Raw genomic sequence first — 72,089 nt, forward strand, 5'->3', positions numbered from 1 at the left:
CAATTTGGATTAACTATTAAAACCTGATTCTTTGATCCCTATAATAGAACAGAGAAAACCCGACTCATAGTGGTCAAAACATTTATAATTCTTTATTCAATCATCTTCCGGAAGAGAGAGAGCCCTGCACAGCCCAACGGCAGTTGCAGGATCTCTAACATTAGAATCATAAAATGTGTCTCATATAGGTGTTATTTTGGATCTCTACACATCATACAGTTTCAACAACTCCTTGTATGGTACCAGTTCCTCTTTTCTGTCTGGCTTCCCATATTTATTAATATGCTTGTATAGCTCTACACTAACTTCCTGTTTTTCAGTCTGGGTGAGCACTTAGTTTGTGAGTCAAAAGTGGCCTTGCTTTACAAACCTTCATTACTAAAGTACATAAAACAATATAATCAGAAAATAAGCACTAAGAATATATTAATTACATGACGATCCCCACAAACTGCATGTCTTTGGACGGTAGGAGGAAGCCGGAGTACCTGGGCGGAACCCACACAAACACGGGGCGAACATGCAAACTCCACACAGAAAGACCTGGTGGAATTGGACCTTCTTGCTGTGCAGCAACAATGCTAACCATGCTGCCTGGACTTATTAATATTTCCATTATTTATTAATATAATGGACAGTGATAACAGAGACCTTTGTGAGTTACATTTTAATCAGTCACACCTGAAACGTGTTGGGACTGATCTAAATAATGCTTTGACCTGCTGCGTCACATGCTACCATCAAAGGACACTTTGTGTCTGGCTGACACACCAGCAAAATGGCTTTACACTCTTTAAATTTGAATAGTTAGAATACCACCGATATAGAATGTTTAGGACTATTATGGATATTTGATGACTGAGAAATCTGATATGCCAGCCAATTTTATTTTTTCCTTAGCTGTAGACACACTTAGCTGTGGTTTTGGGCTGAATTGAAGTTTCTTTTCCTGGCAGGTGTGTCAGGGTTGTTTTTGCTCTTCCCTGTGGTGGTCTCGCTTCCCACTCCTCGCCTGGCACACTTGTCCTCCATCTGGTGATTGGTTTTTAAGGACCAGCTAGAGGCGCAACTCTCCATCAGATTATTTTGATCAGCATGGTAATCGGCCAACCTAAGGTCTTGGTGTTTTGATTGTTTGCCTTCTACCTTCTGTATTGTTAAAGCCAAGTTAAACTGCTAAAATACTCAAATCATTTCTTTGAATTTATGAGCTGGTCCACATTCCCTGATGGAAAAAAATAAATAAATGAAAAAAAAAACTGTTGAAACTTACCTGCAATACTAACCTGTCTGTCCATCCGTTTCTGCTCTAACGAAATCTGCTCACTTTACTCACAGCTTTCTTCTGCTCTGGCTCAAACTCCCCACCCTGTTCCAGCAGATCAGCCTTCTGAACTAAATTCTGTAACCTCAGTGATTGGTCAGCCTCACGTGCTTGTTGCTTTGAGTGAACGTTTTAAATAAAACTCACCAGCATGTTGTTGGTAGTTTAAAAGTCCTAAAGGTCAGAACTCCTCGGCTTTCAAAGCTTTGAGGTGTTGGGCACATGGTCCTGCTGCAGTATGAGTCTTTCTCCAGGGGGTGGTGCATGTCTGAATAATGGAGTGCTGTCCAGCATCTGTGATATCTTTTTGTGTCCTTACATTGGTAAGTGGGACTTTTGTTCATGATAAACTGTAAAATCCTTATGTGTCTCAGCCCAAAGCAAGCGTTTCTCCTCGTTTCCTCTCCTGAGAAGTAATTTAACGACTCTTCTTATGCTCTGAGAACACTACTAGTCAGACCTTTGCTGATTTCCTCTTTTATTTACCAAATTCTTTATCTGTGATAATGGTGCTTTTCTGCCTCTTTGTGAGCAGTGCTTGATATATTGATCTTCTGATAGTGTGTTCACTTTTTGGCCTGCCTGATCGTGCTTTGGATGCAACTAAGCCAGTTTTCACAAATTGTTTCAGACTGCCGCGCAGGAAACCCACCCTAGAGGACTGGAGTTTGACAATCCCACTTTAGACTTTTACTTTTTTTAACAACTTAATAAGAAAGAAAAGCAACAAATCTGAACAGATGTCTTAGATCAGTGGTTCCCAAACTTTTTTTGCTAGGCCCCCCCTTTGTTTTACAAGAAAAATGTCTCCCCCCCCCCCCTCCCCTACGCGCACACACCCATATTTTGCTCCATTGCAGTTTATTTCACACCTCAAACATTTAGTAAACAATTAAGCAAATACAAGTAAACTGCAATAAATTACAGGTAGTAATAAAATAAACTACTCTTTTACGCTACGTCCACACCTACAAGGGTATTTTTGAAAACGCAGCTGTTTCGTCCACATGTAAACGCCGTTTCGAATCACCGAAAACAGAGATTTTTTTAAAACTCCTTTTTTGCGTTTACATGTGGACAAGGAATACAGAGTTCATCACGCAACGTCAAAGGTATGTGCCTTTTTTCACGTCACGCTGTGCAGCACGCAGTGTTGGGTAAGTTACTTTAAAAAAGTAATTAATTACTATTACTAATTACTTAATCAATATTGTATTTAAAATACTTATATAATTACTGTGTCTAAAAAGTAACTTAATTACTAAATAAGTAATTTAACTAAATACTTATTAAAATCCCCATAAACCTTGAGTGGACAAACAATAGAAATTAAACTCTTTAAGGCTAAAAATAATATTTTGCCCTTTAAGTTACAAAGAGTATTTTTAATGTATTCAGGGGGAGAAGATAGTAGAAGGAAATTTTATTTTAAGCATCAGTTAGCTAGGACAACACAAAGATTAATGAGTACAACGGTTAGGGGTATATACGACTGTAGAACTCTCTTCGTTATAATTTAAAGAATTGTATAAGTTTACATTGTTTTAAAAAGTGTTACATGCTTAAAACGATAACTCAATACGAAGAATGCGAATGAAATTGGAGTTCATTGAAAAAGGATCCTTTATAATTTTTTGTTTTATTTATTTAATTTAATTTTTCTCCTTGTTACTATGTGGAGTGGTATATTCCGATTGTAAATTTGTTGTTTGGTTTGGGTTAGGACCGGAGAGAAATGTTAATATTAGTTTGTCCCTGATTTTTGGTGCCCACTTGTAATATAAGTTGGATTGTAGATAGGGGGCAGGGTTTAATAAGAATATTTTCTTCTTCCTACTCCTTTTCACACATGGTTGTAGTGCTTTATTGATAGAAAGTGTGGTTGGTTTGTTTGATCTGTTGTACCAAGTGTGAAATAAATAAATAAATGAAATGAAATGATGTTGTTCAGGCTTAACAACTTACAGTGTGGCACTAGCTGTTTCAGTCCTGGTGTGGAACTTTTCTTAATGCATTTGGTCTAAACAAAATGCTCTTCTCAATCAAGACTGCACAGTTTGGTTGTTGTGAATCAAGCAGACGTTTGTTCACCAGTGGACATTCTGGGCTAGGAAAACCCATATAATATTGACAACACCCTCATCTGTCAATCAGTGTTATTCATTTGTGGTGACTTCAATGACTTGGTTCACATTTAAGGAATATTTAATTTGAAAATGGTCAAATTAAATAGGCATTGAACAGAAAGTGAGATTACAGCCAACCCTCAAGTGGCTGTTAGAGGAACTGCGAAATGTGGCATTTCTGTTTCAGCCCTGCAGGTCGCCAGTCGCCACTTGCTGCTTCAAACACGTTCTCACTCACAACTCGTCAAACGTGTGACGCATGGTCAGGCCCCCTCTGCTGCACATATGGACGCGCAGGGTACCCCTCTGGCGTCGGGAATTGACGTGAAGGGTCCTCCGATTGAAGAGATTTTGTCGGTATATTTAGACATTTTCCAAATCACATTGTAACGACCTATACTGAACACAATAAATTATATAATGCAGGCAACTATCTGAGAGAAAAGTACTGCAGATAAAACTAATTACAGGCTGTTATTTGTGTATCGGTTCTTGCATTGACGGAGTGAGCGATGTATGCTGGGTAATGGCACAGCTAGCGATTGGGTGAATTTATTGCACCGGTTTTATAAACTGTTCTACAATCCTTTTGATATTTGGAAATCTGTCGATCATTCTGCTACAGCTGTAAGATATCTTCTCCAACTCCTCTGAATACATGCAGTCATTTTACCGTCTGCTTTGGCTAATCACGCTCTTACGTATTAAATTAAATTAAATGCCTAATAAAAAAGCTGTTCTTTTTTATTAGGCAAAAACATTTTCGGCAAAAAAACATTATGCAAAAACATTTTCGGAAAAAAAACATTATGCAAAAACATTTTCGGTGCTGTTAAGGAATTCACAGCGACTCACTTGTTTATTTTTGAGAAAGTTTATTTTTTTATCATATCAGATGAGCGGCAGTGACGTCAACGTACTCGATCGTTGTTCTTTTTTATTAGGCAAAAACATTTTCGGCAAAAAAGCAGTATGCAAAAACATTTTCGGTGCTGTTAAGGAATTCACAGCGACTCACTTGTTTATTTTTGAGAAAGTTTATTTTTTTATCATATCAGATGAGCGGCAGTGACGTCAACGTACTCGATCGTACCACAGGTAAGTGCGAATCTGAATCTGTAGATTTTTTTAAATTATTTTTCTTATTTAAAACCAAAAAGAAAAACCCGAAACAGTGAGCTCACAAAGCTGCTTTTAGCAGTTCCATGGGTTAAGATTAGCAATTTCGTGGAACAGCGAATGACTTAACATTTAATAGCATATATGTTACCACACCACATGTGCTGTAAGTTAGCTAAATTCATTTCTGTTAGCCAATCAAGTTAAGCTTATCATATATCATCATCCAGGGTACAGTGATAGAGAAGTGTGTGCTGACGTTTGCTGTTGTTGCCACTTTGTAAAGTTTGAGGGTTCTAATAAGGGTCAGTGTTGCCAGATTGGGTTGATGCTGAAATTGAAGATAGACGTTATCTATCAATCTAGCTCTCTCTTTATGGCTCTCTCTCTCATTCTGGCTCTCTCTCTCTCTCTCTCTCTCTCTCTCTCTCTCGATTTTAAACTTAATAACAGCATTACATAATCATTAAATAGCAGACCGATCATCTATGCTGCAAATGAAATACAAATGGACACTAAACAGGGTTTATCTAAATCGTTACAATAGGGTTTAATGTATATATTTATTTATAAGGTGCTTCTGAATTCTGAATACTTTTTTTTTTCTAAACAGGTTCTTCATCAATCAGCCTATTATTGATTGATTCCTTCCTACATCTGCTTTTTGAAAAACTCCTAAAGGCACTTTTAAGAGCCACGTCAGTCTGTTTGTATCTGTTCTTACTGCTGTCCTTATTGGTCTGTCTCTCTGTTTCTGCCTCGCTCTGTTGGTCTCTGTCTTGTTTGATTATTCTGTTTGTGTGTGTGTGTGTGTGTGTGTGTGTGTGTGTGTGCGCGTGCGTGTTTGTTTGTTTGTGTGTTTGTTTGTGTGTTTGTTTGTTTGTTTGTTTGTTTGTTTGTTCTTCTTTCTGCCATGAGTGACTCCGAAATTCAAGATCCTTTAAGGATCCTAGATAATCTGACTGATCAGCAGGAACAAATTGATGAGCTCCAACACCTCGATGACATGCTTGGTGAGCTGAAGCAAGAGGTAGCTCCTGTACCTGTGAAGCCACCTGAACTAACAGTAAAATGGAAAAAAAGAGACAAAGATGGAAACCAACTCTATGCGAGGCCAAGATCAATCCGGAGTCAATTACATAAGGGTCAGTACTCTTTCATACAAGATAATTTGAAGATATAGATTGTATGGACACAAAACCATAAATTTAACGTATTAATTAATTTAAATATTTGTAAAGACAAACAGGAAAGTAATTTGTTTGTTTTGACACAAAAGGACATTAAATAAACCACAGAATTATCTCTTAAAACTGAATGATCCCCCCCTAGCAAGTATGGCATTCATTACGTTATGTTAGTCCAGTAACAAAATGTGGCTGACAGTTACCTCCTCACAAGGATTTTGGTAAAAGATATTGGTACTTGGCAGCACAGTGGCACATCAAAAAATGTCCTGATTTCAATTCCACTATCAGACCAGGGTCTTTGCGTGTAGAGTTTGCGTGTTCTTCCCTTGTTTCTCTGCTCGCAGGTTACCTGGTTTACTCCCACAGTCCTGAGATGTGGAGTTTGGCTAATTGGTGATTCTAAATTGTTTCTGTGTTATAAATGTGGATTTGATTTGTGTTTTTGATATACTGTTGATGTTTTATACAGCTGCCCACAGTCAGAAGACCAATTCTACCACTAATAACAGTCACTGTGAGGTGGCATTTGCCCCAGAGACTGTTGGTATGTACTCCACTGTGTCTTCACTAGATCAAAGCAGTATGTTCATGTGTTTGCAGCAATTGCTAGCATATTTATAGCCATCAAGCTTTACTCTCATAGCTACTCTGTCCATTACACTTTTATAATTTAATCAATTTTAATAGAAAATGTATTTGTTTTTTTTAACAGAGCGCTTTCTACAAGAACTCCAGAGCTCACTGAATGATTCTTCAGACGATCACCATGAAGCACCACCACCAAAAGCTCCTCTTTTGGCTTCCTTGAACTGGAGCACAAGAAAAACTCTTTTTTCAGAGAGTTGGAGGGCCAAAAGACCCCATCTGGTGAATACCATGGCAGCTCAAGAAAGTGTGTCGGAACATATATGCCAACAATGTGGGAGCAATCCAGCTGTGCTTCGTTGTCGTGACTGTCTACCACGCCCCCTTTTTTGTGATAAATGTGATGTCATCACGCACACCAGATATGTCCTTCACAATAGACGTGCCATGACTGCCGGATTCTTCCAGCCATTGCCTCCAACAACTTACATTGTAAATAAGACCCTTTGCCATGATGGTAAGTTCTGTGACTAAACTTATTGTGTTTACTGTTTATACATTTCCCTTACGCTCTCTCTCTCTATCTCATTTTTTAAAAAAGTTGATGCTTCCTCAGCTCTCAACTACACTGTTAGCTTTGAGCTGTTAAGTTGTTTTTTTTTTATTGTTTCAAGTAAGGCTCAGTTGGTCCTACCATATCTTAGTCACATTTCAACGTTTTACTTCATAGTTAATAAACTTATTTAAATCATATGTTACGCATACATGTTCACTTCTTTAGCACGACTTGTACCTGTGGAGAGCCCAGTCACAATCTGCGGCTGTCCACCAGAGTGTTTGAGGGTCAGACCAGGAAAGGTTGTTGCTGTGGTCACAATGAATGGTAAGAAGAACTTCATTTTGTCCTGACTGACAACCATCTGTAAATAATTCACCTAAAACTAAACCCTCACAAGCATTGTTGCAGTATATTCTGAGACAAAAAGAAGACCTAACCCAAAGATAATAAACTTTTACTCTGGAGTCATGAGTTTTTCACTTTTCTAGGACGTTACAATCTCAGCATGCCAGAGCTGAGGTGTGAGACATGTGAAGCTTCTTGGACTGCTGGAGTAGATGACCTAAATCTAAGTGATTACTGGCCCGCTACCCTTCACTTTTCTACTTTGTACGCAACAGATGTCTTCTTCACATTTGAAGAAATGAAGATGGCATCACCCGGACTCTCCTGCAAAGCATTTTTAAAAATGCTTGATCAACGAACTCTCCACTTTGGCCGTGTGAGCATTTTAGTTTATGCATCCTTTACAGTATGGTTCTTCTGTGTTATTCAGGATTTAAAAGTCACTTGTAGCGTAGTTGTTTTCTGTTTATGTCTTTCATTTTAAACCAGACGGGAAAGATCTCTGCAGATGGCTTTAAGAAAAGTTTCTTTGAGTGGGAAGCCGTGAGATATGAATTAGACAAGATTTTAAAGGAGGATCCCTTCACATGTCATGCATGTGCCCCAGACATGCTTGCAATTTCAGTGGATGGAAACCGCAAGCATTACCGTTTCAAGAATGCAGCCAGGTACAGCAAAATATGTGTAATACCAACGTTTGTTTCAGACAATGTGACTATAAGGTGCACCAATTAACTTTGGACTTACTTTGTATGACACCATAAAGTATACTGTATTGCTATTTTGTTCAGATCTGAGGAACTGGGCATCTTTGAAGACGCCTTCATAGCAAAGGATGAAGATGTGGGAAGATTTGTGGACTACATACACAGCACATCCAGACATGTAAGATTGAACGCTCTAATTACATAGACATAATTATGTTAACCTTTAACACTCTGTTGAAGAGATTGTGAAAAGACATTGTCACCAGCTATTTAATGCATTTTAGGTCTCCGGACGAGGTGTTTGTGGAGGGGAGTGGTCAGCAGCCAGAGAGACCTCCCAAAGATCCAGCAGCAAGGTGGATGAGGAGGGACTGGAGCTTGCAGTGTGTAGGCATGGAGTGCTGCTCCGTGCTCTAAATATGTACAGGGGTGAAATTTTTGCTTATCCCTTGTACCTGCAACAAAAGCTGGCCAATAGACATATCACTTTTTTTTGTATGGATGTTACCTGCAAGTATTGGCCATATCTTGAAAGAGTAACAAAAAGCTGTCCAGAGCTCCAGCACCTTCTTAGCATGAAGCCATTTCTTTCAGTCTTTCATGCTAAAGCCCACGATTTCAAATGTGAGGTATGAAATTCTGACTTTAATGACTTTATCTGAACAATTGCACATCAACATTTTGTGTAATTTGTATTTTATCTGTGTGTGTGTATGTGCATCTGTGTGTGTGTGTGTGTGTGTTTTTTTTCCAGGTGAAATGGAGTGGAGCATATCAAGATGGGGCTGGTTTGACTCTAGGGGAGGAGGTAGAGCAATGTAATGCCTTTTTGTCAAGGATTGCAGTTACCACAAAACATATGTCCAAAGCAGGTGAGAAGGCAAATCCTGCACTAGTTAGATTTTAAGTGTGTAATTATGATGAAAGTGGTAACACTACGTTTTCTGTGTTTGCAGGATGGAGTGACATGCTAACTCTTATGGCCATGCGCTGGAATCAACAAAAGCTAGACCAGTTGGCCACCTCTCTGACCCATCGATATCAGAAGGTAATGATATTGTTACTTTATTTTTAGATGATTACTCCTCTGTGTTCTTATTATTTGGAGTAAACATGTGTTTAGTGTTTTTTGTTTGTTTGTTTGTTTTTTAATATCAAATTGACAATGTAGGCCACAAAAGCTCTTCTAACCCAGCTTCAGAACCTGGAGTCCTTAAAAGTCCAATTAGCAGTGACTGACAGTCAACTGGATGAATGGGTCAGTGATGTAAAGGATTGGGCAGAAGGTGAGCAAAAACTGATTCAAAAATGTGATGCAATTGTACAATGACTTTATGTAAGTGTAGCTGTGTTATTTCTTCTAAGCAGCAACAACAAGCACAAGTGATATTGATCCCTTGGTGAGCAGAATCGAAGTGCTCGTAGCGAGCATAAAGAGACGATCCTAGCGTCTGTACAAAGACACCGATGGAAATAAAGCCCGTGCCAAGATTCGTCGCAAGATCAGAGAAGAGAAAGGAATCTTGACTTCTGCTGTGGAAAAATACAACAGAATGTTTCCCGACAAAGAAACTCTGTGCTTGGAAGAAATTCTGTCTGGTGACACAAGCTGGCCGTGGCAGCGGGCACACAGCGGTAGTTGTACATATATGTTGTCTACTTTCAGCATATCTGACATATAATGAAACCCTAAGCTTCAGGTGTTGACCTAAAATCATTTATGACTTCAGACGTTCTTTGTGAATTGATTTATAACTTTGTTATAAATGCATTTCAGACTCTGTCAGCCTTACAACAAAGAGAAGGGCATTCGATATCATCATGGCAATAAGAAGGAAAAGAAGATTCTTGTTACAGAGATGGACCATCACTGGAAATCTCTTTCAAAATATGATGATATCCTGAAAGAGCTGTCCGGCCTGTTTTCCAGTGAGATATTTAAAAGTATGTATTTAAGTAATGCATACAAAACACTGACTGTTTCTTAAGGCATTAAAGCAGACTAAATTATATGTTCTATTTTTAAGGTTCGCATTGTGGCCTAAGTGAGGAGGGTTTGAGAGGTCTACAGAGCATCATCCTCAGAAAACGACAGAATGTGAAACAAAACAAGCTGCACGCAAGACAGTGTTACATGCAAGTTTTGTCAGGAGCAAAGAACATTAACCTTGATCATACTTCCGACGATGACTTTTACAGTGACTCTGAATTTTCTGATTAAAGTCGGTAATAAATATCTGTAATATATCAGTTTGTCCTCAAAGTTATATCAACTTCCTACCTTGCAGGTTTAATGCTGGGGGCCCCAATTTTTTCAAGTTGGCCATAGACCAGTCATTGACAGTGCATTCCCAAGACTTCATCACATCAATGCATATAGTTTTTTACAAAGACAGCTGGCACATTTTTATTTAATGTCATTCGTAGAGCTAAAAACTACCCTGTTACACTGTTTTTAAACATGCATTTTGGTAATACATAATAGTACACTGTTATGTATCAGAGGGAGATTTTGTACTTTTTACATTTTTGTCATGTTAAGTTACTGTAATATATTTTTGGCTCACAGAATTTACAAGACATATTGAAATGTGATTGATAGAACTTTGTAAGCAAATTTCAAGTATGCTTGTCACAGGTGAGAGTTTTCATTCTTGAGTATTTTGATGTACATGTTAAGGATATTTTCATGGTATGTATCATTCATATCAACAGTATCAATAATGTTTGAGTGCATTACTAGTACTTGTGCTTATTTTTAAAATAATCATACTACAGTACAGTAGGCAGTTCAGCTGATTCTGTCACAACAACCCTGATCCACAAATTAACTTTTGGATATATAACTTTTTTTGTTTAGTTCCAGTTGTACAGCGATGTGCTCAACCATATTTTTTTTAAAATTTAGAGTATTAATTGATCCAGTGGTTACTAAGCCTACAGTGTCTTAGGGTGGACCAACATCATTGTCATTTTACCCCCACCAAATTTCCTTAAGTTGTCTGTATCACTGTAGTTTATTTGTTTTTATATTACCAATGACCACAATCAAATAAAGTTGAAAAATAACTGTCAGTTTGATGTTTTCATGCAGTTTCAATGGATCATTTTGTCACCACAGTTAAAATTTAGCAACATTTATATTTCCATGACAAAGACATAAAACACATTTCTGTTTAATATAGTTATGACTGTAGACTTGATATGTAAAAACTGAAAATGACTGTTAGAGTTTGTATTGTTGATTGTCATTTATGCTTAGAAATATTTAACCATAGATGCTTAGAGGTGTATAATCAATTGTGTAGTGATAGGTTGTGTGATCTTTAACAGGCTACAGAGGCTTGGTGTGCATTCCACACTAGAATGCACACCTACATCCTGGGAGCATGGGAAAGTTCGTACCTTGCTTAATTGTTTTATGGTAGGATTAACGTAGCTACGTCTGTTCTAGTCTAAGTGCTTTTGTGTATAAATGAACTGCTGGACTTCCTTACTGTGTTATCTAGGATGAACCATCTAGGGTGAGGGGGAGGCTACCCTCTTCCTGACCAAGGATGTTTGACCCTTTGATCAGCAGTCCACACACACACACACACACACACACACACACACACACACACACACACACACACACACACACACACACACACACAGGCAAGGTACTCTTTGTGTGTATGTAGACGTCATATGTTAATGAACCTATGCATATTCATGTAACCTCAATAAAAGGGCAGTGGTACGGGAGAACGGACGAGAGCAACTGGGGTCAAGTGAAGGAACGGCACTCTGTCCGGTCTCTCCCGTGCACGAGTAACATGAAGAACTTTGCCTACTTGTGTCTTGCTTTGCAGTGTAATTATATTGTCTTCAACGTTCCAGCGGATGGGTTCAAGCTACAAACCTATCAATGACTGCCAATCATGTAAGTAATTTGTGAAAAAGAACGTAGAAATCTATTTCACAAACAAAAACAATTTCTTATTATGCAACCCTTTCAATACTATAGCCCACACCAGATCAAATTTAGGTATTTGTGACACATACAGCACATACATTTATTCCACAAAAGGAATAGATGGATGGCCACTATGGAGAAAGGCAGTCCTGAAACTTCATCAGGAGGACAAATCGTTGTGTGCATCAACTTCACAGTGTCTTTTGGTCTTTTATCAAAAGATATTTGCCATTTTTTAGTTTCTTTTAAAGTTCTTGGTTAGGTTTAGGGATTAAAGACCAAATCCAGATTATAATATAAAAATATTGTGACACATCATCAGTAGTGGGCCTTGGATTCATTGGGTGTTTTGGCCCTTACCAGTAGACACCCTCATAAATGGAGGCCCTGCCAGGGTTGATCAGGCCCCGGGGTGTGTCACTGGTTGATGTGAAATTGCTATTTCTCTTCTACTTTTTCCTATTTAGTTTTCTACAATTTATTTTCTTCTATCACTTCACTGCAAAACGATAAGTACTATTTAGGTCTTTAGTGCTTAAAGAGCCTCACTTCTTAAAGAGATAGAAAAGGTGAAAGAGAAAAGAGATAACATAGGAGAGAGGAGAGCCGGAACTGGGGCATGTGATCTGGCATCCCATACCTCCGCGCCCAGATCGGGCTGTACCCTCTACATCTCCACTGCCTCCCACAAACAGGAAAAAGAGCTGAGGGTAGAAGCAAAACGTTTTTTCATTCCTGCCTTATGTTTCACTACCATGAGGTTAACTGCACAGCCCCAGGAGCCCTGAAACAGCTGTATCAGTCAACAAGGCTTCAGGTCTATCACAGTACAAATTATAGTGTTATGTTTTCTACCCTTTTGATGCCCCCTGCTTAGGTAGCTCCACCACAGTTTGATCAATTCTGGGCATGTGTGTTGCGGATAGCTGACTGCCCAAGTGATCTCAGCCCTCTTTAACCACAGCCAGTGATTGGCCCACTCAGCAGTGTTAGCTAATTTTCTTATAACCTGCAGCAGCACCTGTCCTCTGGCTCCAATCTCTTTAAGCAGTTTTGCTATTGTACTGGCCCCTAACCCTAAATAGTAGTTCAGGTCGTATCTCTCTACAGAAACAGCTTAATTCTCTTTCTCCTATGACGGCCAATATTTGTTAGTAATATTCTAAAGCCAAAAACGACATAGTCCCAATATACGGGGTTAAGTGCTGTTAGAGCTCAGAGGGTTGACTTAAACCTCTAATAATCAATGTAGTTAAAATACTCAAAAGAATGTTGTCAGTGGTAATGGGACAAAGCCACATTCAATGTTGATTTTAATTTGAAAATATGTGTACATAATCTAACATGCTTATTATTTGTGGGGACATCACACTTGAAATGATTACTGGTAGTGCAATTTGACATTTTCTGTGTTCTATGTATACATTATATGTGCAAAGCAGAAAAAATAATATTTGCATAGAGAATGAAGTTATATAACAGTGTAGGTGGATCAAGGCCAAGTCAATGTTGAGCATCTAAGAAAATTATGAAAGTTGATACTACTAGTAATGGAAACTTTCAGTCTCAACATCAAACAGTACTACAAGTTCTCATATCTCAATAGACCTTTGATTTTTTATTTTACTTTTCATTGACAGTACTCAGTACAATTTCACCAGCCTTCATACTTTAAACTAAACAGAACACCTGTTTACAATAACAACTTCATATGAGAAACAAAGGGAAACAGACTGATGGGTTTTATGGATTGAGTTGCTAGCTGTGGGTCATATTCACCGTAACAATTATAACAGCCTACACTCACTTTTTAAAGAATGTAGCAAATATAAATGCTGTACAAAAACATTCAAGTTAAGAACACAGAACTACTATTGTAGTTAACAACATAATATAAAGTCTTTTTTTACGTAACACAATGCATTTTAACAAGTATAAATATTTGTCTAACATTTCTAAACAATCAAACTGCTGAAAATGAACATATCCAGTCTGTGAACAGAGAAGATCAATGTGACATCTGGATGTATGGACCTTTGGTTCCACATATTTCTGAAAGTGTTCCTTGTAGACAGTACACAACTTCAGTTTTCAGACATTATATCTTACTTGTTTGTAACATGGAAAAACAAACATCACAACATCATAAAAAGACTTCCTCAGTGGCTGAAGGAGGTGGCACATCTGGCATGGCAAAGTGGTGTTGAAATTCACTGGCTGGCTCCCACGTGTCATCCCAGATTTTCCCACTGGAAAATATAATTATTGAAAGAAACAACACCAAAAACATTAATATCGTGTTGGGGATTACTTCGTGCTTTTTATGTTTAACACCAGAGGTGGAACATGATAAAGACATTTCCTTAAGTACTGTACCAAAATGCAAATTGTCATTTTTATGGATATTTTCAACTTCTGCTACACTATTTGTAATTTAGATGGATTACAAACAAAACACTACTGTACAGTTACACTCGACACATATGAAAGACTTAGTTATTGTTTTTCAGTTGAACAGTTCATAATATCCTTTCTGTGAAGTGAAAATAAAAATTGTTCAAATGTGATAATTAGTTTCTTTTGGATTATTATAAAGGCTGTTGTTTACTCTTTAATTTGTAGAGATTCATTGCTGTCACACAATTGTAATGTTAGAAATACAGTATGCAAAACAACTGAAAGCTTTCACAGTGTGATATTAGTACTTCTTTGGAAAGTTCAGAATCTGAATACTCCCTCCACTGCTTAGGCAATTTATCCTTTGGCACACATAAATCTGTGTAAGACATGGACAAATTCTCTCCACTTTGTCAAAATCCTGATAGCTTTTATATATTTCTTACAATTAATGTGAGTGCTCTTATGGCCCCAGCACAGTCCAGCTGGAATTATTCCCAGTACTTTTGCATCTAAGTGAGACACTACGTGTGTTTTCTGAACAGTTTCAAATATATTTCTTATTAAATTTGTTATTTTATGATTCGACAAAGATGGCAAAAAACTTTGCAATAATCCTTAATTGATTAAATAATTGAGATAGGATAAGAAAAAAAGCGAGAAGTAAGACGTGACAAAACACCTGGTTTTCCATTTTCATTTGTGCTCCAAAAAGGTAATAGATGGAAACAGAACATTCTCAGAGAATGAAATATCAAGAGCTTCTTACCAAACAGAGCAAGGCAACCAACGCACTTTTACTTCTGTGTTCCCCTAGACAGAAGGAATCAGAGAGGCAATCGTTAAATAACATGGTTAATGGATAGGTGTCTTCATAAAGCTTGTGTGTAATCCAGTGTGCACACCTGAGACACACACAGACCCATGTAAACACACTTTGATAGATGTGTAGGTATGTGTATGTAAGGCATTTCTGTTTATAAAAAAAATAATAATAGGATTTTGAAAAGCATGTATCCAATTGTGGCATTCACAAAAAATTATTTTGATCACAGGTTTAGTTAACTGCGTCTATCTGTTTTTGACTCTGGCTATGTTCTTTTCTTCGGAAAGTTTGACGTACTTGATACATCATACACTGACATAATCAATATCATCCCATTATGAATTGTTTGAATTGTGTCCATTTAAACACTTCAAACTACACATGCAGGACACTGACAATCGTGTCGCATTGGACAGTTACACCTCCACTGTCTTGGACTACATCTGTTTCTGTGTGGACAATGTAACAACTTGGAAACGATTCCGTGTGTTCCCTAATAATCCACCCTGGATGACACACGGAGTTCAACAACTTATTCGAACAAGGAACAACGCTTTCAAATCCGGGGACCAGGAGGCATACAGTGCTGCCAGGGCCAACCTGAGAAGAGGCATCAAGACTGCCAAGCAGCAGCACAGGAGGCGTATCGAGGCCAGGTTTGAGAACAACACAAACCCAAGGCAGGTCTGGGAGGGCATCAGGGCTATCACGGACTACAAAAGAAGAACACCATCACCCTCAGCCGACAGTTCTACTCTGGCTGAGGATCTAAATCTCTTTTATGCCCGTTTTGACAGGGAGAACACCGACCCTGTCCTGTCCCCTCTCCCCTCAACCGACCCTGCTCCGGTCCTGAGCACTCATGAGCTGAGGCGTGTGTTCCGGAGCATTAACATCAGGAAGGCGGCCGGGCCGGATGGAGTGCTGGGCCGGGTGCTAAAAGACTGTGCTGCGGACCTGGCGGACGTCTTCACCTCTATATATAACACCTTGTTGTCCTGTTCACTGGTACCATCCTGTTTCAAAGCAGCAACCATCGTTCCCATCCCAAAACAGTCAAATGTCACATGTCTGAACGATTTCAGACCTGTGGCACTCACCCCCATTCCCGCCAAATGCCTGGAGAGACTGGTCATTAAACACATCAGAGCTGCTTTTCCACCATCCCTGGACTCACACCAGTTTGCATACAGGGAGAACCGGTCAACCGAGGATGCGATCGCCACAGTGCTGCACACATTACTGAAGCACTTGGAACACAGGAACACCTATGCACGGCTCCTCTTTGTAGACTACAGCTCGGCTTTTAATACCATCCGGCCATACAAACTCCGTCCCAAACTCCACCAACTGGGACTTAACTCTTCTCTGTGCAACTGGATTGTGGACTTCCTCACTAACCGTAGACAGAGTGTCAGAGTGGGTAAGAACACCTCTTCCACCCTTGTGGTCAACACCGGTGCCCCTCAGGGGTGTGTTCTGAGCCCTCTGCTATACACTCTCTTCACCCATGACTGTATTTCCTCCTGCGCGTCCAATCTCATTGTTAAGTTTGCAGATGACACTACAGTGCTCGGACTTATATCCAACAATGATGAGACAAACTATAGGACAGAGGTGCAACAACTAGAGTCATGGTGCCACGACAATAACTTGGTCTTAAACACCAAAAAGACCAAGGAGATCATTGTAGATTTCCGGAAGAGGGGTCATAACAACCATCTGCCTCTCTTCATTGGCAGTGAGGCGGTGGAGAGGGTGAGCAGTTTTAAATTCTTGGGGGTAACTGTGACCGAGGACCTGTCCTGGGGCAACCATATCACCTCAGTTGTACGGAAGGCCCAACAGCGTCTCTACTACCTGAGGAGACTGCGGAGCGCACACATTCCCAGATCTCTGATGTTGAACTTCTACAACTGTGCCATCAGCAGCGTTCTGACGTATGGATTTCTAGTGTGGTTCCCCAGCTGCACCAAGGCCGATCAGCAAGCACTCCAGCGGGTGGTGAAAGAAGCTGGCAGAATTATTGGAACAAGTCTGCCAGAGATCAGTAATATCTTCCCCACTCGCTGTCTGAGGAGGGTGCACAGTATCCTGCGGGACCAACATCACCCTGCGCGCCACCTTTTCCATCTGCTGCCCTCAGGGAGAAGGTACAGGTCTATACAGGCCAGAACATCCAGACTGGCCAACAGCCTGTATCCACAGGCTGTGAGGCTCCTGAACTCTCTGCCCCCCTCTCACGGACAATAACCATATCCAACTTCTTAATAGCAATGAACTGGTCTGCATTGGTGCATCATATCTTTATTCTCTTCCCCCTCCTGCCCCCCCCCCCCCTCTTTCTTAAATAGATAACTATCATATCTGATATCATATCTCACAGTACAATAATATTGAATGGGTTGCATTGTTGTATTTTGTCATGTTTCTCAGGTCTTTGTCTGAATTTCTACGAACATTATTGCTAAGGATTGTCTTATTGCATTGGAGTCACACTGGGTTAAATATGTACACTTGGGTTTTAAGGGGTATTTATTATTTTCTTCTTTTTTTTGGGTTGTATGGAAGCCCCAAACGCAATTTCATTGTTCTTGACAATGACAATAAATAAATAAATACTAAATACTAAATACTAAATAGATTATCTACTATTTATAGTGAGACAGGGCTGGTCAGCATATATCAGGATCTATAAATTGTGCTTTCTATGATCCTGATTCAACAAGAACAACTGAGGATATAGGCTTACACAGAAAAAAATATGATCCTTCCTCATATACAGTCATTTGTATGTTAGCCATGTAGGTTTTTGTAGCAAGATGTAGCAGTATTCAATGTCTGTGATTAATTTTGCAGAATTGTTTAAGAACAAACACATGAAATACAATACAATCTTTTAATGTAATTCCATTAATCATTTCCCTTCACTAATCTCAAAAGTACATTTGAATTTACCCATGTAGCACAGTTCATGGCTGTAGTGCATGGATGAAAACAACTTGAGATAGGCTTACTGTAAAAAGTCTACTGAAAAGCAAATTAAAACATTTTAAGTATTACCTCATTTATCCTGCTCTCAGTGACTTCTTCAAACTGGAACACCTTCTGCCTACTACATCTTCGACAGCCTAAGAAATGAAAAATTACATTTAAAAAAAACATAAGACTCTGTATACACAAGAAATCAAATATGAGTTTTCACTCAACAAGTGAAAATCTGTAATATCCTCCTGATTGCCATACTCCATTTGTCCTCTGGGGTCAAAAAGTGAACCCACCTCAGTTGAGTTTTTTTTTTAAAGTACATACCATAAATTGTGAATCAATTCTGTGTAAAAACTTAGTTTCACTTAGGACCAACAAATTAACAAAAAAATTCACCCTTCATTTTGCAATTGAGTGCCACCAGACCTTGTTTATATAAATGCATACACTATTTGTTGAGAGAAACTAAAATGTTCTCTAAAAGTGCGTTTTAGTTTTCTCAATCCAATCAAGTTGAATTACAAAGTCCTCTTAACTAAAGTAAGGGATTGACCATATTTAATTATAGTCTTTTTTATAGTGTACACCAAAATGCAGCTAAATAACTAGTGAATAATACTTTGCAATGGTTTGTTAGTTCTCTAGGACAACATATGTATCATTTTTGGGTAAGAAACTTAAAAATCTCAAGACATAACATGCAAAGCAATACTTACTCTTTCTCTTCTTATTTTCATGTTGGCCACCCTCACTTAAGGACTGGGAGATCGCGTGGCTAGCAGGTGGATGAAGAGACTGCAGAGATGGCTGGTCTGCGGGTTTAAAAGGTGGTGGAGAGGTGGGAGAGGTTGTTTGTGAGGTGCTTCTGTCTCTCTTCTTTTTTTGGAAAGACTGGGAGCATGGAACAGAAGAAGGAGATAAAGGAACAAGATTGAGAACAAAAACAGTCTCTGTCTGCTCGTCTGACAGGCTCTTTGGGTGCTCCTCGAGGAGCCTAGAAGATTGATGTTCCTGGGTGGTCATCTCAGGCTGCTCCTTGGCGAGGCTCTCTGCTTGCTTGTTGATCAGGGTCTCTGCCTGTTCTTCACTGGGGATCTCTGCGTGTTCTTTGATGTGGGTCTGTTTGTCGGCACAATGCTCCTTGGTGGCATTCTTGGACTGCACAAGCTGCTGTTCTGTGGGGGTATTGGGGTGCACTGGTGTGGAGGTTCCTATAAAACATATTTACTTTCATAAAAATATTTTTCAAAAAAGGCCTTATATTTAGCAGGAACTACACTTTGGCTACGTTCACACTGCAGGCGAAAGCGCAGCAAATCCGATTTTTTTGACCCTCTGCGACCCATATCCGATCATGGTCTGACAGTGTGAACGGCACAAATCCGATATTTTCAAATCCAATTTGGGTCACGTTCGTATGTGTTACTGAATCCGATACATAGCTGATATTTTAGAAAGCGACTGCTGTTTGAATGGTCCTTTCACATTAAATCAATCTTCCACGTCACTGACACAAGACAGACGCCAATTATCAGCGCCAGAGAAGCACCACAGAAGACATCATGAACGCTTCCTGGCCATCCAGCTAAACTGTTGGGAAGACAACGTTGGAGAAACGTGAACATTTTATTTGCAGATTCTGACAGAAGTCTGAAACTACCCTTTGAAGCACCGCTCCTCTCTAAAACAGCAATAAGGATCATTATTAGGCCATATGTAAATAACAAAATAACTTAAAGCAAAATTGGGAAACATAAAGTCTCAAACAAGTCTTTATAATAAGGGCCATCAGTCAAAAAATACTGTTTGGTCTGGGTCTAAACAGAGCGCAATGTGTGTGACGTCTTCTTTTGCGCATGCGGCCGCTTTGGGCGTTCACACTAGAGCGCGTTTGCTGTCACATTTTATTTGTAGTGTGAACGAGCAGACAAAAAAATCTGAATTGAGCATTAAGACCTGCAGTGTGAACGAAGCCTTTGATAACATATCCTTCAATGGTTATTTAATGACCTTAAAATATACTTACACAATTTGCTTAAAGATTAATGAAGTATTCTGATTGTGAAAGCAAGTTGAGACGACTTGTTGTGAAAAGTTGCTATATAAATTAGCATTAATTAACTGGACTGAAAGTATACAACAGACTTCACTCTTACCCTTAGACAGTATAAATTCATAAGCCCTCTGCATCTTCTCCAGGAAATTTCTTGTAGTAGAAGTGGGGTCCAAATGGGTAATAACATCTGCTACCCACTTATGTGAATTCTTGTCTTTTTTGCCAATGAATAAAATGGGCTTGTAGCCTATAGACTCAAGTTTCTGCACCTGAAATTAATAAAAAAAATAGTTGGCACAAATTAGTCAAACACAGCCTGTTGTTAAATGGTAAACGAAATGACTCTTATATAGCGTTTTCTCGTGGAGCACTAAAAGTGCTTTATACAACATGCAATATTAACCCATATTCACACCAGCTTCTTAGAAGTTTCCATTTAAGCATTCACACACAGCGATCGTGGCTCAAGAGTTGGCAGTTCGTTTTGTAATCGGAAGGTTGCCGGTTCGAGCCCCGGCTTGGACAGTCTCGGTCGTTGTGTCCTTGGGCAAGACACTTCACCCGTTGCCTACTGGTGGTGGTCAGAGGGCCCGGTGGCGCCAGTGTCTGGCAGCCTCGCCTCTGTCAGTGCGCCCCAGGGTGGCTGTGGCTACAATGTAGCTGCCATCACCAGTGTGTGAATGAGTGGATGACTGAATGTAGTGTAAAGTGCTTTGGGTTCCTTAGGGACTAAGTAAAGCGCTATACAAATACAGGCCATTTACACATTCATACTGATATGAATACATACAGCCACCACTGATGTATTACAGTAAAGTAATTGTTTGTCTTTAGCAAAATGTAGATAAAATATTGTTGCATGTTCTCAAAAGCACATATGATGAGCTGTGTTAATGTGCCAGCAACATCTTATAACAACTTAATGATAATATATGAAACAAAAATTTTTTTACTTACTGCAATACGGGCAGAATCAATTATCCGGCAAACATTTCTGTTTTTCAAGACAACTTCTGCCCACTGGCTATCCAATGATTCTACTTTTTCTTTTAGCTTCTTTTTGCTGGACAGACTTCCGAAGCAGACATAGCAGGTTCTTCTGCTTGCCTGATTGGGAGTCTGGCAAAATGTACAGGGCCTGAATTTGGGGCGTGTCATGTTGAAACAAAGAATAATTACAGACAGAAAAGGCAGCAGACAGACAAAAGGCAAATTATAGGTTAACCAGCACACTGACAACAAGAAAAAAGCTGAAGAGTTAAAGAGACAGAAATGCGGATAGAAACAGAGAGACAGACCAATAAGGACAGCAGTAAGAACAGATACAAACAGACTGACGTGGCTCTTAAAAGTGCCTTTAGGAGTTTTTCAAAAAGCAGATGTAGGAAGGAATCAATCAATAATAGGCTGATTGATGAAGAACCTGTTTAGAAAAAAAAAAGTATTCAGAATTCAGAAGCACCTTATAAATAAATATATACATTAAACCCTATTGTAACGATTTAGATAAACCCTGTTTAGTGTCCATTTGTATTTCATTTGCAGCATAGATGATCGGTCTGCTATTTAATGATTATGTAATGCTGTTATTAAGTTTAAAATCGAGAGAGAGAGAGAGAGAGAGAGAGACAGAATGAGAGAGAGAGCCATAAAGAGAGAGCTAGATTGATAGATAACGTCTATCTTCAATTTCAGCATCAACCCAATCTGGCAACACTGACCCTTATTAGAACCCTCAAACTTTACAAAGTGGCAACAACAGCAAACGTCAGCACACACTTCTCTATCACTGTACCCTGGATGATGATATATGATAAGCTTAACTTGATTGGCTAACAGAAATGAATTTAGCTAACTTACAGCACATGTGGTGTGGTAACATATATGCTATTAAATGTTAAGTCATTCGCTGTTCCACGAAATTGCTAATCTTAACCCATGGAACTGCTAAAAGCAGCTTTGTGAGCTCACTGTTTCGGGTTTTTCTTTTTGGTTTTAAATAAGAAAAATAATTTAAAAAAATCTACAGATTCAGATTCGCACTTACCTGTGGTACGATCGAGTACGTTGACGTCACTGCCGCTCATCTGATATGATAAAAAAATAAACTTTCTCAAAAATAAACAAGTGAGTCGCTGTGAATTCCTTAACAGCACCGAAAATGTTTTTGCATACTGCTTTTTTGCCGAAAATGTTTTTGCCTAATAAAAAAGAACAACGATCGAGTACGTTGACGTCACTGCCGCTCATCTGATATGATAAAAAAATAAACTTTCTCAAAAATAAACAAGTGAGTCGCTGTGAATTCCTTAACAGCACCGAAAATGTTTTTGCATAATGTTTTTTTGCCGAAAATGTTTTTGCATAATGTTTTTTTGCCGAAAATGTTTTTGCCTAATAAAAAAGAACAGCTTTTTTATTAGGCATTTAATTTAATTTAATACGTAAGAGCGTGATTAGCCAAAGCAGACGGTAAAATGACTGCATGTATTCAAAGGAGTTGGAGAAGATATCTTACAGCTGTAGCAGAATGATCGACAGATTTCCAAATATCAAAAGGATTGTAGAACAGTTTATAAAACCGGTGCAATAAATTCACCCAATCGCTAGCTGTGCCATTACCCAGCATACATCGCTCACTCCGTCAATGCAAGAACCGATACACAAATAACAGCCTGTAATTAGTTTTATCTGAAGTACTTTTCTCTCAGATAGTTGCCTGCATTATATAATTTATTGTGTTCAGTATAGGTCGTTACAATGTGATTTGGAAAATGTCTAAATATACCGACAAAATCTCTTCAATCGGAGGACCCTTCACGTCAATTCCCGACGCCAGAGGGGTACCCTGCGCGTCCATATGTGCAGCAGAGGGGACCTGACCATGCGTCACACGTTTGACGAGTTGGGAGTGAGAACGTGTTGGCTGCTTAGAGACTTGCATGACAGCAGATCAATTGATTCCGACTTTTATAATGTTTTTTTCTTTTGTGTGCTTCATTGTGTGATTGCGTTCTCAAAGACAAGTATTTGTGTTAGGGTGCGCACTCCTGCTGGCATGGCCTCCACTGACCACACTGTCAGTTTGTTGTTTTCACCAGACAGACCAACAAGAAAACATTCTTATTTCTTCAGAAAGGAGGTGGTAAAATCTCTCTGTCTGTGTGTGTGTGTGTGTGTGTGTGTGTGTGTGTGTGTGTGTGTCAGCAGTGGGTAATCGGCTCAGTACAGAGCTCAGAGACCTGTCCTAGGGGATTGTGGGTATTTTCATGTGTCAATTCACATCAGGTTCAACATGAGAGAGTTCAGCAACAACTACACACACTGACACATTTGCACACACACAAATCTTTTTTCTCAATACCTGACACACACGCCCATATGGCCTTTTTTTTTTACGTTTGTATGTGTGTGTGTGTGTGTGTGTGTGTGTGTGTGTGTGTGTGTGTATTTCTCTCTCCAGGTGTATTAATCATCCAGGAATAGACTCAGCAGTCTGTCAAAAACCTGTGAAAGCCAACACACACACACACACACACACACTGACTCTTGACTGTTCAAGCGTGTGCTGCTGAGCTGTCAGTCATGCAGAGGTCCAGTTAACACAACGGCCACCCACACAGTCCACATAAGTGATTCATGACAGTTACATAAACATGACTAAAGGATAGTCCACATTAGTTTCTACTACACGTTGTTTTTTTGAAACTGTGTGTTGAAGGTTTACTCTAGGTTTACTCTAACCTGACCAGATGAAAGAAACCTTAATTTTTGTACCCAGACAACACAGGCGTCATTTTCACAGTGAAGTTTGAAAGCTGAATAGTAACTTTATTTAATAAGTCACAGGGGAGACTTGACTGGTTAGTGCAGCCTGTTTCACTGTGGGCCAGCAAATGTTAACCAATGATGTGGTAAAGAAATAATCATAAATATGCTTCTTGTGAGCCTGATGACAGCACTTTGACTTCTGTTTTTCTATGGCTACTGATTTCTTCCCTTGTGGCCAGTACACAGCTATCAGCCACAGTTTAAAATCACTGGCAGGTGAAATCAATAACATTGATTGACTCATTCCAGTGATACCTGTCAGGGGGTTGGGAAACATTAGCAAGGAAGTGAGAAGTCACTTCTTATGTTTATGTGCTGAGGAAGAAAAAAAGCTGAACCTAAAGATCTGAGCAATATCAGCCAAATCGCGATGGTTACACATTTGGGTCAGAGTAGGTTTGTGGAGAGTTCTCAGTATGTCAATGATCCAAACAAATAAAAAATAATTTAAAGAAGGTGCCCTGATCTGAAGGATCATGTTTGCTTTTCCATCGTGTGGCTAGCTGAGTGCTTCATTTACAGAACATCAGGATAAAATACAGAAAGAAGGTTCCTGACATTTCTTTGGATGTTACTTTAACTCATAGCAAATACCTAAACTTTGCTGAAGTCACTATAAAAGCGCTTAATGGCAGCTATATTGTGTTTTTGCATAAATTGCAAATACACATTAACTTATCTACATTTTGCTTATGTGACAATCAAGATGACAATGTAGGATCGAGTGAATACGGGTTGAGTCAGACGACCTTATTCAGGCCTAGGGACTGATCAACGACAAACTACTGAGTCATGAGGGAGAAATGAGTTGCTGAAGGTTGCTGGCAATCACAGGAAAATTGATAGCTATGGCTCCAGTCACAGAGGCCTGCTGATCAGTCACTGACCCCCAGTTTGCCAGCAGATTTCTGTTTTTGGTGTTTAAATAGAAGTTATAGACCACACCAAACTGTGAAAAGTGTGATGCTTCTCGAAATGGAGAAGATTCACCTTAAAATTAAAAATGGCACATCTCGAAACATCCTGGCTGCAGCAATGAGGCACAACTCTGAAAGGATGACCGCTGAGCACGTTAACATATCTGGAGACAAACATGGAAAAAAACACAACCACTTGGAAGATTTTGGTGCCACATCACCATCACCACCACCCATAAACCTTAAGGAGTCATTGCCAACCAGAATATGCTTTTTTCCAAGCAACCAGTGATTGCATTGAATGGGCGAGACAACTCTTTAGCCATGTGTGACTGACATCATGTGAGAAACTTCAATTACTTGATAATTACTGAAAAAATGATTCCAACCCAAATAAATGACTTGCTGTCTTCAGAATACGTTCAGAGGCCTTGAATCGACAAGCCAGAGATGCTTTGACAATACAAGTGAGAGGTACCTACATAATATTAGGCAGGTAGTTTTTCTACTGTGGATGATCTGTGTGATCAGTGAGCTCACTGTACATGTGACCTCCATGTTAACATGCAGTAAGGAGCCTGTTATGATTTATATGGCTTTTATAATCAGATTCACCACATTAAAATGGAGCAGAGAGCATGCTCACTGTTGGGAGGAGATATCATTTCTATTGGGGTTTCATCACGCCTTCACCTCACATATGCAGGTATGCAGCCCAGAAAGGGGGGGTGGGCGGGTGGGGGGATTTTGTGCTGCAGCCAGGATGTTGATTGGACTGCCATCAATAAGTGATGTTTGAACCTCCAAGCTGACATTTTCATATCATGCTTCTGCTGCTCAGTCTAAAGGGAAAAAAAGACACCTGACGAAGCGCTGAAAAATACCCTCCTACATCGAAGAGCATCATAATGCATACTTACATTTACATTCTCATTCACATCAAATATAGTTTCAGTTTTCTACATAAATTAAAATGACACCATGGCATATTTAATTAAGGTTTTAAATTGCACTTAAAGTACATACACATATGTACAGAAATTTTTATTTTTTTAAACACATTTCAGCAGTCTGCAGAGGACACCAGAAATGTTCACAAGTTTTATTTTACTAAGGAATACTGACTACATGACAGAACATATGATATTATCTGGAGATGATGACATTTTGTAAGTATTAAATCACAGGGTAAAGACAGATGGTTCATGCAATACTGAAGGAATGTTCAGTTAGGGTAAGGTCCAGGCAGGCAAACAACACCAGAAAAAAAGGCAGAGACCCGGATCTGACTCTAAAAAGGTAATGAGGCTGGTGGGAAGAAAAGAAAAGGTTGGAGTGCTAAAGCAAACGCATGAATAGAGTGCTTTGACCTACAAAGAATCGGTTTATTCTTGTTCATGTGCTAGCCCTGTTCAGAAGCGACCTTCCAATCATCTCAGAGCAAACCAGTACATTTCAGTAACAGCTGCAGACTCCAACTCTAAGAGGAAAAAGCGCCAACCACCGTGACTGGATGTAACACAAAGCTTCTTAAAAATAGGACGCCATTCAGTGACTGACAGCGAGTAGTTGGCCTTCAAAACAATGAGATTGAGGCTCCCTGATACCAGGTCTGAGAGGCAACCTGTCTCCAAACGATTGCGGTCTGACTGCAGTCACTCTCAGACAGACGGGTGTATGTTCTGTGTTCTGTGTATGTAGACTGAAACAGAAGTTCATAAGAGTTAATCTATTATAATATTATCAGACTGGCAGCTTGACCTCATTCCTACTCAAACTGATAGACTGAATCTGTCTTATTGGGCTTTCATCACCAGAGTTGTGTTGAAGACGGCGGCTGAACGGAAGTGGTCATTAAGCTGTTTTTTTTCTTTGAAGGAGCTGTTTAAAAAGCATAAAGGTCACGACTTCCTTGAAAACATTCACAATGGTGTTGGTCATACAGTCATTTTAAGTAGATTCACCTCAGGTTTTCTGTTTTGAAATATGAATGAATTTTTACTTCTGCATGACCTGAATCCGTGTTTTTTTTTTGTTTTTTTTTTACATATGAAGCATGCAATTTAGAATGCCCCTGGAGGCCACTTATTAAACCACCTTAAGTAACCACCTGCCTCTGATCCTCCTATATTGATTGGAGGGATCGATTTGTTTAGATAATTATTAATCAGCCATCTGTCTGTGCAGATCTAAATAAAAGCAACTGAATTCTCTGAAGGTCTGCTAAATGAACATCAGTTTAAGCTGAGTCCATTTGCTCACAGAAAAACTCAATAATCCTTTAAAATATCACAGGCCCGCTTCAAATCCCCACAGCAATATTACAACCACAGGGGCCTGGGAACACATTAAAACTGAGTGAAATCCCACAGCACCACTACAACCATCTGAGCCCACAAACATATTAAAGAAAAGAGCTCCAGTGAAATCATAGCGGAACAACTCCAGAGTATACTCCCAGAGGGGCAGCAGAGAGCTTCATTCATATCTGATGGTGGATACAGTGGATTTAAATACTGTTTAAATACTGTGTAACAGTCACGAAAAATGTATGTGTTTAAGTGAAACGTTTAGACACTTTTAGCAGTCTGCGGTAGGTCCTAGTTTACTTTGTGGGTTTAATCATGATTTTATTTTAGGTTTAATTTAGTTTCTTTTTTTAAAACTGGTTTATTCTCACTGATTAAAATTGTGTTTCTGTGACTAAACTTCTGCTGATTTAATCCGTTTTGTACCTCTGTATTTAAATCCTGATATTTGCTGTTGTTGCTCCTGCCCCACACATGTGACCAATAAGCCGAGTGAATGTGGATGTCCTGTGGTTTGTCTTGAAGCATTTTGGCTCACTTGGAGATTTCTCTGCATAAAAATAAACAAGCAAAGAGAAAAAAAAACCCCTCAGTTTACAAACTCATCATCTGATTCAGGTCAGAGTCAATGAACTTAGAGGTGTGAAAACTTCCGTAGATAGCAGAGTAGACACAGAAAAACAATAACTGTCTCCAAGAAAAAAAAGGTTTCAGTATGCTTTGACATCTTGACTTTTTCATAAGAATCACAATCAGTCAGCAGGATGGCTGCTACCAAGGTCACACTGATTGGTCGGCTTCCTGCGGTGTCAGCTGTGTGTGGCTCATCAGCGATCGAGCAGAGGGTGTTGCATCACTGTGTGGCCCGCTGCAGTGTGTTCATCACTGCCCCCAGCGGGGCAGAATCAGGCTGAGATTGTGATAACATACAGAAAAAAAGAATCACTCAATCTGTGCAAGTCAGAGCCGGATCAAAGGGAAGCTGTGGTTTGTGCTGACTGAACCCAACAATGCACCTCCTGTGGGGAGGAAGAGAAGAAGAATGGGAGGTTGGAGGGAACTGACCTGCCGGCAGCCGTGACAGAGGATCTATTATACGGCTGCACAGAGCGCGGTTGCCATTTGAGCTACACTGCACAGTAATTTAAATTAAATAGCTTCTAAAACTTTGCAGGAACAGGGAAACAGACTGAGTGTAATTGGTCACAATGAAGACTGCAAACTCATTAATTAAGCAAATGCGTGACTATTAGTGTTATACATCACATTGTTGCAGATGCTGCTCGGATTCAGTGTCTGGGTGCTGACTGTATACATATAAGAATCGCTTTTTCACATTCTCCCTGTAAGTAATGAGGCGGGCACAGAAATGCTTGACACACTATTATTAACTAAAGTTCAAACTCAGCTTTTATTTCATTTCTCCGGCAGACAAAGTGAATAATATTTCCATCAGCCTCAGCTTTTGCTTGATACGTCTCGCAGAGCTGCCAGCATGTCTGCAGGCTCACCCGCCCTCTACCCTCCACCTACCCACTCTGACTCTCTATGCATATTTACATGGAGTGCCCGCCACATTAAGTGCCATTGAAACCAACTCATGTTAAGTGGGAGTGGGTTGATGCAGGTTTAGTAGCCACAATCCTCACAAGTGCTTTGCTTCCATTTCCAAATATGAGTTCTGCGTGGTTTTAGGGCTGCACAAGAAATCAATAAAAAAAGCTGATGCTGGAAATGTCGGAATAATGTTTAGTGAAGTAAATACATTTTGCCAGAGAATGGACCATCTCAAAGGGAGAACCACCACCACCAACCAGTGTTTTGTGGCAGTCAAATTGCAAATCAATAGAGGGAAGTGTATAAATGCTGGAAATAGCATTTTAAACTTCCCTCTAAATGCAGGAAGTATGCAGAGGAACCAAGCTAAAAAAGAAATCTGAGGAAAGACAGTAAGAAACTATATCAAGAAGTAAGCCCCGGTCACAAAGCAATAGTAATGTTCCCAGTTAAGTTGTTTAGCAGTTGCTAGAAGCTGCAAAGATTTGGGATTAACAAAGAGTTCTCCAGACCAGCCACTCCCAACGTCAAGAGCAGAGGCGGCGCCAGACATTTTATACACCCGGCTCTTAGCCCTAAAGGTTAGTATGCATGTGGGATTGGGGGTGAATGAGAGATTTATTAGGCTGTGCTTTCAGTTTTTTCAAAAAAGAATAGCGTCATATAGGAAAAAATATATATCACATATGCAGGATATCTTAAACTCTTTTTTTTAGTTAAGCAGCAAGGCAGAACAAAATCAGGGCTGTATCAAGACACAGGGACTAAACCCAAATTCAACCAGACCCAGAACTGATCGGGAATTAAAACAGGACTTCTTTAGGACTTAACCAAGACAGAATCAAAACACTCAAAATCATCATGGACCTGCACTACAATTATTTTTTAATTCTACCAAAGTCCACTATTTAGATTCAGAAAAGTTTATATAATTATTTAGCCTTGTTGTGCAAACAAGCCTGCATAACTTAATAAATATAGAATTTGAAAAATAGCAAACTTAAAAAGAAACACTAGGTACGAGATACATGTTCTGATGAGTTTTGGCAAAAAACCATTTGACTAACATGTGTGTCTCACCTGCTCTTGTTCCCTCTCTGTTCCTCTCTCTCTCTCTCTGTTCCTCTCTCTCCCTCTTTGTGCCGACAATCAAGCTAAACACCAACATCATCAAATATACAGTTGAAACCAGATATTTACAAACTCTTCAGATAAAAACACTTTTTTAACTGTAACATCAAATCAGACTAAATGTTTATTTTTTTTAGATTGATAAATATAAAAAACATATTTGTTAACTTTAAGTGTAAAGAGAGAAACTATCTGTATTTCTTAATTACAAATGGCACCAAATTGTATTCATACTGAGCCACACTTGGAGCTCCACAATTCTTTTCCTGGTGTTTTGGTTGACATCTCTTGATTTTCCCATTTCAAAGAAACAGGCTCTGTGTTTTGCCTTAAATGCATCCACAGCTGTGCCACCAATTTACTCACATGGACTCTACTAACCTATCAGAAGCTTCTTCAGCTCAGAATGGAATTGTCTGGAGTTTTCTTATTAATTAACAATAAACTTAGTGTACATGTACTCCTAAATTTGATGAAAGTGATAAAAAATAGACAGCTCTCTCTCTATATTCTGACATTTAACTAATTCAAAGGATATTTAAATATTTATTTATCCAAAACAAGTTTACTCTAAATTGATGTTGTACAGTTAAAAAAAAATGTTTTTACGTTTTTCCCTAAAGTGTATGTAAATGTCTGGTTTAAACTGTGAATATACTGCTGTGTATTGAAATTCCTCTTGTTTTGCATAGAAATATACTGAACAACATACAAAGCATAATATATAAAATAACATCTACCTGAGTTTTTTCTTTGAAAGAAGCTCCTTATGTCCATTCTTGCATATCAGTACATAACTGAAACCGATTTAGAGCGTTTTATTTAGCTGTGGAAGGTAACAACTGAAAATACGAAATAAACACACATGTAAGCTAGGACTGAAAAAACAGCATTGTTGTTGTTCGGCTTTTCATTTCGCCATTTGTTGATTCACTCGAAGAGCAAGTAACGTAATATGGGTCAAGTGATCAATTTGATATCAATCTTTTGTGATTCACAGTCATATTTACATTATTTGTACAGTACGGATGATTTGCTTTGGTACCTGCTCAAACTTCAGTTCTCCTCCGTCTGCTTGTCTTCACTTCTCCAACAGCAAACTCGCAGGCAGCAGCTCCCCCCGCCCACTCGCTTAGTCGCTTAGTGCCTGAGCTCGGATCATACCAATATTAGGGGGGATTTATGCACAGTCGTAAATTCCCACAGTGTGCGCTATGTGCTTTGAATATTGTGTGTAGTTTTTGTTTTATACAGTTGTCAGCCAGGCATCTAACGATGAAACAAATGACACTTCAAAAGACCCCGGGCTTCTGCAAAAACAACCCGGGTTTAAGCCCAGTAAGCCACCCCGCTCCGCCACTGGTCAAGAGTCCTGCGGCCGACTTACAGTTTTTCTCAGTCGCTTTGGTGCGTTTCTCAGATCAGAATTGAAATTCTCATAACTATTAGTTCAACCCCCACAACACTCAGTCATTTGTGCACATCATAGTAGCAATTTCTCCTCTCTCTGAACAAACTGCAAATGATTTTGGACATGAATCAGTTGCTTCCATACATTTCCCTGCTGCTTTCTGACATTTCCATTTGCTTATGTCATGTCAGTCAAAAGTAATCATACCTATGGATGCTGAATAGTCATTCCCAATAAAACTAATGGTCATACATCCATTGCTTGAGTCATCACACACAAAATTGTTGAACTAGTTATCACATGCCAAATATTGGCCATCTGTCAAGCAAATCCTATACCTTTCTGTATCATTGTTCCTGGAAATGTCTCCGAAATTGAACAATTGATCTCAGGTGAATTACAGCTGTCACTCATGAGGAGGCGTGTGAAAGTTTAGTTGTAACCAATGACAAACAACTTGTTCACTGTCAATTATGGATGAATCCTGTGAATCCCCAATTGGCAAGCATATATAAACTGCGCAGGAGCTAGTGTGTACCATTTCTACACTTCTGTGACACATAATGGAAGGTCAGCACCGTGGAAGAGGGGTGAGGATGCGGGGAGGAAGGGGAAGGGGAAGAGGGAGAAGAGGCAGATATAGGCGGATTCCTAATGAAATAAGGGCTACAATTGTGGACCATGTTGTCAATCACGGCCTCACCATGGAGGAGGCTGGTCGAAGGGTGCAACCCAATATTGGAAGAACTACTGTCAGTTCAATCATTCAAACATTCCGTAGGGAAAACAGGTATGCAAACAGTAATACACTGTACTGTACTGTGCCATCTCAGACACATCACATGTTACTGTACTGTATTTGCAATTTCACAAAAAGTTCACTCTGCACCACATAGGATTGTAAGACAACCTCGCGGAGGCGGAAGAGGGCCCCTTTTTACCCCACAGCAAGAAGAAGCCATTTGTGCAATGGTCATTGCAAACAATGCAATAAAGCTGAGAGAAATACAAAGCGCTGTCATAGAGAATTACACGGTATTTGGCAATATTGAATCTGTTTCAATTTCAACAATTGACAGAGTACTCAAGAAAAATGAAATCCACATGAAGCAATTGTATAAAGTGCCATTTGAACGAAACAGTGACAGGGTGAAGGAGATCCGTCACCAGTATGTGCAGGTAAAGCTGGTCTTCTATGTTCTGCACTGCAAACTGTTGTACAGTACTTCGTAGTTTCATGCAGTACACTTGCAATTCCACAGCACATACTCTACAATGTGTTTTACCAAATGCATGCATTACTGTTTGTTGCTGTACACAGGCATATTGTGACATTGCATTTCTGTCTCTCTCTAAAGCGTGTACTGGAGCTGGAAGCCAGGGAAACACTGCACACATTCATATATGTTGATGAGGCAGGTTTCAATCTGGCCAAAGGCAGAAGGCGTGGAAGAAATCGCATTGGACAGAGGGCAACCACTGAAGTCCCCGGTCAGCGCGGAGGGAATATTACCATGTGTGCAGCCATCTCAGACAACGGCGTCCTCACCCATATCCCCCTTCTTGGTCCATACAATACCCAACATCTCCTGACATTTTTAGACACTCTTTACAGGGACCTAGTCCCTGAGAATGAGAGAGGTGGAGGCCAACTCAGCAAGTATGTTGTTGTCTGGGATAATGTCCGTTTTCACCACTCCCATCAGGTCAGAGAGTGGTTTGCAGCACATGACAGAATTCTGGTTGAATATCTCCCTCCATATTCCCCATTCCTTAATCCAATAGAGGAGTTTTTCTCTGCCTGGAGGTGGAAAGTTTATGACCGGCATCCACATGAGCAAATGGCCCTGCTAGCAGCCATGGATGGAGCATGTGACGACATCACAGCAGGGTCCTGCAGAGGATGGATTCGCCACTCCAGGAGATACTTTCCTCGCTGCATTGCGAGGGATAACATCTGTTGTGATGTAGATGAAAATATGTGGCCAGACAGACAGGAACGTCTGGATGTGCCAGAATGATTTACTGTACTGTTACATGTGCTGTTTATTGTTCACATTAGTGCACAGCTCTACCAAATGGGTGATTTTATGTTTACATGTATTCTACAGTGAACAAGTGACTGTAGCATATTTTTCTTTTGCACAATTCTGTAGGATTACAAACACTTCTACACAATGGAAATGTGAAACGTACGTATTCAGTGTCTCAGTTACTCCCAAGACTCCCATAACATCTACAGTGACTTTACTGCACATTTCAGATGGCTGTACAGGTAGGCCATAGTGCTGTCGTCAGCATTTTCAGGTGTCACCAATTGTTTTTGCAATGGGAAACACTGAAATTATAAACTGTCATAGTGGAAACATGACAATGCCCTTTGGCTATCTTGTTCATAAAGATGGTGTCAAGACTTTTCATTTTGATGGCACTGACAGTTTCATTGACATGGATACTTGCTTTTGAGGTATGGATAATCAATTCTGTGCATGTGACGTGCTTTTGCAGGCTATCCACTAGGTTTTGCAGTTTGCACTAATTGTTTTGAAATGCACTAACTGCTGTGCAAATGTTAATGGTGTTCTGAGGAACGCACCAAAGCGACTGAGAAAAACTGTAAATTTCATCTTAAATCTTCACTTCAATCAAAATACAAGAGAGAGTTTATTTCTTAAAATATTATTCAAAAAACCATAAACAAGCTAGGCTGTTGGCTATAAATTGCTGATGCTACCCAGTCAAGTGTTTGGTGCCAATGTGTAACTCACCCACCACAGGGATACAAACGTCAGTTCAAGAGCAGTAAATGTAGAGTTATGAGTAATATCACAAAGTATCCACCTCCTATTTTCAGTTTTAATGAACTTTTTATTTAAATGAATACACGTGTATAGATTTCTCACTATATATATATATTTCAAATGAAATGTCTGTTACAGTTTTTCTCCATTGGTTTGGCTCATTTCTTGAAACAGAAATTACATTCTCAAAATAACATGGACAAACCTCCAAACCTCTTGGCAAATGTTCACAACAGAATGGCATTTCTCATTCATTTTATCAAGTGGCAAATGCCTAAGTACATGTCTCAATTGTCTCAGTGCATCTTTGCAAATGATTAAGTACAAGTAGCCTACAGTTATACAGTTAGCCCACATTTAGCACATTTTCCAAATGAATAGATCTTGTAGATCTAAACTGATTAGTTGATTCTCAGTCTAATGATCATTCTCTCCAAAACATGTCAGCATGATTTCATTGTATAAGTACTCGCATGCACAACTGTCTGTTCAATTGTCAAAATTGGTCAAGAACATAATACCATGAATACCATATATGAATTTCTTTGAATATTTGATAAATTGATGACAGTCAATGACAGTCAGGTGAAACTAGACTAACGAAGTGGGAGTGTGACACACAGGTGTGTTCCATGATTGTGTGCTGCCAAACACAGATATATAGAGCTTGACCAGAGCCAGTCCGATCTCTGAACATGGATTCATGCTTGAGTGTATGGAAGGGCCGAAGACGTGGCCGCAATATTATTGGCCACCTGGCCACAGTGGATGTCCCAGGTCAGCGAGGGGGCAATATAACTATGTGTGCTGCCATTTCTGAGAATGGTGTGGCCACTCACATCCCCGGTCTTGGCCCATACAACACACACAAGCTCCTCATCTTCTTGGATCGCCTTTATACCGATTTTATCCCTGAAAATGAGAGAGGTCTCATAGGGCCTCACCTACCCATTCATGTAATTGTGTGGGACAATGTCAATTTCCACCATAGCCCACTCATTAGGGGCTGGTTTGCAACGCATCCAAGGATGGTCATGGTCATTCCTACCACCTTACTCTCCTTTCCTCAATCCGATAGAGGAGTTTTTCTCTGCTTGGAGGTGGAGAGTGTATGAGAATCATGCTCAGGATCAGCCGTCCCTGCTCCATGCTATGGACGCAGCGTGTGACGACATTATAGGAGATCAATGCAGGGGACCAGACGGACAACAGCGTGTAAATAATCAGGAGGGTGAAGACAGTGGACAAGAGCGGGAGAATGAGTACAGCGACCACTGAATAAGTCCTTGTTTTTTGATTTTGTGTTCATACAATTTACTAGTGTAATGTACATTTTCTTTTTACATATGTATAAAATTTTCTTTGTGTGTGAATAACAAATGGTTATAATTTCCTTGGTAGTGTGAGTGCAATCTGTGATGTCAAACCTTGGAGGCTACTCTTTTCTGTTGTATATTGTTGGTCCTCTGCCATAGTGACAAAACATCTAAACATTTTGTATGGCAGTACTCACATAATGCCAAAGGGACGATGCATTTTGGGGGCACTGACTATTCAGATTAGAAAGAAATGTAGTTTTGACACATGACTGAACTGTTTTAGGGGAGATATGAGCTTTTGCAGGTGGACCATGTTGTTGTGATCAACCATCCAGGTTTATTTTGACAAAAGCACCAAGAATGATGAGAATGTCCGATCTGTGTCGAGAAATGAGCCAAAGCTATTGAGAAGGATCTTTGCCATTTTGGAGACACTGACTGTTTAAATGAGAAAGGGATTTAGATTGAAGCCCGAGTGGACAGTTTTGGAAGAGATATGAGCTTTTGCAGGTGAGCTATAGTGTTGTGCTAAACTGTAAGAGTGTTTTGCCAAATGATCTTAGAGTTTTGAGAATGTAATTTCTGTTTCAAGAAATGAGCCAAACCAATAGAGAAAAACTGTAATACTGAGGCCCAGCTGCAGTACCTTCATAGCCCACCAGAGGAATCGCTTCTCTAGATGCAGGAGCAACACTCCATTAGTGACACTTTTATTTTGAAGGCCTAATCTAAATCGATTTGGAGAACCAAACCCTATGGATAGGGATCTAGAAATTACAGGTAGGTAACTTGGATGAGAAACTACTGACTGGTTCCTGTTGGCATCTCTGATCAGCAGATAATTCTTGTAAAACAAGCATGACAAGCATCTCTGTGAAGGTTTCTACAGGCTCCAGAACAGAACAGTTACTGAAGGACTCAACAGACACAACTTTGCTTTCAATGTGAAGAAACCTGTCCAAATTCTTGACTAATTCAGCTGTAAGTCAGTAAATACTGTAAAATATGAAACACATGTAAGGTTTTAAATAAACGTCTGACACGCTTCACGTGTCAATAAAATATTTTTATGTTTCAGGGGAAGAATAAAGGTTCTTATTATATATGGAGCTTGCTTTCATGTTTTTGTTCTGCTCGTTCAGAGAACAAAGGAATATTAAAGCTAAAAACTGACTACTGTAACATACATATCACTGCAAACATAATAAATGCCCTCTCTCAGCTCCCTGCAGCCAGTGAGAAAAGGAGCAAATGAGGGAAAATCAGAGACGGATGTAACAGAATTAACCACTTTTTTGTTACCGACCAAAACACTAAAGCATATCAGTAATTTATGTTTTGTTACATTAAATATATTAGTGATGAGATAGAGCATGAATCATATCTTACAGCACAGATGTTTCTGTCATGTTCAGTTCACATGTGAAATCGAAGCAAAACCTCACTGAACCTAGGCTAAATGTACAAAGAAAACTCATAAAGAACACAAGGACACATCTGCATGAGTGAGAGACGGTTATCTGTTTGTGTGTGACTTCTTCACTAGTTGCTCTGCTCTTTTCTGATTGGGTGGGTAAGATGGCTCATTTGGATGGACTAAACCCAAACCCAAAGGTTCGAAGCAGGGACATTTTAAAGACAGCAGGATTGCAGGTTTAGCATTCTGTCAAACAGTGTCAAGTTAAATGGATTACCCGTTGCAGAAGTGCAAATATAAAGTGCCGAAGGACCATTTAGTGTTACATTGATGAGATTAGTTCTTGTGATTAATTCCCAAGTACCTGCTTTTAGTCCCCGAGGCAGCATTACCACACTCAGTAATCGGCTGAGATGAGGGGGGATTATTATAATAACTAATATAATAACAAGACAAACGTGTTGGTGGACCATCATTATACAGGCAGGACTTTTGTTTGTTCTGATATATATATATATATATCCATGAAGCCAGATAACACACACCAATTAGTTAAACTGCAAGAATGTCTTAAAGACATAAAGACCTGGATGGCCGCTAACTTTCTGCTTCTTAATTCAGATAAAACTGAGGTTATTGTACTCGGCCCTGAAAATCTTAGAAATATGGTATCTAACCAGGTTCTTACCCTGGATGGCATTACCTTGGCCTCCAGTAACGCTGTGAGGAACCTTGGAGTCATTTTTGACCAGGACATGTCCTTCAATGCACATATTAAACAAATATGTAAGACTGCGTTCTTCCATTTGCGCAACATCTCTAAAGTTAGAAATATCCTGTCTCAGAGTGACGCTGAAAAACTAGTTCATGCATTTATTACTTCCAGGCTGGACTACTGTAATTCATTATTATCAGGATGTCCAAAAAGCTCACTGAAAAGCCTTCAGTTAATCCAAAATGCTGCAGCAAGAGTCCTGACAGGGACTAGAAAGACAGAGCATATTTCTCCTGTTTTGGCTTCCCTTCATTGGCTTCCTGTTAAATCCAGAATTGAATTTAAAATCCTGCTCCTCAAGGTCTTAAATAATCAGGCCCCATCTTATCTTAATGACCTTGTAGTACCATATCACCCTATTAGAGCACTTCGCTCTCGCTCTGCAGGCCTACTTGTTGTTCCTAGAGTATTTAAAAGTAGAATGGGAGGGAGAGCCTTCAGTTTTCAGGCCCCTCTTCTGTGGAACCAGCTTCCAGTTTGGATTCAGGAGACAGACACTATCTCTACTTTCAAGATTAGGCTTAAAACTTTCCTTTTTGCTAAAGCATATAGTTAGGGCTGGACCAGATGACCCTGAATCTTCCCTTAGTTATGCTGCAATAGGTGTAGGCTGCCGGGGATTCCCATGCTGCATTGAGTTTTTCCTTTCCAGTCACCTTTCTCACTCAGTATGTGTTAATAGACCTCTCTGCATTGAATCATGCATGTTATTAATGTCTGTCTCTCTTCCACAGCATGTCTTTTATCCTGTCTTCCTTCTCTCACCCCAACCGGTCGCAGCAGATGGCCGCCCCTCCCTGAGCCTGGTTCTGCCGGAGGTTTCTTGCTGTTAAAAGGTAAGTAAGTAAGTAAGTAAGTAAGTAAGTAAAAAAAAATTATTTATATAGCGCTTTTCACAGATAAAAATCACAACGTGCTTTACAACACAGGAAATGGGAATATAAAAACAATATAACAGTAAATAAAACAATGTAAAACAATAAAACTATAAAAACAGCATAAGAAGAAATTAATCAAATGCAACGGGGGTTTTTCCTTCCCACTGTTGCCAAAGTGCTTGCTCATAGGGGGTCATATGATTGTTGGGTTTTTCTCTGTACCTATGAAGCGCCTCGAGGCAATTTTTGTTGTGATTTGGCGCTATATAAATAAAATTGAATTGAATAGAAATGAATTGACATTTTCATTAGAGTTTACACTGTGTTAGCAACATTAGCATGTTAGCAGAAAGAACTTTGAAACAAACAAGTTTGTCTTTGAGAACCATTGATCTCTGATGGTATTTATTCTCTCCATCCTTATTTTTGAACAGCTTTTCTTCAATAGTGAAAGCTCAATTTTTCTGCCTCTGAGAGCAGTTAAGAGAGTTTGTCCTAAATATAGTTCTTAATTAAAAATGTATCACACAAAAGAAGAATAGTATTCCAAAAGTATTCATGCCATATGTTGATCATACATATGTTATATCACAAATCGGCCCTAAGCCTTTGGATCACATGATATTACCATGGTTGCAGTGTGATGACAGAGAAGGTTTTGGATCCACACAAATCATTGTGTTACTATTATTCACTCATTCACGGCAGAGCCAGGAAGCAGTGGTTTCATGACACTGGGTCCCTGGTTTCAGGTCATGAGGACACACAGATCACTGAGGATGCATCAGATCGGTGTCCAGCATAAAATATTCAGGAGTCTCTTCTGTGGTAGTTTCTGGAAGCCTTAAGAACATCACAATTGCATTTACTGTGAAAAATGTACTTCCACATTAGGACACCTTTATCTTGACCCTTGAAGTTTTTGTTTTTCCTCAGGTGAATTTTTGTAAGCTGCTCTATGCCTCTGCTGGTCGACCTTGGCTTTTCTTTCTCTGCTTCTTCTTCTTCTTCATCCTTTCCTACAGCGATTATCTGTGCATCAGTCTAATTACAGTTCATTCATCTTTTCTGCCAGGAGTCAAGGGCAATGCACACATGCACACCAGCACTAGAATTACTCCGCCCATTTCTCCTTGTTACAGGAAAATAATTTCAGGAAATACTCCTTTAATTATGATTCATATCTGGGTCATTCATAACCTTGGCCAGCCTCAGAGAGCGTGCGTAACATTAGCATTAGAGCTGCCTTCTGTGAAAGTTATGCGGATGAGGCCTTTATGCGACATGCTGCTCTTTTCTAACTTAATTTTGTTCATTTCACTCATGTTTTTAAATGAAATTGCACTTCATATAAAATCTACTGGGGGTCTTTCAAGTGTCTGCAAGGCCAAATCATGTACCGTAATTCCCGGACTACAGAGCGCACCTGATTAAAAGCTGCATGGTCTAATCTTAGAAAGAAAATCAATTTTGTACTTGTACAGGCCGCACTGGATTTTAAGCCGTATGCGTTTCACTCGTAATATGAGATATTTACACAGAAATACTACACGTGAGGGTTTTTAACATTTAATTTAATCCGTAAGGTAACATAAACATGGTAACATACAAATATACATACTGCAAATGCTTTTTTTCCTCGAACAGCGCCTGTAACACGGCTACCTTTAAGTATACGTACGTATCAGTAACACACAAATTACGTTGCTTATGTTTTTTTACAGAACAGTGCACAAACAACATTACAACGTCTCTTAACAACCAGTAAAAATATATACCGTATATATACTACTTTTCAATTTTATTGGTCTACTGTTACTGTTACACTGTTGAAATGATGGGCCAACTCATCTCCCGTGCAACATATTTATTTTTACAGAAAACTGTAAAAACAGAAAAATAAGACCATCAGTTCTCTTTGGCGCGCAGGCCGTACGCTGCCTCTTCACCACTGGCACTACTTCTTCTAGTGTAGCTGACATTACTTTATACAAGTAACTTATACAGTTTCACATTCACATGCACCACCTTTGTAAACTGGTTAAATCACACAAATACATTTTACTATACACATGAACAACATAGTGAACTCTCATTACAGTTTTATCTTGTTTTTACTACTGTTTTAATCTATTTATGAACCTGTCTTCTTAACTGTATTTAACCCTTTACAGCCGATCGGAGCGGGCACGCTCTGTTTTGCGTAACTATTTTTAAATCCCGGTAGCTCTGCAACCAAGTAAGCTAGCGCAATAATTTTTTTTGCATATGAAACTGGAGGAGTTGTACTTACATCTTATGCCATCAGCTTGTCCTAGGTCACAGTTTCCTTCCACATATAGCTTTGCAAAAACTGCATAAAAATCACTTGCAGCAACAAAAACATGATATTCCAGAAACATGCTTCGCCGATCCATCAGCTGTTTGTAACACTTCCTACGTCCATCAGCGCGAACTATCACATGACCGCCATTACCTGCCCGAAACCGGAAGTGACGTCATTTTGCGGAAATGTAGTTTTTTTACGATCGGGGCCTTATGAGCTTGTGTTTTACTTGTTATGTGTTTTAAAAAGTTATGTTTGACTTTATGACTTTCTGTGTCGTTTCTGGGATGCTTAAGACTCATATTGCACTGCTGGAAATAGTTTATTTTGATGCATATGCTGTTATTTTGCAAATTTGCACTATAATATTTATTTTCGTTTTTCCTGCAGTATATAAAAATTGGTGTATTTCAAAAATAAAACTATGAAGACACTCAAAATAAATTTCCTGTGGTGGGAAACTAGTTTGTGTAACTTTTTTGTATTTACAGTTTTGAGGGATAAGCCTCTTAAATTTCTCTAACTAGAAATATATGTTAAAAAAACAAAAACGATTTTCAATTTTTTTGTAGTTTATTGCACTTTTTTGCAATTTATGTAATTACTATGTACCTAATGCAGACATATTATTAAAGTTTGGGCTATAATGGTTGTATTGATGTATAGCAACTTGAAATGCTCCCAAAAATGGCTCCACAGCATGTAAAAATATAATACAAGCTCTGGCGAACTTGGTTCTATGGTAGGTCTTAAAGGGTTAATAAACTAGATCTCTTTCAAATAAATGTTTTTCTTAACATATTTCTATAGCATTCACTCTTCATGAACTAAACATAAAGCAATTCACATTTCCTCTTATTGTGCAAAATATATATCTTGTGGCTTTAACCCAAAAATACACCTGCACCGAGCTCACAGAGTTTCGGTACAGTCTAACAACTGGACCAACTTGGAAATGAGCTCTTTAGCTTAACATTCGCCACACACAAGACATTTATCATTAATCGCCACTGCTGTCTGTCACTTTTATAACATCTGTTTATATTATCAACCACCCAGCTTACCTGTAAAAACAGAAAAATAAGACCATCAGTTCTCTTTGGCGCGCAGGCCGTACGCTGCCTCTTCACCACTGGCACTACTTCTTCTAGTGTAGCGTCAGCTACCGAGGACCGAGCGCCCGTACAGGACCGAGCGCCCTCTGCTGGTGGAACTTATACAACAGTAAAACTTACATTGCAGTGGCCTTACTAAAAGAAAATGTCCTTGAGTATAAAATAAAATGGGGGGCTACTATTTTCATGTCTCTGTCTTTAACATAGTGCCACATTACCAGGCAAAATGTTTTTGGCCGCATGAAAAAAAAATGCATTAGCCGCACGTCAGTATAAGCCACAGTGTTCACAGCGTGGGAAAAAAGTAGCGGCTTATGACCCGAAAACTACGGTAGTTAGATGTGAGAATGTGACAGAAGCTGTGTCAGACTGGATTTGAACCTGCGACCCTACAGCCATGTGGACAAATACAATCTAACAGTCTGGCCAACAATGCCATTTTGAAGCCAACCAAGTGCTTCTAAAATCACCCGAGAGATGTGTGTCGGCGCGCTCTGCTGCCCCTCGTATCGCCTGCTAAGCCATCCATCAAATTACCGTGGCAACCCAGCATCCATCACCCCATCCATCATTGCAAGCAGACATACAAGAATGAGAGAGCAAAGACAGAGAGAGATCTGACAGAGGGGACAGGAGATAACAAGAGATCAGATGATGTGAGAAGGGAAAGTGAAAGATGGTGGAAAAGGAGAAGATAATTAGAGGGAAGGAATGAATAAAGAACAAGTACTAAAAGGGAAGAAGAGAGAAAAAGAGGTTAAAAATATGAGAGGAATCAGAGTAAAAAAGAAGAGAGAAGATGGGGAGCTAGTTGGAGAGAATCGGCCGTGAAAGATATGAAATGAAATGGTGTCACAAAGGGAAGCAGAAAATAATTCAGTTTTTCTGAAGCCAAGGTGAACTTGTAAATTGTGTCGTAATTCCCGAGACTATCAGATGCGCGCACACACACACACACACACACACACACACACACACACACACACACACAGCTGCTGACGCATGGGATGAACGCAAATCCGAAGGTAGCAAGTTGGAGAGAAAAATGATAACAAAAAATTGCTGTTTTTTTTTCTCTCCGTCTGGTTTAAAACTCGATTTTATTCATTTATTTTGCAGAGTTGGTTCACTTTAGAACGGGGACAAAAGGGCAGGAAAAAAAGGAAAAAATAGGATAAAATAAAATAAAAATAGGAGACTAAAGGAAGATGGTGAGAATAAAAGGCAGAAGGAACAAAAAGAGAAAAAGAGGAGAGGAACGAAGGTGCTGTGATTATTGAGGAAAGCCTTTAATTGGATGGCCGATGGTCAGTGTGGCTGACAATCTACACAGGAACAGGCAAAGAAGGAAAGGCAGTCCAAAAATGACTTAAAGAAAAGAGCAACACTGGTAAAGAAAAAGCTCAGTGGAAATAAGAATTCACAAGAATGCAAACCTGTAATAATCAGCAGGAAGCAGGAAAGTACCCTTACAGGTCACTTTATTAGGTACGTCATGCTAATGGACTACTTGCACTAACACTTCCGCGTTCTATGTAGTCCTGCTCCAGTGCTTCCGGTGCGGTTAAACCATGGCGACGTTCTACACTCGATGCCTACAAGAGCTCCCAAAATTGAACATCACCGATGTTCATCGGATTTGCAGAGTGACGACTACCCCCGCCAGCAAATTAGATAAAGGATTTAAGTTATATGCTGCATCATATATACACAACTACGAAGGTAAGAAAACGTAAATTAACCGACAAAGAAACGCTAGCTAACGTCAAATGCAAACACTACGTTACTCCGCTATGTCCTTCATTTGATGTCAGTTCTCTACATTACATGTTTTCTTAAACGGTGTTTTATGTCGTCCTAAACTATAGTTGAGGTTTTCTTAACTAATGTCACTTTTGTTGTTAGACACTGTTATATTAGCGTTAGGTAGTTGGCTAACTATGGAGGTAGTTAACTACCTAATGCTACTCTTGCTAAGTGTAAAATATATATGTTTAAGACATGCTGAAATGAGTAATACAGAAATAATGCTAATGGTACTTGTATCTTTATTCAGTGTCCAATAAAGACAGGTTGTCAGGGGAGGTCGGTGTGAGAGCCCTGTGCTACAGGTCGATGAGGAAGAGTGAGGCACCACACAGACTAAGTGTAGGCAGGAAGCTGTGTAAAGTTGTTAATCCCCGTTCTGTGGGGTTCAGTTCATTTAAGCATTAGTTAAGTTCATTCCTAAAGGCCCATCAACTTGAATGTTTTCCTTGTCTCCCTGCTTTATCACTCCTAATTTGACTAGTCAGATAGTTAAATCAACGTGTGTTTGGGTGATCAGAAACATTTGACAACAAGTTAATACTGCAAATATACACAATCTAAGTTATTACAGTTATCAAGCATGGTTAAGTTGTTTTAATAGGGAGAGAAGGAAACACTAAGCATTCAGGAGGGTGCGTAACCATAACACTGAACTATGTTCCTGTTCGGCTCTTCCATGAAGATGTTACATTTTTAATTTTCGTTCTTTCTTCTTAGATTAAGCTTCTGGATTCATCGCCGGTGATACTGACACATAGCCAGTGCTCCTGTGTGGCAGGCGCTGTTATGTGCAATCACACAGTGGCATTGCTCTTCCAAACAGCACACTACTCACAACTCAGAGTGCCGGTTGTCCCCCCTGTGCATAGCTGCACGGAATCTGAACAGCAATGGCACAAGCCACAGACAGTGGTAATTTAAATGAGGTTAAAGTTTTTGAATTAGTCCATGTTTACATATGAACAGCAACACCATCCATAGTAAATGTGTCTTCTGTTAGGGTGTGAAGCCAGGACCCATCAACTCCATGATCTTCACTAAGCCGGTACCAAATAGGATGGCCCAGACTGGAGTACGGTAATTACATTTGTAAAATTTGGTTTCACGTGTTACAAATGTATGTTGCTATTTTTTTCATACATACATGTGTCAGAATAGGTATTAATTTACATACAACATTACACTTTCTGAAGACGGCTAACTCAGTCATGTACATATACATCCCAGTCTCTAACTTATGCACCACTGTTTTACACCTTTTAGTTTTTAGTTTAGTTGTTGTTCAGTATAACAACCTTCTTCCTTACATTATTGTCATTGATGTTTTCTTTAGGAGTGGCTTCTACAGAGGCATGGTGGGTCCGTTACCAGATCCCTGCTTGTTCAGAATAACGGAGGCATATGCAAAATTTAATATTGAGGACAGGCCACTTGTGACCACAATGAACATGAGACCTGACAAGCCCCTTGTGGAAAGTGCCTTTGGGCTGGTGCAGGAGGGCAGTGTTCTGTCATATCAGCAGCCGGTTTTGACAACCCGGTACATCACACTACACCGCGATGCACCACCAACACCGCACTTGCCTCTGGAGGGGTATGACATCTTGCCATCAGATTGTGTGTTTGTGTGCTCAGAAGAAGAGCTTCTGCATCTGAAAAGCTTGTCTGTAACTCTGGAAATGGCTCACAAAATAGAGGAAGCTACACGTGAGCAAAGCTCTTCGTCTGAGTGGCATCAGCTCCGCAGGCCCAGAGTGACTGCCTCTAGGTTTCGGGAGGTGTGTCACGTCAGAGGCCAGAGCTCGGCCGAGTCACTAGCAGAGCGTATATTGAAGGGAACAAGGCAGACAGCAGACATGAGGAGAGGAACTGAGATGGAGCCTGCAATAGCAGCAGAGTATAGTAGGCTAATGAATGTTAACTACTCACCCTGTGGTCTGGTCATTCACCCCATTGCCCCCTGGCTTGCTGCATCTCCTGATGGTGTTGTTTTTGACCCCAATGAATACCCCCAGTTTGGCTTCGTCGAATTCAAATGTCCCAATGTACAAAACTTTATTGACTGCAAATATGTGCAGATGGAATGTGGTACCCCTAAACTAAAAAAGAGCCACGCATATTACTGGCAAGTGCAAGGACAACTGCTCATCAGTGGGATGCAGTGGTGTGACTTTGTTGTGTGGGCACAAGAGGACTACCTAGTGCAAAGAATATACATGGATATAGATGTGCACAATGCAATCAGAGAAAAGGCAGACTATTTCTTTTTTTACATATATATGCCAAGATACCTGTGTTTGAAAAAATGAACAGTGAAAACAGCAAAAAGAAAAACAGATCCTTCAGGCTGGCTGGAACAAAATAACTGATGTTTTATTTTCAATATATTTCATGAATTCTTTTGTTGTTACATGTTACTTTTATGTGACATCAATAAACGGTTATTTAAGCAATGGCATCAATTTAATTTTTAAAAACACACATTAAAACATTGAATTTGTGCAGAACTTATTTACATGGTAAGTATTTAAAACTCCATGCCTAGCATACTGATATACATTTAGACAATAACACAACTGAACTGTAGAAAATGACAAATGGTATTTTTGATGTTACAAAAGTTCAATGTCACTTATGATTTTAAAACGATTTAGTGATTTACTTTATAATTTTGATAAATAGTTTTGTTGAATCTGAATAGTAATAATAGTAGTATAATTAAACAGTATTATTAACATTAAACATTTGCAATGAATTTGAATTATCAATAACTGAAACTCAACTATCGGCACTCAAGTACCAGTTCTGTAATCAAGTATTGTCAGCTGAGAAGGAAGAAATTCAACTGTAGTGGCCTCAGCTGCAGGTCATTTTCCATAAGTTACTTGTACTGGCACTGGTGTCTTGGGAAAAATCCATCTTGTCTCACTTAACCCATTTTTTAACTAATGCTGTGTTCTGGTAATTTGACAGCATACATGCCACTGCAAACAGTTGGTTGATATTATAAACATGTGACATGGTAATGATGCTATCAAAAAGTTTGTTCTGTTTGATCCTCCTAATGACTCGCTCCACATGTACCCTGAGTCTGGCTATGGCCTGCGTCTCCTTAACCTGGTATGCTGGCATCTGCTTCTGCTTAGATAGAAAAGGTGGGCAGTACACTTTGCATTTACAACAATCAGTGATTAGGAAGCCCTTATCTACCATCACTGCCATGTCTTCAGTCAACTTCTCAGCAATGCCTGATTGTTTGAATAGTTCCTTGTCACTAACCGAACCAGCATACAGATTAGAGATGAATGTCACTGGACCATGTGGAGCTATGCCAACCAGGGCTTTCATCGTACAGTGGGATTTGTACGAAGAGTACATTTCACTTTGGAGAAGTGGTGAGGATGGTGTCTGACACCTCAGCTCTGTACAGTCAAGGATCATCTGGGTGTCTGAGAAATCTTTGAATTCCTCAGGGAGGTAAGCTTGCACTTCTTCACGTGTAAGCCAGATGCACTGAGACCCCAGTGCAGTGGCAAGAAAATTTGTCCATGTTGCAATAATGCGGCTCACTGTGGACTGGTGTATGTTAAATCGGTGTGCCAGGTCCCTCTCCTTCAAACCAACTGACAGAAAAACCAGGAAAAGAAAAAACTCATCAATTGGCTGTAGCAGCTGCCTCTGGAAGGTGAAAACAAAAGGGAAAATGTTACTCCTTAAGCTATGAACTAGTAAAATTATTCTTTTCTTGGCTAAATGTTTTGTAATGGTTAGGCATACCATACTGTACCATGGGGTAAACAATGAGGTGCTGTAGTGCACAGGTGTATGTATGTAAAGGATACTGAGTCTAGCATACATACACCTGTGTATGTATGCTACTGTACATAAAGTAATGTTATTGTACATAAATACAATAACATTACACCTCTAGTTCTAACTACCAACAAACCCATAAACCTACTGTTGATGTGCGTGCAGGTGTCAACACTTCTTCGTTCCGATTGGCAGCTGACTTGGCTCTTGAAACCCGGATCATTTTATAGATGCAAGGCTCAATCAAAACCCAGAATGCCATCAAATGATCATAGCTTGGAAATCTATTCACGAGAGAGACATACATCATGTCAATCATTAATTAACATTACACACTGACATAAAAATAATGTGAACTGTGACAAATATGCTAATGGAATGCTGTATAAAATAGTCTGATTAAGAGTATTTGGTGTTGTATTTTACCTGTAGCATTAGGATATTGTTTAAATACTAAAGCATCTACATAAAACATACAATCAGCAGAGAAAAAGTAAATTTCTATTTTGTTTTCATTAAGACTGGAAAAACTTTCGAAATTTAACTGATGGTGACCTTGGTATATTTTAAACAGTTAGCTTGAATAGAACTTAGATGTACCTGGTATAGAATCGGATGTCAGTGTCGGAGCCAGCAAAACGCTGTAACCCAAATTCTCGCTGGACACGTAACTCCTGTATTTCCTTCCTCAGAGTCTCCACGTCTTTGGACAGGTCTTCTGCAGCTGATGCAGATATGTCCAATGCAGATGGCTCAGGGACTGAGCAGTAGTCATGATCTCTTGTAAGACTGTGCTCTTCTTGATCGTCAGGAGGAACTAGTTCAGGGCGTCGCTCCGTTCTCTCCCAAACACTACGCCGCGGTGGTTCAACTTTATAGCCATTCCACTCAAAAAGTGTTGGTACAGCACCTTTAATAAGCCGCCTTCGACCATCGAGGGTTGTTGGCTCTATGAGTTGATCACTGGCAAAGTGTCTGCAGCAGACCCTGGTGTGAGAGGTAATCGTGAAATGATCCCGGCGTATATTTACCAGCCATTGTCTTCTCAAGTCGGAATGGGTCGGAAAGGCATGAAAACTTAGTATGCCGTTAAATTTGGCTGAAGCTGAACAAAGTGGGACACAGCAATGCTCGGAGTATTTCTTCTCCTGTTTTTGAAAATGTTCTGTTTTAAATACTTTCAAATTCAAATTCAAATTCAAATTTTTATTTGTCACGTACACAGTCATACACAGTACGATATGTAGTGAAATGCTTGGACAACTGCTCGTGACCTAAAGAAAACAAAAAAGGAAAAGGCTATGAATAAGATAGGAAATAAATATGAAAAATTAAAAAGGGTAAATTTAACTAGGAAGGAATAAAATATAAATTAAGGTTAAAAATGAAATAACTGTACAACACAAATTAGAATGAAGGGTAAATTTAACTGGGAAGAATAAGATAAAATATATAAATTAAAGTTGAAAATAAAATAACTGTACAACAAAATACACAATATAGAACTATATAAGAATGTATGAAGAAATCTAAATATAAATAAATATATACACAATAACAGCAGCTGTACAAGTATTAACCGGAAATGAAGAATATAGTGACCAGTGTTGTGCAAAACCAAAGTCCAGAAAGTCCAGTGTGTGTGTAAGAACTGTATGTGTGGGTCAGTACTGTGTGGTGGTGTGATTGAGAGACCGTATCGCCTGCGGGAAGAAGCTCCTCCTCAGTCCCTCTGTGTTGGTCTTCAGGGAGCGGAATCGCTTTCCTGACCTCAGCAGAGAGAACAGTCTATTGTTGGGATGGCTGAGGTCCTTCACGATCTTCCTGGCCTTGGTCCAGCACCGCCTGCTGTAGATTGAGTGCAGGTCAGGGAGCTCGGAGCGGATGGTGCGCTCAGCTGACCGCACAACCCTCTCTAGAGCTCGTCTGTCCTGCATGGTGCTGTTCCCGAACCAGGTTAAGATGTTTCCCGCCAGGATGCTCTCTATGGTGCACGAGTAAAAGTTCCTGAGCACCTTGGAGGGCAGTTGGAAGTCTCTCAAGCGTCTGAGGTGGTAGAGACGCTGTCGGGCCTTTTTCACCACAGTGTTGATGTGACAGGACCATGACAGGTCCTGCGTGATGTGAACTCCGAGGTATTTGAAGCTGTCCACTCTCTCCACTGGGCACTCGTTGATGACGGGGGTCTGGTAGTTCCTCTCCTGCTTAGTGCTGAAGTCCACTATCAGCTCCTTTGTCTTACTGACGTTTAGAAGGAGGTTGTTCCTCTGGCACCAGTTCTCCAGATTCCTAATCTCCTTCAGGTAGGCCGTCTCGTTGTTATCAGAGATCAGGCCCACCACGACGGTGTCGTCAGCAAACTTGATGATGGTGGTGGAGCTGGTAGTGGCCACACAGTCATATGTGTACAAAGAGTACAGCAGGGGGCTCAGAACACACCCCTGGGGGGCTCCAGTGCTGAGAGTGGTGGAGGCTGAGACATGTCCGCCCATCCTTACTGCCTGTGGTCTGCCAGTTAGGAAGTTGGAGATCCACTGACACATAGATGAGCTGAGTCCCAGATGCTCCAGCTTGGTGGTGAGTGTGGAGGGAATTATGGTGTTAAATGCAGAGCTGTAGTCTATGAAGAGCATTTTAACATAATTCCCCCTTCTAGTGTCCAAGTGAGTGAGTGATGTGTGGAGGAGATGAGAGATGGCATCGTCTGTGGAACGATTTGGACGGTAAGCGAACTGTAGTGGTTCCAGTGTGTCTGGTAGTGAAGAAATGATGAAGTCTCTGACCAGGCGTTCAAAGCACTTCATCACTACTGAGGTGAGGGCTACAGGGCGATAGTCATTGAGAGAAGCAGGGTGGGGTTTCTTCGGGACAGGAACAATGATGGACTCTTTGAAGCATGTGGGGATCACCGACTGAGATAAAGAGATGTTGAATATCTCAGTGAACACAGGAGCTAGCTGGTATGCGCAGTCTCTGAGGATACGACCTGGGATGCCGTCTGGTCCTGCTGCTTTCCTGGTGTTCACTCTCTTGAAGGCTCTCCTTACTTCATGCTCGGAGATGACGAGCACGTTTCCGGTGCTGGCAGTATCTTCCTGTCTGCAGCCGTTAGCGCCGCTAACACTAGCATTGTTGGAGACCTTAGCTGCAGCCTCGAAGCGAGCATAGAAAGTGTTCAGCTTGTCTGCCAGAGTCACGGCCGCGTTCGTCATACCGGTTGTTGGTGCTTTATAGTCCGTTATTGTCCTTAGTCCCCGCCACAGGCTCCTAGAGTCACTCTGTTGGAGTTGTGACTCTAGTTTCCTCCCGTAGCGCTGCTTCGCCTCTTTCACCGCCCTCCGCACGTTATATGACGCGGCTTTGTACGGGTCCATGTCCCCCGTCATGAGTCCCGTGTTGTAGGCAGCGGTGCGGGATCTCAGAGCGTCGCGGATGGTTTTATCCGCCCACGGCTTCTGGTTGGGAAACGTTGTGATAGTCTTTGTCTCCACGGTATCATCCGCTAGTTTCCTGATGAATCCCACAACCGCTTCCGTAAACACGTTGACGTCATCGTCGGAGCTGTTTCTGAACATGCCCCAGTCTGCGTCATCGAGTGCGTCCTGTAACGCGGCCACCGATTGATCCGTCCAGCGCGCGACCTTCCTCTGAACCGGAACTTCCTGTTTCAGCCTTTCTTTGTATTTTGGCATGAGGAAGATGGCGGCGTGATCAGATTTGCCAAACGGGGGGCGGGATTGTGCCTTGTAGCCGTCCTTGACCGTAGTGTAGCAGTGGTCCAGTGTCCTTTCACCCCTGGTGGGGCAGGTGATGTGTTGATAAAAGTTTGGCGCTGCGCGTTTGAGGTTGGCGCTATTAAAGTCCCCCGTCACAATAAGCGCAGCGTCCCGGTGTTGTGTCTGGTGCTGTGTGAGTGCCTCATGCAGCTCGCATAAGGCGGTGACCGTGTCCGCTTGTGGTGGAATATAAACGGCACTTACAATGACCGATGTAAATTCCCGAGGTAGATAAAAAGGACGACACATGATGGACAGTAGTTCCAGATTTGGTGTGCAGGAGCGTGTGAGAGGAACAACGTTCGCACTATTGCACCAGTTGTTGTTCACCATTAACCCTTTAGAGCCGATCGGAGCGGGAACGCTCTGTTATGCGTAACTATTTTTAAATCCCAGTAGCACTGCAACCACGTAAGCTAGCACAAAAAATTTTTTTGCATATGAAACCGGAGGAGTTGTACTTACATCTGATGCCATCAGCTTGTCCTAGGTCACGGTTTCCTTCCACATAAAGCTTTGCAAAAACTGCATAAAAAGCACTTGCAGCAACAAAAACATAATATTCCAGAAACACGCTTTACCGATCCGATCAGCTGTCCATAACACTTCCTACGTTGGAATAGATGTCAGCGCGAACTTTTGCATTTCCGCCATTACCTGCCCGAAACCGGAAGTGACGTCATTTTCGCGGAAATGTAGTCTTTTTTGCGATCAGGGCCTCAGGGCCTATACTGCTCTTTTTAAACGTTATCTTTGACTTTATGACTTTCTGTGTCGTTTCTGGGATGCTTAGGACTCATATTGCACTGCTGGAAATAGTTTATTTTGATGCATATGCTGCTTTTTTGCAAATTTGCAGTATAATATTTATTTTCGTTTTTCCTGCAGTGTATAAAAATTGGTGTATTTCAAAAATAAAACTATGAAGACACTCAAAATAAATTTCCTGTGGTGGGAAACTATTTTGTGCAACTTTTTTGTATTTACAGTTTTGAGGGATAAGCCTCTTAAATTTCTCTAACTACAAATATATGTTAAAAAATCAAAAACGATTTTCAATTTTTTTGTAGTTTATTGCACTTTTTTGCAATTTATGTAATTACTATGCACTTAATGAATACATATTATTAAAATCTGGGCTATAATGGTTGTATTGATGTATAGCAACTTGAAATGCTCCCAAAAATGGCTCCACAGCATGTAAAAATATATTATAAGCTCTGGCGGACTTGGTTCTATGGTAGGTCTTAAAGGGTTAAACACACGCCGCCTCCCCCCCCTTGACTTCCCCGAGTCCCGTGTCCTGTCCATGCGGTGAACCGAGAAGAACTCGGCCGGCTGGATGGCGTGGTCCGGCACCGCTGGGTTCAGCCATGTCTCGGTGAAGCAGAAGAGATTGCAGTCCCGAATGTCTCTCTGGAACTTTATCCTGGCCCTGAGGTCGTCAAGCTTGTTCTCCAGTGACTGGACGTTGGCGAGCAGGATGCTAGGCAGAGGTGTGCGGTGTGCACGAGCTCTCAGCCTGTTCCTGACGCCGGCTCGCTTCCCTCTAGGCCGCCGCCGCTTCCCTTTGTTCTCCCTCGAGATCTCACTCGGCCAGCTCGGATCCGGAGTTAAAAACTTCGAATTGTGAGTACATTGTATACCAATAGAAACAAGAGTGTCACTGTCATACCTAATGTACCCAATGGTGATGATTTTGCCGATTTAGAAACGCTGAAAACTAACTTAAAAAGCAAAGACAAAGAAAAAGTGGTCGGAGCAGTCGTGACGGCAGCCGACCTCACCGGCGCCATCTTATATTACTTTCCTTTTTATACTCATTCTGAAGCGACGTTAGCATAGCTACCGATAGATAAGCAAACGTACCGGAAACGCACAAGCGGTACTATTTGGAAACGGAAATACGTCACATGCCCTAGTGCAAGTAGTCTATATCAGGTTGGATGTCCTTTTGCATTCAGAGCTGCCATAATTCTTCATGGCTCAGATTCAACAAGGTGCAAGAAACATTCCTCTGTTCCACAACGTCTGAGTACACTGAACTCAGTGTCATGTTCAAGACACCAGGATTTGGGTCGAGATACATTATCCTGCAGTGCCAGGTGTGGTCTTCTGCTCCTTTAGCCCGTCTGCTTCTGTCACAAACTGAAAGCAGGGACTCAAGCGCAGAGCAGGTTGACATCTCAGAACACGATTTATTTACACACCAGTGCAATAATATATACAGTGACGGGGAAAGTCCAGGGTTCCAGGGGATTAGGGGAAGGCTCTCTCTTTCTCTCACGCTCGCTCACGTCCTCACATCCGACTCACACACGTCCGTACCGCGGGAAGATAAACTGGAACAGGAAAGGGAGAAATCACTCACAAATCACGAAGGTAGGGCGTAAAGGTATAAGACCAAAAGAAAGACTAACGTCAGTAGCTCAATCATCCAGTGATGAGAGGATCTGTGACCCAGCCTAGGAATAGTAGATGGGTAATCAGCTGATCGCCAACAGCTGTGTGAGCCAAGGGCGGGAGCCAGCTGTGAGCTCCGCCCAGGCAGAGAGGTAGGGGAGAAAGAGAAAAAGCAAAAACACAAGTGTAGCCTTGTGAGGCCGGCTGGGCAGGCACAGGGACCATGACAGCTTCACTGTTTGATGTGCTGTGAATTAAGAGATTATAATGAATGAATGTCTTCCTATCAGCTCAAAGAAGTCATGCCATTCTCCCCTGGACTCTTGCATTTCCTTCAATTGATATTTTCCCTCTGCGAACCCTACAGATGGTTGTGTGGGAAAATCCCAGCAGATCAGCAGCTTCTGAAATGCTCAGACCAGCCAGCCCTTTTTAGTTTGTCCCAAAAAAGACAGACATGGGAATAAAACTAGAACTGCAGAAGACAAGGTAGAAGCAAAGATGCAAGAGAGCAGACAATGAAGGGAGATCAACAGGGAAAGGAGGTGGAGAGAAAAGAGATGAATCAGTAGAAGAATATACAAAAATGATGGAAGTATTTGCAGAACAGTAACAAAGAACCAGCTCACCTAGGAGATATGCAGGAGGGATTCTGATTAAATGATCAGCTGGGTCATTTGAAAAAGATATCCAGACATTTGTTAAAAGCCTGGAGAAAAGTCTGAGCATGATGAAAATCAGTAGCAGTCATTATCTGGGAGCCATGAATGCCACTGACACTCTGTCATAACAATTGATATGGGTACATTAACATTAACATTAAGTCTGGACTGATGATACTGGCTGCAGATGGAAAACAGGAGGAAGGGAGGCAAAAAGATTGTATTTGTCAAAGAAAACTTTCGCAATTATTTTCTTCATGTGTAACATGATGATTTATGTAACACTGTCTGCCTTCACCTCCTCTTTCTTTTTCATCTTCTCCATTTCATAATTGCTTTGGTTTAATACCCTCATCCCATCAGAATCAATTAGCCATGTCCTCTTCAAGTCTCCAAAACATGTTCCTCCATAGTCTTACTGTCTGTGTTCACTGTCTACTGTCTAATTGTTCTGAAATAAATTCACCTTCATTCAGAGCATCTGAGTTCAGAACATCTCCTCACATCGTTTACACTCCAGTGAGACGAACAGCCTAAAGAGGCTTTTATTGACTGGACTGTGATGTGATAAACAGGATGCTAAATGTGTGACGGTGAGGCTATTTCAATATTGTTTGGGGGTATGGAACTGAAATGATCGGGAGGGGATGTCGGCTTCTATGCTCCTACAACACATCGCATTGATTTTTCATTTTAGCTGTGAGACCCATGTGTTTTCAGACAAATTTTAATTTAGCTGAATAGGTGAATGAATTTATGAACAGGGAGACCTGAAGAGGTGTGTTATACATAAGACCCAGCAGGATAGTGGTGTGTACACATTGTACACTTTGTGTTATTAAGCAAGTTGTATTTTTGAGGATTAATTTCATTATGGATCAAGGACGGTGCTCCCGGTCAATCCAAAATGTTAATGAACCTAAACCTAAATTTTTAAGAATGTAAAAGTGAGGTTTTGTCTTTAAGAGAATATATATATGTGCAATTATGCAACTAATTGAAAAAAACAAACATTTTCCCATCTCACTAGTTTATTTGCAAATGTTAAAGTGAGAATAATAAAACAACTCAAAATGTACATATAAACATTTCTGACATGTCAAAAAAAATAAATAAAAAATATCAGTGACCAATACAGCCACCCTTCTTTTCAATAACTGTCACAAGCCTTCCATTCATGGACTCAAGGTTCAAGGTTCAAGGTTCTTTATTATTTGTCACATGCATAGTTATACAAGTATAACACACAGTGAAATGTAGCCTGACACGCTCCTCGACATGTGCAAAAATTGGGGGGGGGTGTAGAGGAAGAACATTATATATATATATATATATATATATATATATATATATATATATATATATATATATATATACACACACATAGTATATACACTGGGTGAATGTGCAGTAGTAGCAGCAAGCAGGTGAATTCTGTACATTAATATGAATAGATATCTGACTATTTTACAGGATAGACAATATAAACATATTTAAAATTAAAGGAATTGAAATGCACATTGTGCCTTGGTTTAGAGTGTCTGGAAGAGAGTCCTGTCTCAGTCAATTATAGATGATGTGAGAGGGCGGGTGTGTGTGTTTAGGGCACGGATGGCTTGGGGATAGAAGCTCCTCTTGAGTCTCTCTGTCCTTGCCCGGAAGATGCGGAACCTTCTACCAGATTGCAGAAGTTGGAACAGTTTGTTGCCAGGATGGAACAGGTCCTTCAGTATCTGCGCTGCTCTAGTCCGGCATCTCCTGGTGTAGGTGTCCTGAAGCGGGGGGAGAGCAATCCTGCAGCAGCGTTCTGCTGTACGGATCACTCTCTGGAGAGCTTTTTGGTCCTTCACACAGCTGTTCCCGAACCACGATGTCATGTTCTGTGTGAGGATGCTCTCCACAGCGCCTGTATAGAAAATCCTGAGGATCTTTGGAGAGACCCTGAACTTCCTCAGTTGTCGTAGGTGATACAGGCGCTGCCTAGCCTTTTTGGTCTGGACCTGAATGTGGGCAGCCCATGTCAGGTCTGAGGAGATGTGGACACCAAGATACTTGAAGGACTGCACCCTCTCCACTGGAGCTCCATTGATGATAATGGGCTTGTAGTCTCTGTGCTGACCCCTTCTGAAGTCCACCACCAGCTCCTTGGTCTTGCTGACGTTCAGCTGGAGGTGGTTGTCCTGGCACCACGATGCCAGATTCTTCACTTCATCCATGTAGGCCGCCTCATCGTTGTTGGAGATGGCACCCAACACCACTGTGTCATCAGCAAACTTCACAATGGTGTTGGAGCCATGGGTGGCCACACAGTCTGAAGTGTAGAGGGAGTAGAGCAGTGGCGAGAGGACACATCCCTGAGGTGCTCCTGTGTTGATGGTGATGCTGTTGGAGAAGCACCTGCCCACCCTCACCACCTGAGTTCTGCCAGTGAGGAAGTCCAACACCCATGCACACAGACGGCTGTTAAGTCCCAGATCCCTCAGCTTTGTGAACAGTCTGCAGGGCACTATTGTGTTAAACGCTGAACTGTAATCAACAAACAGCATTCGCACATAGTTACCCTGTTTCTTATCCACGTGGCTGAGAGTGGTGTGTAGGACGTGGGCGATGGCATCCTCTGTGGACTCTGTCAGTTTCTTGATCTGATGATGATCAACTTTTTGTGCAGCAGCAACCACAGCCTCCCAGACACTGTTCAGAGAGATGTACTGTTTTCCTACACTGTAAATCTCCCATTTAAGCAAGGCCCACAGGTTCTCAATAGGGTTTAGGTCAGGGGAGGAAGGGGGCCATGTCATTATCTTTTCATTCTTAAGGCCTTTACTGGCTAGCCATGCAGTGGAGTACTTCGATGCATGAGATGGACTATTGTCTGGCATAAAAGTCATGGTCTTCTTAAAAGATGGAGACTTTTTCCTGTACCACTGCTTGAAGAAAGTGTCTTCTAAAAACTGGAAGTAGGTTTTGGAGTTGATTTTCAGGCCATATTCAACCCGAAAAGGTCCAACAAGCTCATCTTTAATAATACCAGTCCATACCAGTAGCCCACCTTGCTGGTGTCTGAGTCAAAGTGGAGCTCTGTGTCCATTACTGATCCATCCGTCTGGTCCATCAAGAGTCACTCTCATCTCATTAGTCCATAAAACCTTTGAAAAATCTGTCATCAGATATTTCTTGGTCCAGCCTTGACGTTTCAAGTTGTGCGTTTTGTTCAGTGGTGGTTGGGTTTCAGCCTTCCTTGCCTTGGCCATGTTTCTAAGCACTGAACACCTTGTACTTCTGGACACTCTGGGTAGGTGGCAGTTCAGGAATATGGCAGCACTGGAGGACAATGGGTTCCTGGTAGCTTCACGTTTGATTCTTCTCAAATATTTGGCAGTTAACTTGTGTCTTTTTTCTCAATACGTTTCTTGCGACCCTGTTGGCTATTTTCAACAAAACATTTGATGGTTCTGTGGTCACGCCCCAATATCTTCTCAATTTCAAGAGTGCTGCATCCTTCTGGGAGACTTTTTACAATTTTTGACTTTTCAGAGTCTATTAAATCTCTTTTTTGCCCGTTTTGCCTGGGGGAGAGAAGCTGCCTAATAATTATGCACACCTTTATATAGAGTGTTGATCTCCGTAGGCCACACATACAGATCACCTGATATACTTAAATCCAATAAGCACTCAAGTTTATACAGCTTGAAGTTGGAAAATGTGCATAAAAATTACACCCACTTGCCTAACAATTGTACACACAGTGTATACCCAGTGCTTGGCAGGGAGATATTTCTGTTACTTACAGTAATGCAGTAATCTAAGGCCTGGAAACTGGTCAGCAACCTTCAGTCACTAGGGAGATATGTGTATTACCCGATTGGTTGATGAGTGATTGCTGGAGGTTGCCGGCTATAACTACATGGGGGAAATTAGCCGCAAAGAGAGTGCTACACCAAAACCTTTGTGTATTTGCTTTGTTTGCTAACAGATTGCTTGCGTCAGTTACAGCTTGCATTAAGCTGCTAAGCTGCATTTGCTGTTTGCTCTCTGAGATGTAGTCCAACTTCTGCAAGAGCAAAGCAAACCGAAAAGGGAGGACTTTGTGCCTTACAGTGCAAACAACACATTTACAAAAGGCCGAAATTCTCCATTTCCAGTTTGCATTTTGCTCTTCAGCATTTTTAGTGTTTGCAGAAAAGTTGGTATCTTCCATGGAAATTATGAGCAACAGCAATAATCTGATAATGTCCAAAGCAAAGGAAGGAGGGTATTGGTGCAGCATTCTTTGCAACTAATGTGATGCTAGCAAGTTTCCGAAATGTTCAGAAACCACTTGCTAACCAGACTGGGCAGCCTTGGTAAGTGAACTATTAGTTAATTATGTAGTATGTTTTAATTAGTGACAGTATATCAATTAATATCATTTATAGGCTTATACACTGTTAATGGATGTAGCTTGCTAATGCAGCTTGCTAGCTTTAGCTGATATCTTAGGATTCTGCTCTAACTTCCACCTTCAAGATCAAAACCAAAACGCTTACGATGAGACTTCAAAATGTATCAAAGCCACTGGATGATGTCGTTTCTAGACAGTCTATGGCTAAGGCCATAGTGAGTGTTACTACTACTTTTATCGTTACTATCATCGGAAAACATGACAGAAGATAACAGATCACTGTGCAAGAAGAAAGGAAACAGATTGAAACACTGTATTGCAAATGAATGACAGTAAATATAAAAGAACAGGAGGATTGTAGGAAGAGAAGGGTTTAAAGTTCACCAGTATAAAAGGCTGAAGAGGAAGAAGTAAAGAGCAATGACTTCTGTTGCAGACGGTGTGTATCTGAGTGTTTAAGTCCAGGAACAACACACAGACAACATTTGTCAGACTGAGACTTCCTCTGCCAAAGCTCCTTCACTCTGATTTTTATTTTCTTCTGTAAATGAGATGTGTACTGAAGCCTCAATGATTGACTGATTGTTTGATTGTGACTCATTGTAGACAGGTACTTTAAATTTTGAGCCCACACATCACAACACAAAGCAAAAAGCAAACATAATGGGTAGTATCAGTTGTATTTTCATTGCTCAGGTGACTCACCACTTATTTTGAAATGTTACCAACCACTTGAACAGAAGAAATTACAAATTTTAATGACCAAATTGTTCTGACATTTACTGAACACATTTACAATAAACCGTTAATGGAACCAAAGATTTTTCATAAACAACTAACAGGAAAGCATTATGATGTTTAACCTATTAATATTTTCATGAATTTTTCCAGTCTCCTCTTTTTTTTTAAAAAAAAGTTACTGTTAGACATATAAGAGTTAGCCCCGCTTAGGGAAATATCTGACTCCCATTGTCAATGTCTGACATTTTATTGACCCATCCACCAACACTGGCCTCCTCTTTCTGTCATCTTTTTTGGCTCCTGTGAAGAGGAGTCAGACATCTTACAGCTGCTAGAAAGCTTTTTACTTGCTGTTTGGGGGTGCATGGACTGCAATGTCTGATGCTGTTTTTTTTCCTGTTGGGTATTTTGAACCAATAAAGGCTTTTCCTCTAAGCTTTTAGAACACTGATAATAATGAGTTACCATAGTCCAACCTCAAAAAAGAAATAATGTGAACTAGCTTTTCCCCATTGCTCTGGGATGGGATATTTCTAATGTCAGTAATATTGCACAGATGGAAGAAAAGAGTTCTTGAATTTGATGTGTGTGTGTTGAAGAAAATGTCCCGTTGACAAAAAAATCCTTGCAGTTCCTTTAATATCAGCAATATACTTTAGTCTGTGTATGAAAATGTTGAGGTCATCAGGTGTGACCATCAGGACAAGCATGAAGTTGAGTCCACTGGCAGAGCCCATAAGATGGTCATTTGAAGCATTCACCAGTGCTTTTCCTGTTTTCCAAAAACCATTCCTCTGCATTCCTGTGGTCACATAGCTGATTTGTACAGGGTTTAAAACAGTTTTTTTGATTCACTCACATTGATGTAAGACCATCAGATCCATGAAACTGATACTTATTGCCCAAATTTATTCTTACCACTGTGTACTGGTCAGTGAATCAGAATGAGTCTAAATTTGGAATCAGCGCACTGTCCCACTGACATTTATCTACAGAAGACCTATTTGCCTTTAGGTAAATGTTGTAGCAAATAAACAAAGCAGGAAATTTTAGGAACTCGGGAAATTGAAGCAAAAGTTACTGAGACTGAAGCCTGAAAAAGCACAACTTTCCAAAGTGTTTCCCTGGAATGAGGCTAGGGGACAAAAGCAGTGGTTGTGCTGTGTTACGTCCCCACATAAAAGTCTAGGCGATGAGGGTGGGGGACAGTAACAGTTAGATCCAGGTGGAATGAAAAGAACGCCAGGCAGAGGTATTTAACATAAAATAGATCTTTATTGTAGGCAAACACCTCAATAATCATATAAATGGCAACAACAAAAGGAGACAGCACCGCTGCTTTAATAAGAAATCAGGGAGGTCAACCCAAAGTGGTAATGACCACTCAACAAAGAAAGCAACAATAAGGTTTCAACAGAAAGAGACAGCAACGCTGCTAACAAACAATATCCAGGCAGGCCACACAAACTAATGAAGGCCGCCGTCACTCATGGGCAATCACTGCTCAGTTAAACACTACTCACAAAGAGCCACACACCAGAAGGCTGGTGATACGCAGCAGGCTGTTCCACACCTAAGCCAGTAGCACACTCTGACCAGCACAGAGGAAATCCACCAGAAACCTCTCCCTCCTCCTCCACACTGCTCTTCTCCAGCTTATATCACCCCTGAGGGTAATTGGTTGTAACGAGAGCAGATGAGCAGCAGGTGTGGCCTATAGGAGAGGGCAGGGGCAGAGAGAGACAAGGGGAGGGGCCAGAATGAAGGAGGAGGAGAGGGAGAAGACAACACCACGCCCACACACTCCCACAGCCTCCCAGGATGTAACAGCTGCAATAACTGAGGCAGTGATTGTTGTGTCCCCTGTGACATGGGCTGTCGCTCTCAAACAGAAAAAAAGAAAAGGTTTGACATCCGACAAAAAGAAGAGAGCAGGTATCGAACAAAGACCACCTGGCCTGTCAGCCCCAGAAGATAAAGTCACTACAATTACTGGACAAACGTTCTTTACCTGGATGAACTAACAGTATAAGAGATAATATCCATCTGTGTTGTTTAGTCTTTTTTTTATTGGCAAAACCCAGAAGTGAAAGTTCCATAATATGTTGAATATGTATGTTACATTTCAAAATGATTACTTAGGGAAATCTAAATAGTGCATTCAACTCAAGTAAAGTAAGAAACTCAAACAATTTGTCACGATCCTGGGTCTCCTGACCCAGCGTTTTTAGTTCTTTGTGATTTTTGTATTTTTGTACTTGTGTGTGATTTATTCTATGGCTTCTAGTTTTGATCCCTTGCCCTTCATGTCTCTCTGTGTCCCCTCTGTTCTGTGTAATTGTGTGTCTTTGCATGTTTGAGTTTCTTGTTGTCTGTCACTCTGCATTGTGCATTATGTTCTCATGGTTGGTCTTTTGTTACTCCCTCTAGTCTAGTCTCTTGTGTTCCAAGCTGAGTATTTCCCTGTGTATTTTGGTTCTTAGTCCTCTGCCTTATGGTTTGTCTCTGTGTTTCTTAGTTGCTGTCTCCACTGTGTCAAGTTCACGTCTCTGTGTGATACTTCCTGTTTTACTTTGAAGGTCCGTGTCTTATGTGAATGCATCCTGCTTTGCTTGTCTCGTCAGTCCTGATTTCTCCCAGCTGTGCCCTCCTTCTGTGTCTCATTCCCCTCATTACTTCCCAGTGTATTTAAGCCCTGTGTTTCGCTTTGTCAGTGTCGTAGTCTCCCTCATGCTGTGTGTTTCTACCTGTAGCTCCCTGTGTGTTTTGTTAGCCTTCCCAGTTTAGATTTTGTAGAGTTTTTGTGTTCAGCAATAAAAGCTGCCCTTTTGAGTTAAATCCTGTCTCCAGTGAGTTTGCGTTTGGGTCCTTCTCCTGCCTGCCACACAGCCGAAACATGACACAATTTAAGTTTGACAATCACAGCTAATTGGTTCATTGGTTTCCGCTAATGAATACAACACAAAAAAAGCTCAGATTTTCATACGTCTAATGCAGACATATGCACCTCTGGTGAGATCACCCAGTAGTTTGTGGTACTGTTTTAGACAGTGATAAAGTTCACTGTTGCCATCTTGGTGTTCTATTCAATTCAATTCAATTTTATTTATATAGCGCCAAATCACAACATAAGTCGCCTCAAGGCGCTTCATAGATACAGAGAAAAACCCAACAATCATATGACCCTATATGAGCAAGCACTTTGGCAACAGTGGGAAGGAAAAACTCCCTTTTAACAGGAAGAAATCTCCGGCAGAACCAGGCTCAGGGAGGGGCGGCCATCTGCTGCGACCGGTTGGGGTGAGAGAAGGAAGACAGGATAAAAGACATGCTGAGGAAGAGAGACAGAGGTTAATAACAGATATGATTCAATGCAGAGAGGTCTGTTAATACATAGTGAGTGAGAAAGGTGACTGGAAAGGAAAAACTCAATGCATCATGGGAATCCCCCGGCAGCCTACGTCTATTTCAGCATAACTAAGGGAGGATTCAGGGTCACCTGGTCCAGCCCTAACTATATGCTTTAGCAAAAAGGAAAGTTTTAAGCCTAATCTTATAAGTAGAGATAGTGTCTGTCTCCTGAATCCAAACTGGAAGCTGGTTCCACAGAAGAGGGGCCTGAAAACTGAAGGCTCTCCCTCCCATTCTACTTTTAAATACTCTGGGAACAACAAGTAGGCCTGCAGAGCGAGAGCGAAGTGCTCTAATAGGGTGATATGGTACTACAAGGTCATTAAGATAAGATGGGGCCTGATTATTTAAGACCTTGTATGTGAGGAGCAGGATTTTGAATTCAATTCTGGATTTAACAGGAAGCCAATGAAGGGAAGCCAAAACAGGAGAAATATGCTGTTAGATTTTGTATTGTTGATTGTCATTTATGCTTAGAAACATTTACTTATATATGCTTAGAAGTATATAATCATTGGTAGATTGAAAGGATGTCTCATCCTAAAAGAGGTCTGTATTAACTCTGTGTACATTCCTCTACACGAGTGTCCTGCTATAAATCACATACCCCCTAGGAGAGGGTTTATCTTTTCTTATTGATTTATGGTATAGCAAACACACGTATGTCTGTTTTAGTCTAAGTGCTCTTTGTTTATAAATGAACTGTTGGACTTCCTCATCGTGTTATCTAGGGTGAACCATCTAGGGTTACTCTCTTCCTGACCAAGGATGTAACCCTTTGATCAGCAGTAACACGCACACACACCCACACCCACACACACACACACACCCACATACACAGGCAAGGTACTCTTTGTGTGTATGTAGACGTCATATGTTAATGAACCTATGCATATTCATGTAACCTCAATAAAAGAACAGTGGTACGGGAGAACGGACGAGAGCAACTGGGGTCAGACGAGAGAGCGGTGTCTGTCCGGTTTTCTCCCGTGCACGAGTAACATGAAGAACTTTGCCTACTTGTGTCTTGCTTTGCAGTGTAATTATATTGTCTTCAACGTTCCAGCGGATAGGTACAAGCTACAAACCTATCATATGCTCTCTCTTTCTAGTCCCTGTCAGTACTCTTGCTGCAGCATTTTGGATTAGCTGAAGGCTTTTCAGTGAGTTTTTTGGACATCCTGATAATAATGAATTACAGTAGTCCAGCCTGGAAGTAATAAATGCATGAACTAGTTTTTCAGCGTCACTCTGAGAAAGGATATTTCTAATTTTAGAGATGTTGCGCATATGGAAGAACGCAGTCTTACATATTTGTTTAATATGTGCATTGAAGGACATATCCTGGTCAAAAATGACTCCAAGGTTCCTCACAGCGTTACTGGAGGCCAAGGTAATGCCATACAGAGTAAGAATCTGCTTGGATACCATATTTCTAAGATTTTCAGGGCCGAGTACAATAACCTCAGTTTTATCTGAATTAACCCTTTAAGACCTACCATAGAACCAAGTCCGCCAGAGCTTATATTATATTTTTACCTGCTGTGGAGCCATTTTTGGGAGCATTTCAAGTTGCTATACATCAATACAACCATTATAGCCCAGATTTTAATAATATGTATGCATTAAGTGCATAGTAATTACATAAATTGCAAAAAAGGTCAAACTACAAAAAAATTGAAAATCGTTTTTGCTTTTTTAACATATATTTGTAGTTAGAGAAATTTAAGAGGCTTATCCCTCAAAACTGTAAATACAAAAAAGTTGCACAAAATAGTTTCCCACCACAGGAAATTTATTTTGAGTGTCTTCATAGTTTTATTTTTGAAATACACCAATTTTTATACACTGCAGGAAAAACGAAAATAAATATTATACTGCAAATTTGCAAAAAAGCAGCATGTGCATCAAAATAAACTATTTCCAGCAGTGCAATATGAGTCCTAAGCATCCCAGAAACAACACAGAAAGTCATAAAGTCAAAGATAACTTTTAAAAAGACCAGTATATGCACTGAGGCCCTGATCATAAAAAAGACTACATTTCCGCGAAAATGACGTCACTTCCGGTTTCGGGCAGGTAATGGCGGAAATGCAAAAGTTCGCGCTGACGTCTATTCCAACATAGGAAGTGTTATGAACAGCTGATTGGATCGGCACAGCGTGTTTCTGGAATATTATGTTTTTGTTCCTGCAAGCGCTTTTTATGCAGTTTTTGCAAAGCTTTATGTGGAAGGAAACCGTGACTGAGGACAAGCTGATGGCATCAGATGTAAGTACAACTCCTCCGGTTTCATATGCAAAAAAAATTATTGCGCTAGCTTACGTGGTTGCAGAGCTACCGGGATTTAAAAATAGTTACGCAAAACAGAGCGTGCCCGCTCCGACCGGCTGTAAAGGGTTAAGAAGCAGAAAGTTAGCGGCCATCCAGGTCTTTATGTCTTTAAGACATTCCTGCAGTTTAACTAATTGGTGTGTGTTATCTGGCTTCATGGACAGATAGAGCTGGGTGTCATCAGCATAGCAGTGAAAATGTATGCTATGTCTTCTAATGATACTGCCTAAGGGAAGCATGTATAATGTAAACAGAATTGGTCCTAGCACTGAACCCTGTGGAACTCCATAATTAACCTCAGTGTGTGAAGAGGACTCTCCATTTACATGAACAAATTGGAGTCTATTAGATAGATATGATACAAACCACTGCAGTGCAGTACCTGTAATACCTACAGCATGTTCTAATCGCTCTAATAGGATATTATGGTCAACAGTATCGAATGCTGCACTGAGGTCTAGCAGGACAAGCACAGAGATGAGTCCACTGTCAGAGGCCATAAGAAGATCATTTGTAACCTTCTATCCATCCATCCATCTAGGTGGGCTGGAGGCTATCACAGGGCAGGAGGCAGGCACACCCTGGACAGATCACGACAGGGCTAACACAGAGATACAGATAACCAGTCGCACCTGCAGTCAGTATAGAATAACTAATTAACATAACCCCCCATGCAAATCTTTGGATTGTAGGAGGAAACCAGAGTTCCCAGAGAGCAGACCCAAGCTGTGTCCCAAAACGTCGGCTGCATCCTTCGGAGGACCTGGCCCTCGTGGTCTACGTGGGCCGGGTCCTTCAAAGACCGAGAAGGCCGAAAGTGCAAGGCTGTGAAATGGGACGGTCTAGCCTTCAGATTTGCGTCACCGCTGTGTCGGTGGAGTTTAATAAACTTGGCCGTCTGCTCCTTGCTATCTAAAATATAACTGGACACTGGCGTAAATTCTCGACCGTCTGACACTTCTGTTTAATCAGTTTTCTCTTTAACGTTTATTCAGCTGTGTGAAAATCCCGGAGGAACCCACCCGATGGATTGATAAAGTTTTATTTAATCTAATAACTTTGATCTCAGCCAAACCGATTTACTCCGGAACAAATAAAACAAAGAAAAAAGCCAAACAATTACATTTTTATGTTATCTGAGTGACTAATATATCATGTTTAACCTGAGTAGCGAAAGAGCGGGGATCTGAAAACTATGAAGCCCGGAGTCCGCTGCTCTCGCCGGCTCAAGTGACTGAATAGACTGAAGGCAGCTTCTCCCTTTTTCTTTAATAAGTTTTATTTTTACCCCTCAGTAGATAAAAGCTATTGCCTTTATCTTGAGATATTAGAGCTGTATCAATGTTTTCATCTTAATAATATCTGGAAAGAAAGCAGCCATGGGATTTCTTTCCATTCGTTCACTAAAGAACTCCAATCCATTTTAATATTGAGTGAAATTTTCAGCACACTACAGTCATAATAATGAACCCCTTAAACTAAATTTCTTGAAAGCTGATGCACAGGTCTGTGCTCCCATGTGGTTTCACCATTTTGTCTGAAAATGTAACTAAAATGTCAAGCCTCAGGAAAAGTATTTAATCAACCAGATTATAATAATGCTAAAAGTTTCATGTTAATAAATCTAAATATTCTGCAAATGATTTATCCCTTTTATTTCGAAGAAATGTAATGGTAAATTGACAGAATTTACTCATTAAGTGTTAGGACTGTTAAAATGACTGATGTGGTCTTTGTTTTCCTTATTAATGACTAGTCATTCTGTGTAAAAAAAAAAAAAAAAAGGTAAAAAGCAAGCTTGGATGTGTCACTCCTCCCACGCACTCCTTTGCCCCACTTTGTCTGATGTTTAGATTTGTGTAGGAGGCCGGGACAGTGTTTCATTATCCATGAATAACAGTTAAATCACCGATTTGTTGTTCCTTTGTATTGTGGGATGAGCAGGTGTGAACACGAGGTTTCTGTTCCCATCTGTGGCTGCAGGTTGTCTGGTGTCTGTGACCATTAAAGCATTTAACATTCAAAGCCTTTCTCGTCTTCCTCTGCTCTTCTTTGTGCATTCTTGTGAATATGGAGCAGCTGTTATCTGAACGAGTTGCTGAAGATAATTGGTGGACAAGTGCAGTTTGATTGGAGAGGGACGCTGCATTTAAATTTATTTTTCCATTAAAGAAAATCTCATGTGAAAAGTGCATCTGTCTGTTGTTCAGAGATGCTATTCTGCACATCTTGGTTGTAACAAGTGGTTATTTGAGTAACTGTATCCTCCCCATCACCTCAAAGCAGTCTGGCTAGTCTCCTCTGACATCAACTAGAATTTTCCCCGATAACTCTCTCTCAGTAGATATTTTCTCTTTTTCCGATCATTCTGTTCTGTAAAACCTAGAGATGGCTTCGGGGGGAAATCCCAGCAGATCAACATTTCTAAAATACTTAGACATTCATACAATTTTCATGTAAATCACCTTTCACCTCCCTTCTGATGTGTACACTTTGAACTTCAGCAGGTTTTCTTAAACATATCTACATGTCTAAAAGCATTGAAATGCTACCGTGTGATTGAGCAGTTGAAGTTTGTTTAACACAACAATCACTGAGGCACAGAGAGTCTTTAGTTTGACAAGCACTATTTACCTTTTAGTGGCTTCTGCGCAGCTGCTCTTCAATAAAGGGCTGATTGATGGAGTGCTACTAACATAGCTGGACTGGCCATCGGCCCACCGGGCATTTGCCTGGTAATTTTTCTTTTTAAATGGGCCGATGTTTTGTTGTTGTTGTTTTTTTTTTTTCCGTAACTGTGTAAACAGTGAAAGGTGGCGGATTGGACAGATGCTGGCAGACGTGTAAAAATAACTCAATTGTTTGGTAGTGGCTACGGTGGAGCTTTCACAGATTCAGTAAAATTAGCAAGTGGTGGAGGCCAGCAGGTGGATGGGGGAAAGGGGAGGCGGAGGTGGAGAGACCCAAGGCTGCCGCCAGTCCGACTGTCAGGTGAAATGAGCTTCAGGTAAGAAGTTATGACCTGGGCCCTATTTCAGGAAGCCGGTTTAGAAAACTCAGAGTGAAAAACGATACTCAGGGTTGAGTAACCCCAAACTGTCCAACTCGGAATATTCGGTTTCAGAAAGGCTGATAACAAGTAGTTCAATCAATGCGGAGTTGCTTTAACCCCAAGTTAAGCACGCGCACGAGGATACATAAAGCCCTGATTAGTGGAGCACAGATCAAGCGAGTCACCATGGAGACGGAGGGAAAGAAGGCGCGGTCAATGTATTTTACAGCGCTTGAGGCCGAAATTCTGATGGCAGCATATGCCGATAACATGCAAATGTTGCAGAAAAAAAGTAACACAGCCTCAGATGCAAAACAAAGGGAGCATGCATGGCAAAACATAGCCGACAGAGTCAATGCGTGAGTGTTAATTTAAACATTGATCTAGGGATTTCCACCCATTTAACATGTTATTTTATGACGTGATGTGAGCGCAGGTGCAACCCAACAGGCCCCAAACGTTCCTGGCAGCAAGTAAAAATGAAATATAAAAATATAGTCCAAACAGGTAAGGTGTAATTGTATCATGAGCCATAGTGCTTGGTCTGTTTGTCCGATGTAAATCAATTGCAGTTAGAGGCTACATTAATTCTGTAAGCACTTATTGAAATTATCTGAGCACATTACAAGTAAATATTTGCTTACTCTGTATGCTCAAATGTGACCCGTTATGGCCACTAAAAAAAAAGCGGAGAACCGAAAAACAGGTGGGGGTCCTCCACCACCACCACTCACAGATCCTGGCCACTTGGCTTCCACATTTGTGATAATGTTGGCAGCATCACATATGATCTTCACAGTGCAGAGAACACAAATTAGCATCCATTACTATAATGAAGTAATTTGTTAGTTTGAAATGCTACAGGGAACTATGTATCTGTACATTAATGCTGTGGAAAGACTTCCTGTTCACATAGTCTCCTTCATTTACTGAAGGAGCAATGATTGGAATGTGAGTGCCATCTATACAGCCAATCACGCCTGGGAACCGTGAAAATAAATGTAAAATTTAAGTAGTAGTTCAAGTATCACCACATCATGAATTAAGTTTTGTTCATCCTGATACCTGCAATTTTGTGAAATCCCTCTTTGATAAATCTTGTGGGTCTATAACGGGGGAACACCACAAACGAGTACAGGAGACGTTTCAGTGCAACTGTAACATTCCTGACTGCCCGACAGACGGTAGCCTTGGAAACGTGCTCAGCGTCACCAATATTATACAGAAAGCTCCCGTTTGCAAAAAAACGAAGTGCAATACAAATAATATGTAGAGAACTGAGAGGATGTCCGCGATGTGTCACATGAGCAATATTAGGCCTGAGGATGTTATTCAAATGAATTATAGATTGTGCTGGAAAACGGTAACGTTCACACAGAAAATCATCAGGAAATGATAAAATGTCCAAACGCGCTCTAATCACTCTCTCCCGGCGGAGAGCTCTGCGGAGAATTTGGGCTTCAACATCTACTGGCTCTTCAAGGAAGGGGCACGCCATGTCTGACACTTCCTACAGTCAGGTTTCCGACAAAGAGGCGGAGAACGTCAGGGTTAAATTCAAATTCAAATTGGGCCCTGGGCCCTGTTTCAGGAAGCCGGTTTAGTGGAAAAACTGAGTAAGTATACCCTGAGTTAACGAAAACTCTGGGTTTTCGGTTTCACAAAGCGAGTTAAGCTGAAGCCTGAGTGAGTCACTATGACGACACACGCCGTGAAGCTAACCTGCCCCCTAGCAGGTTTACTACAACTAACCCTGACTGACCCCGCCTCTTTGTCGGAAACCTGACAGCAGGAAGTGTCAGACATGGCGTGTCCCTTCCTTGAAGAGCCAGTAGATCTTGAAGCCCAAATTCTCCGCAGAGCACTCCGCCGGGAGAGAGTGATCAGAGCGCGTATGGACATTTTATCATTACCTGATGATTTCCTGTGCGAACGTTACCGTTTCTCAGCACAATCAATAAGTTATTTGGATAACATCCTCAGGCCATATATTGCGCATGTGACACATCGCGGACATGCGCTCAGTCCATTACATATTCTTTGTACCGCACTCCGTTTCTTTGCAAACGGGAGCTTTCTGTACAATATCGGTGACGCTGAGCACGTTTCCAAGGCTACCGTCTGTCGGGCAGTCAGGAATGTTACAGTAGCACTGAAACGTCTCCTGCACTCGTTTGTGGTGTTCCCCGGTCACAGACCCACAAGATTCATCAAAGAGGGATTCCACAAAATTGCAGGTATCAGGATGAACAAAACTCAATGCATGATGTGGTGATACGTGAACTACCACTCAAATGGTACATAAATTTCCAGGGTTCCCAGGCGTGATTGGCTGTATAGATGGCACCCACATCCCAATCATTGCACCCTCAGCAAATGAAGGAGACTATGTGAACAGGAAGTCTTTCCACAGCATCAATGTACAGGTACATAATTCCCTGTAGCATTTCACACCAACAAGTGATGGCATCATGGTAATGGATGCTAATATGTGTTCTCTGCACTGGGTAGATCATATGTGATGCTGCCAACATCATCACAAATGTGGAAGCCAAGTGGCCAGGCTCTGTACATGACTCACGAATCTTCCGGGAATGTACACTGAGCACCAAATTTGGACATGGTGGGTCGAAGTAACTGTGAAATATACAGAGACCAATTGCCACAGGGACGTTTGCACTGACATGTATTCTTCTGTCCTAGGAGAGTTCACTGGCCACCTGCTTGGTGATAGGGGGTACCCATGTCTACCCTATTTGCTCACCCCTTACCCTGACCCTGAACCAGGCCCACAGCAGCGTTATAATCTGGCCCATTGCAGGACACGGGCCAGAGTTGAAATGACCATCGGAATGCTCAAGGCCCGGTTCCAGTGCCTTCGTGGACTCAGGGTCACCCCAGAAAGGGCATGTGACATCATTGTGGCATGTGTGATCCTACACAACATTGCCACGATTAGAGGTGAACAGTGTCCAGCTGAACCAGACAACAGCAGTGATCCACACGATGAACATCCTGACCCACCCACGAACGTACAGGATGGAAGAGCAGTCAGAGACACCATATGCCACAACCATTTCCTGTGACCCGTCAACCCAACATGTTACAAGACAAATACACAGATACTGTGGTCAACTGCCTTTATTGGTCACCCTGTATGTCCTGTACACAAAGAATAAATGCGTATATTAGTATGTTGTACAAACACTGACATGATTCGTCCATCTATGATCACTCCACCCACCCTTAACTGTTGTTCCAGCAGTACAATCTCCAGCTTCGACTTTTGGATCTGCAGCTGGAGGTGCACCATTTCCATGTCGCACTTTCTTATCTTCCTGGCCAGATATGTCTTATACAGCTGCTTCACAGGGAGCTATTGCAACAAGGGACATAGCATTGGCATCCATAGTACATGCCTACTTAGGTTGGTTGTAAATCAGTGCTGAACAACCCACTGTGGAAAGGTTCGTTGTAGGAGTGGCTGGACCCTCTTCCTCTTCATTTCCAGCATCACTCTGCCGGGGACATAGTAAGTCCATGGTGTCATCATAGTACCACATTGTCGTCAGTTGTTATATTTTCCACTGTACACTGTATACCTCATAGTGTGGCTCTGTTGCGGCCTCCTCTGTAGCAGCTGTCACTGTTTCGTCATCATGTGCCTGTGGTGGAGACATTTAACAACATTGCTGTTCTACTGTTGACACATGTAGTATGTGGAGTATTACGAGTACTCA

General features: G+C 40.7%; 3 protein-coding genes and 2 pseudogenes across 3 annotated transcripts in view; 2 read left to right on the forward strand and 3 right to left on the reverse strand.

The window, feature by feature from the left end:
- Positions 1-5,482: 5,482 nt before the first annotated feature.
- Positions 5,483-10,176, forward strand: LOC146614917 (uncharacterized; annotated as a pseudogene).
- Positions 10,177-14,056: 3,880 nt separating this feature from the next.
- Positions 14,057-21,338, reverse strand: LOC146614918 (uncharacterized). The gene is made up of 6 exons (XM_085376549.1): positions 21,138-21,338; positions 20,281-20,449; positions 18,841-19,335; positions 18,200-18,267; positions 15,080-15,123; positions 14,057-14,162 (listed from the first exon to the last, which is right to left on the reverse strand). The coding sequence occupies exons 1-6, from the start codon at positions 21,336-21,338 to the stop codon at positions 14,057-14,059; spliced, it is 1,083 nt and encodes a 360-aa protein (XP_085232675.1).
- Positions 21,339-32,440: 11,102 nt separating this feature from the next.
- On the forward strand, positions 32,441-46,128 carry LOC146614919 (uncharacterized; annotated as a pseudogene).
- Positions 46,129-46,530: 402 nt separating this feature from the next.
- LOC146614920 (uncharacterized) lies at positions 46,531-48,759 on the reverse strand. Its single transcript, XM_085376093.1, has 3 exons — positions 48,190-48,759; positions 47,738-47,873; positions 46,531-47,454 (listed from the first exon to the last, which is right to left on the reverse strand). The coding sequence occupies exons 2-3, from the start codon at positions 47,849-47,851 to the stop codon at positions 46,702-46,704; spliced, it is 867 nt and encodes a 288-aa protein (XP_085232219.1). The 5' UTR covers positions 47,852-47,873; positions 48,190-48,759; the 3' UTR covers positions 46,531-46,701.
- Positions 48,760-71,446: 22,687 nt separating this feature from the next.
- LOC146614921 (uncharacterized) overlaps positions 71,447-72,089 on the reverse strand; it is a 1,455-nt gene continuing 812 nt past the window's right edge. Inside the window, exons 3-5 of the mRNA XM_085376608.1 lie at positions 71,952-72,014; positions 71,808-71,867; positions 71,447-71,725 (exon numbers count right to left, since the gene is read on the reverse strand). Coding sequence (XP_085232734.1) covers positions 71,498-71,725; positions 71,808-71,867; positions 71,952-72,014 — 351 coding nt within the window. The 3' untranslated portion in view covers positions 71,447-71,497. The remainder of the gene's footprint in view (positions 71,726-71,807; positions 71,868-71,951; positions 72,015-72,089) is intronic.

The sequence above is a fragment of the Diplotaxodon limnothrissa genome, linkage group LG17 (assembly GCF_057381915.1).
Source record: "Diplotaxodon limnothrissa isolate DT_005_m linkage group LG17, D_limnothrissa_male_GT1.1, whole genome shotgun sequence".
In the NCBI taxonomy this organism is placed as follows: Eukaryota; Metazoa; Chordata; class Actinopteri; order Cichliformes; family Cichlidae; genus Diplotaxodon; species Diplotaxodon limnothrissa.

What these genes read in the sequence shown, in the direction of transcription:
- LOC146614918 (XM_085376549.1), bottom strand. Translation starts at nt 21,338, where the DNA reads ATGACACGCCCCAAATTCAGGCCCTGTACATTTTGCCAGACTCCCAAT. An exon ending in TGAATTTATACTGTCTAAGG is followed by an intron (nt 19,336 to 20,280) that starts GTAAGAGTGAAG and finishes TATGTTTTATAG; the next exon opens with GAACCTCCACACCAGTGCAC. An exon ending in CTGAGAGCAGGATAAATGAG is followed by an intron (nt 15,124 to 18,199) that starts GTAATACTTAAA and finishes CCTTCTGTCTAG; the next exon opens with GGGAACACAGAAGTAAAAGT.
- LOC146614920 (XM_085376093.1), bottom strand. Translation starts at nt 47,851, where the DNA reads ATGGCATTCTGGGTTTTGATTGAGCCTTGCATCTATAAAATGATCCGG. An exon ending in CACCTGCACGCACATCAACA is followed by an intron (nt 47,455 to 47,737) that starts GTAGGTTTATGG and finishes TTCACCTTCCAG; the next exon opens with AGGCAGCTGCTACAGCCAAT.